The sequence below is a fragment of the Syngnathoides biaculeatus genome, chromosome 9 (assembly GCF_019802595.1).
Source record: "Syngnathoides biaculeatus isolate LvHL_M chromosome 9, ASM1980259v1, whole genome shotgun sequence".
NCBI classification, from domain to species: Eukaryota; Metazoa; Chordata; class Actinopteri; order Syngnathiformes; family Syngnathidae; genus Syngnathoides; species Syngnathoides biaculeatus.
In genome coordinates this window covers 1,540,960-1,613,048 of record NC_084648.1, presented here as the reverse complement: position 1 = coordinate 1,613,048, position 72,089 = coordinate 1,540,960, and the positions used below count along the sequence as shown (strand labels likewise).

Sequence of the window (72,089 nt, the reverse complement as noted above, 5' to 3'; positions counted from 1 at the left end):
TATGAAGTCACCTGCAAGAAATGTTCACCTAAAGCCGTTTTATTGCGTTAGCTACAAACATGCCATCGATGGGCTCTTCAGAGTCTCCAGAGAAGGTAACAAACACCACCACCGTGACTGCAAAATGAAACTTTGTCATTTGTGACCTCTGAGCTGTCCTGCAGAGGGTGTGAGGAAGCTCTTCTCAGGCGCCACCATGGCATCCAGCAGAGGGGCCTTGGTCACTGTGGGACAGGCAAGTTTAGTTACTCACAGTCAAATCTTCAAAAGCAAATGTGTCCCTTTGGCATGGTTGACTCTGAAATTCATCTTACGCGTGTTTGTGTTTTCTTTGATACGTTTAATTGATTCGAACCGCAGACAAAACATGAAGAAACATTTTGTTTGTCACATTGGAAGCTATTCGACTTTCAGAACTCACATGTAACACATTAACTAAATTGAGTTGAAGTGATTTCAGTAGCAGAGTAATACATTGTTAAATCAATATTTGAAATTAATTGTGGAATAGAGGATAATTAAATATTAATTCTCAGTGTGGCTATCCAGTGAGAGCCTCACTTATGCACATTTGTGAGCGTAGAAAATGGATGTTGTGCTGAGACACACAAGCTCCCTGAGCCGTTTTACTTCTCTTTTCAGAGTCTCAGTGAAATTCTGCATTACTGCAATACAGTATTTTGTTTCATGACAAACCATTCAAGCTTTTACTTAAGGAGCAATGTGATTTTCAAAGGCATTCAACATACCCGACAAGAAAATGTTTTTTTTTGTCATTAATTTTATTACACTGTAATGATGACAGTGATAGTTGAATTTGAACCTTAAAGCCAACCAAAAGTCCAATGATACACAAGATCTATATTTCACCTTTCATAGTGAATGACGAGAGTCATACATTCACATAAATGCTAACTGTTGTAGTAGTGAGAAATTGATCAATATTTCTCAGAGAAACTTGATTCATCTCATGAGGGAAAGGAAATAAAGGGAGTGATTTACTTGAGTCCTTGCGGCCCAAGATAATTTTTGGTATGTGGTTGTCAGTCTGCATTGCATGAGGGTTCACCGCATTGACAAAGAAATTATGGCGAGTTATTCTTCACACAGTCACTCACATTTGAAAAATGTTATTCTTCACACACTCACTCACATTCGAAAAATGTACGGGTGTGGTCAGTCATGCTCGCAGATATAGCTACGGGTGTGGTGCACCAGTCATTCTTGCAGATACCATTGCGGGTGTGATTAGGGATGTAATCTGAAGACCTTAAAATAATTTACTGAATTGTTATACCCGAGTATGTAGTTGTTAACTAATACCATAATCATAATTTATTGACATTGCACTGAGATAGACATTTTTAAAGAGGTCAATAGACATTCAATTTCAAAACTAAGTATTCCTATAATCATATCATTTTATTTCATCAGGATGTATTGTTATAATCTAGCGTGATTTACTGTGGTATCTATTGTCAATGCATTGATGAAAGGTAGCAGTAAATGATCTATATCTTCCTAAAGCATGGAGAGGGGGAAAGTTTTCAACTTCAAGATAACGCGGTACCACGGGGGAAAATTGACCGTTCGCATTTAGATATATGGACAGACTAGTCTGTTAGAACTTAGATCAAGTAAATCACAATCTCATATTTATTATGGGTAGATACTGAAACATTACCTGTGTTATATCCCAGAAATGTTTTCAGTGTAACTGAATTTCCTTTGGCATGGCTCATGATATTGATGACTTTCGACGTAAATGCGCTCGCAGTACGTGAAGAAGCTCCGAACATCTGGTTTTGGCATCACTTCCAAACATGCTCAGTACTGTTAACTTGCATTTCCTGTTTCCGGGTGAATACTGATTGTTTAGGAGCACGCTTCTTTTGTTACAAATAAACACGTCAATTAATGTCAAGACCAGCCTTCCCTCTAATTTTTTCAAGTGTCTGAGAAAACACACTAAGCCCGTGAGCGCCCCCTTTGACCACTGTGAGCAACATCAGACATATGCACTGTGGTCAGATCAATGTCATCCATTGAAGCTACATGGCTCATTCAAAGATTCAGATTCACCATTTACATTCCCATCAGAACATTTTCTGAGAACAATTTTGTGTTTTTGCAAACTTACAATGAAAATGTCAACAAACAAAAAAATACATTGCGAACTAAACCAAGCCAACTATTAACTGTAAATTTGAAGGGACGCTTGCAACTTTGTTTAATTTTTTTTTTAAACCCACAATGATATCCCTGTCTGTTTTTCTTGGTGTAAAACTGAATTATTGGATATGCAGAATATCTTTAGCAATCAATGCATGTTGAAAGCTGAATGATGCTCCCAAACAGTTTTAAGGTGAATATTATGCTGCCTCTTATATTTAAAATACAGAATTAGCTTTTTGTGCACTGTATTGTCTGTGCTTTCATCCTCGATCAGGCTGTGCCAAGTTGGAATTTTAACATTATGCACCATCTCTTCCTGTACTTTCTACTTTTGCTTCAGACCAGACCTCTTTTACTCAAAAAAAGAGAAAATCTCGTCCAGTTTCACCACTTTTTCTTCTATTATTCACATACCCCGACATTCATTAAAGCAACAGCACTTTTTTTTTTTTTTTTACTTTTGCCATTATTAAGAGTAAACACAAGCAGCATGTCTAACACTCTTTGCTCTACACAGCCCAGACACTGTGGGTGGACAGTGTTTGTAATTATGAGTGTACCCCTTTATGTGCTGAAAGTGGGCGGAGTCAGGTAAACTAGGAGACGTGTGCTTTGTTCAAAAAAAAAAAAAAAAAAAAGGCTGTGGTTCACTGTACTGGATGGCTTTTCATGTGCACTGAGAATGTCTATGTATTTCTACTCATAAGAAATTGCACACACGTAATTTTTCGTGCTCGACTGTGCAGATTTGCGAGTGCGATGGCACGCTGTCGCGCCATCTCGCCCGCCAAATCACAGTGACTGCTTCACACCTTAATTGCTCTTGCACTCCTTCAGTTGGCATGTTATGACCAGGCCAAGCAGCTTGTTTTGGGAACAGGGATGCTGGGGGACAACATGTTCACACACTTTCTCTCCAGCTTCATTGCGGTAAGTGCCACGTTAATTCAATGTTTCAGTCAACGCTGATGAGAAGTGCATCTGAAACTGTTATTTTCAATTAACCACTGTTTGGATGTGAACCTTGTGCAGGGAGGTTGTGCTACTTTCCTCTGTCAGCCACTTGATGTTTTAAAGACTCGACTCATGAACTCAAAGGGAGAGTACACTGTGAGCGCCGCTTTCCTCCTTATTGTCGTCCCTTATTCTTAAATTGAGCTAACCGATGTCTATTTATTTTCAGGGGGTACGCCATTGCTTACGTGAAACTGCCAAGTTGGGTCCCCTGGCATTTTATAAGGTAGTGAGCCTTTACATAAATAAATAAAATGGAACTCAGATGTATTTGTAGTATTCCCTCTCTTAAGTACTACGTGGTTTACATAAAGTGATCTGCGACATTGTCTTGCAGGGCCTCGTGCCTGCGGGTATCCGTCTGATTCCTCACACCGTGCTCACATTCATCTTCCTGGAGCAGCTGAAAAAGAACTTGGGATTCGCATCATCTCCTGATGGCGGCGTGTGAGTGGCCATTACCCAGCAACTCAGAGAAATGTTAAGGAAGAGGGGAAGCCACAAATATTGGATGGTTCGGCCATCTTGCTTCCTCTGCCTTATCTAATATCGTGACGCGACGTGTTTGCACATCCCGAGGTTTAAATACTGGAACAAAGGTTTATCGAATGATGAAAATTTAAAGTTGTGGTGTCAAGATTATTGGAATAGCCTGCTACCATCAGAAAAAAAAACAAACACACTATGCATGGTTGCAGGCATGCAGTGTTGTCTTTTAATTTGATTATCTCAAGCCTTTTTTGGGACATGTTTATGAAAATGACTGACATAATTGTGGCCTAAATTAATTCCCGGTCCCCTTATTTCAAGATAATTACATTGATCCATTAGTGTGTTGCTGAGGAAAAAATATGTCAATAAAGTACTACTGTTAAAATAATGTCTGCCAGGGGGAAGAAAAAGTGCCATACTAGGCCAACACAGTATTGGCAGGTACATAGCATAGGCATTGTAAGCATATACAGATAAAGTAAACACGTACGTCTAATCAAATATGTGATTTAATACTATTCATTCCCATCAGTACTGACCAAATTGACCACTATTGTTGATGTTGTACTCATTTTAGAACTGGAAATCATCTAGTCTATCTAGCATTGTGGCCTCATTCCATCAATATGCTGTTAATTCAGTTCAATCTTTAAAGGAGTGGACTGACCTGTTTGATTATTAAGATCATCTGATATTCTAATAATGGCACCCCCTTCACCCTATCCCCAATTTTAAAGGTGACTTGAATAGAAACAAAATAATGAATCTTATTAGAACAGTACAGAAGTTGTACATGTAGTGTTTATTGTCAAACTAATAGCATTTCTCTGTAATGACTTTAGATTCTACAATTTTTGAGAACAGCTTTTTATGATAACCTTGGATTCATGGATTAAACTGTTCTACACGTTTAAAAATTTCAAATGTTACTGGTTAAAGGAGGGAAGTTATCGTACGTGCCATCAGTGATCAACTGTCGTGAAGATTTGCCCATTTTTCTGCTTGAATGAGAATCCTCGTCCTGTTGCCTTACTGTGTGTGTGTGTGTGTGTGTGTGTCCTACCGAGGGTAGCGTTACAGTGTGATTGGGTTCACTCCCATCAGGCTGAACTCTTACTTCGATGGGCATCCCAACAGCCTTGCACCTTCATCCCAGGACAGATTTTTAAAGAACCACCAGCTTGACTTGTGCTGCATGTCCTTGATAATGTGACCTACAGATCAGCCTTACTCATGCACCTGTATCGACACACACGTTGCGATGTGTGTTCTTTATGAATTTTTATTGCAATTAAATGACTAACTTTTTAATTAAAACACTAATGGAAAAGACTCGTGTGATGCTGTGTGCTTTGTCTGTGACTTACAAGTTAGGCTCCACATTAGTATTTACGTGTACTGGATTGGTTGTTGAGTCCAGCAAAAATGGATTTAAGCACAGCGCACAATGTGTAACTGCACCCTCAGGGATTTGTCCTCGTTGGTAGAAAGTAATTGTGATGGTACATGCATGTGAATGGATCTTTATTACATTACACAAAGATTTAAAATCATAAAACAGCTTCAGAACGTTCATAATCTTTATCCTATTTTCAAAAATTTACCACCATTAGAGGTACCTCACAGTTTTGAGGACCCCGGTTTGAATCCTGCCCCACCTGAGTGGAGGTTGCATCTTCTCCCCACACCTGAGTGGGGTTTCTCCAGGTACAACGCTTGCCTCAAACATTCTGCAGGTGAATAGACTAATTGGAAACGGGAGTGTCACGAATGGGGATAAAAACAGCATCTCTGAAACATTCAATTGCAAGCAAGGATGAGATACACCACTATGTGAACAAATGTGGGGGCAATTTGTTCAACAGTTTTAGAACGTTTGTCAATGTACGATTGAAAAGAACGATATTGTCAAAAGCATCATAGAATGTGGAGAGATCTCTGCCCGTAAGTGGCAAGTCCAAAAAATCAGCACTGAATACCCTGACCTTTGTTCCCTGAGATAGCGCTACATACAAAAAACAAAACAAAACCCAGAAACATTGTCAAACGACGTTAACGTGGGCTTAGGAACAATTATATTAAAAAAAATAGTTAACACAGTTCATCACTAATTCAACAAATGCTTTGTTTGATCTTGAGTTCAAGATGATGAAGATGAAGCTTTCCCTCAACACGATCCCCTTTATCTGGTTGCACAGAAGCCTCGATTCTCATTGGCCGGTTGACAAGCCAATCAGGAGACACCTGCTGTGGATATTGGTTTCCATGCATCCATCCGTCATTCAAATGTGTACATACAACAATACCAATGGCATTTCAAAAGTATGTACAAAAGAATAATCATTTCGTTAGAAATTGCAATAATACAAATGTGTTTTTGTGTTTTCCTAAACTGAACGTAACCCTGTCACAAGTGATTCCCAACAGAAAACCTTTTCTGTTGTTGGAAAGTGGCAAGAAGAATTTGTAGGATAAATTGAGATACATAACCACTGCGTTAGGGAACAGGCATGCAGACGTTTAAAACTTGGATACTGTTGCCACATGACTGAAACATCCTGTTGGGCAAAAATGTGTGGCTGCAATAGAAGCGTTTGTTCCAATGCAACACTTTGTAAGTCTGCTCATGAACTGAGCGAGGAACTCGTTCCTCCTTTGTCCCTCTGGCTGTTACTGCTGCAAGCAAACATCGTGACACTGCAATGACACTTGCATGACTCTTCTTGAGGGAGAGCCCAATTTTCTGTGTTAATCAATTGTTGGGGCTCCCGTCATCAGAGTCACCTAGTTGTGCGAAACTGCTTCCTCATTGCAGATGGATGCCTTTCCATTTTGCTCCTTGGCTACAGAAATTATTCAAATACAAGGGCCAAAGCCAGTTGGTACCGAATGGGGCAGGATTCAAGCTCAATTTCTCACTTTCCCAACAGTACCTGTACACCTCTTTCCAGTAGCCTTGCACGGAATTGCTTTGAAATTGTGGTTAGCATGCAAACAAATGAGCACTCCAGTTTTTCAAACACATTCTACAACAACGTAACCTCCGTGAATGAAAAAAAAAAAAAAAAAAAAAAAAAAAAAAAGCTGTACAACGTTGGCCTCACAGTTCTGAGGACCAGGGTTCAAATCCTAGCCCCACCTGTGTAGAGTTTGGATGTTCTCCCCATATTTGCTTGGGTTTTCTCTGGGCGCTTTGGTTTCCTCCCACACCCCAAAAACATGCATTAATTGGACACCATTAATTGCCCCAAGGTGTGATTGTGAGTGCGATTGTTGTCTGCCTCCATCTGCTCTGCGATTGGCTGGCAACCAGTTCAGGGTGTTCCTTGCCTCCTACCAGATGATAGCTGGGATTGGCTCCAGCACTCCCTTGTGCGGATAAGAGGCTCAGAAAATGGATGAATATTTCACCACATGTTTGGTACAACCCAAGTACTGTATGCAATACATAAAAAAAAAAGTAGAACAAATTAGCTAAATAAATTAAGGTGAGTGTAATAATGTGAAATGACAGCGAAAAGACATTGAACACGCAATCTGGCATTTTAAAAAAAATAGTTTGGGCAAAAGCCTTTGTTCGCAACTATAATTTCTGTATTGAGAAACCCGTCAGATGCATTGCTCTTGTGTGGTTTTGCCCCACTCCTCCACACAAGCAGTCTTCAAATCTTGGAGGTTGTGTGGGCTTCTTTTATGGATCTTGAGTTTCAGTTCTTTTCAGAGTTTCGACTGGATTGAATCTGGTGATTGGCTGGGCCATTACAGCACATTCATTTTTTTCTTTGAAACCAATTGAGCATCTCCTTGATAGTATGTTTTGAATCTTTATCTTGATTAAATTTACATCTATACAAATTTACATTTTCATCTTCTTACTGAATTTTTACTTGGTACTCCGTTTCCCCCCACATCCACAATACGAGCATGGTATTTTTTTTTAGGAGAAGAGCACAAAGAAAAGAATTGAATTGAATACTTTGCATTTCCCATAGGTATGAATGTGAGTGTAAACAATTTTTTGTTTGTATGTGCCCTGTGATTGGCTGGTGACCAGTTGAGGGTGTACCCAGCCTCTCGCCCAACGTTGGTTGAGATGGGCGACAGCACGCCCACGACCCTATTGATGACAAGGGGTATGGAAAATGAATGACTGGATAAATTACTGCAGTCTAGTTTCACTATGTGGTACATCATGGATTAAAGATTTGTTTTTCATTATTTGTGCGTAGAGATAGTCTAAATGTATCTGCAGAGTACAAGCAAAAACAAGTCCAAATATATTGATGAATGGCAGATTTCACATATCTGTGGCTACGCTCATTTTTGAATGAGGTCTCATATTTAGATATCATCCCCCCTCTACTGAAATAACCGTATGCTGCTAACCAATCTTTCACTGTGACGCCCTCTCACACATGCCTTGCATTATTCTCATGTATTTTTAAAGCAATGTACACAAAAACTGAATTGGTATTTTACCTAAATTATTGTTCTTTGGCAAGCAGCCCACAAAGATTAAATGTCAATATAGTGAATTTAAAAGTGAATATTGTACTGTACAGCTGAACTGGACTTGGGCAGTGGTTCTTCTATCACTAGAGGGAGCCCACGTACTACCCGTGGTTCCTGTGCTCCACTCACCGTGTTATGTAGCGACATAAATTTTGCCTGACTCTGACCCGGCTATTTACAGTTAACATCGATGGCAAATATATGTTTTGCTTGATTGGTAAATTGTGATTTTCAGTCATTTCCCCACTGTCCAGATATCTGTCACAAATTAAGACTTGACTTCACATCTACAAATTGTTTAATGTCCTCACTGAACATGCTCATTTTCCAGTTATCAATATACAATAAAAAAATGAATGATCATTTAAAAGAAATATGGCCTGCTGTCCAGCAGAGCAATATAACAGCAAAGTTTACCACGTCAACAAGCATGATACAGCAATATTTGATCTAATTATCTTAAAAGGCAAATCAATATGAACGGCACAAAGTGATATTTCTATCCTAATTAATGTCTTTAATATGTAATTCTACACGCCAACTGCAAATCTGTTTAAAAGTGACCGACGTAAAGGTGGGGAAACTACAGGAAGTGATACTACTTTGAAGGTAACAGTTAATAATTGTCCTCTGAGGTGAGTTCATTGCCTCAGCACAGAACTTTTCATTATTTTTTTTTTCAATAAGTACCCAGTCTATTATGTCCCGATAGACAAGTCACACAGTTACTATATTTTAGACAGTGACATTTTTTTAAATTTATATGACCATTGTAACCACCCCACAATATGTTTTACGATGATTCATTTTTTTCTGTAATGAGTTATTCACTAATATACAGAAATTATATTTTCACTGCTAAAGTATAATTGATATTATTGCAAGCCATGAATCATCTAATTTACCGTTTTGTACAGATAATGAATCATGGAGCGGATGCAGAACTGGTTAGCGCCAATGATGTGACAACCCCCAAAAAGTAACAAGACTGTGAAGTGTTTTGAGCTATACTTTCTGTTCAAAATTCAGATAACTGCTACAAAGCTAGTAAAACTGCATTCCACAGTGCAGATGTATAATGAGTCTTAACCTAACACAAAAGCAACACTTTTTGTGTCAAAATGGAATGTTAGCCTGATTTCAATTAAGTCGAGGAGGATAGGCGCTAGGAAATGAATGAATGAAAGGCAGCAAAACCCATAAGCAATCAGCAACGTCAGGTTTGCAATTTATCGAGTCATGAAAAAAATATTCTTGAACATTCTTGGAATCAAATTGCACCAAACTACTATGAGCGTTGCAGCAGGACTCTGTCTTGCTTTGGAATTTGTTCTTGTGAGGATTTTTTTATGTGGGGGGTGCAGTAATTTGAATGTTGGTGAATAATATTAACAATAATGACAGTAAAAGAAATCATTTACAAAGCAGGTTTCATTTAAAAGACGTGCTACGGAGATAAAAGCAGTAAAACCAGAAGTCAACAATGAAACAATTGTATTAAACGACCAGAAAATCAATTGGGAAAAACTGAGGCCTTTTGGACTTTTTTTTTTTTGTTGTGGAATCCTTGTGGGGTTTAGAAGAGAATTCTGGGTCTGGAGTGTATCATAAAAGAAAGGCCAGTGACCCATGGTACACAATTTGGATTGGAGAGAGGGAAAAGGTGAGCAGGTCCTTTCAGATACTATCAGATGCAATCGTGGGCGTGAGAGCAATTTTAGAATCTGGCTCTGACGGGCAGGACACAGTAGATGGGCCTGGAGATACCACCATATCCATACACACCACCAGTACAGGGGCACCCCAAGGTTGTGCCCACTGGCCACTGCTTTTCTCTAGATAAATGATTGCACCTCCACGCACCCGACTGTCCAACTCCTGAATTCTGCAACCAACACCAGTCATTGGCCTCCTTGAAGATGGTGAAAACTCTGCATATCGACAGGAAGTGGAGCAGCAAGACCTGCGTTGTGGCCGACACAACTTGGACCAGAACACGCCTGAGGCTGTAGAGATGATGATGAACTTCAGGAGGGATCCTTAACCACATCTGCCCCTCTTGCTGTCCAACTGCCAGGTATCAACTGTCAAGACCATCGTGTCGCACGAACTGAAGTGGGACTCCAACATGAACTCAATCCTCAAAAAAACCCAGCAGGAACATACTGTACTTCCTTCTGAGGAAGCACGGCCTGCCACGGGAGCTGTTGAGGCAGTTCTACACAGCAGTCATCGAATTAGTCCTGTGTTCATCAATCACACTCTGGTTTGGTGCTGCCACAAAAACGGACAAACTCTGACTGAAACAAAACTTCTCAAAAAAAATTGTCGGCATCCCCTTATCTACACTTGAGGACTTGCAGACTGTCAGAATTAAAACAAGAGCATGACAAATCCTCTTGGAGCCCAAATCTTGGTCACTATTTCTTTCAGCTCCTTCCCTCGGGTACTGTAGGTGTTATGCAACAATGCAAACTAGAAATTGATGACATTCCAACAGCTTCTTCCCTCTTAAGTTCTTAAACAGTAAAATTACAATTCCATTGGAACATGGTGCCAATTTTGTCTTGAGATTGTCACATTCTTGTCGGGCCAATTAACTCGCTGTATGAGTCTCCTTACTCAGCACTCCTTGTTGAACTGGCCACTTGTGCTTTAGAAATATCTGCCCAATTGTCACAAGTGACATATTTCCAGATTATTGCACTGCAAATCACTTTAAAATGGATGAATTTCTTGAAGTCTCTGTGCCATTTGCACCAGGCTATTGTTCTATGAGTCATTTCAAACTGTTTTAAATTGCCAGAGGACTCGGCATCATTTGCGCAGTTGTTAAAAAAAACAAACAGAAAATGTATTGGGATTACCACATTAAGATTTAATTGTTTAGTGACTGTGTTTTTATGTTTTTATGACAGAAATGTATTCTGTCAAATGGCTGCCTTGAACGACTTTAACTACTGAAAACTTTTGTGTTTTTGGGTTTGTTGTCTTGTGTGTTGTTGACATAGTTGGAAAATAAAGATGATTCTGATTATGTTGTCAAGATTCAAAATCAGAACCAAAATCAGAACCAATCAAGTCCAGTATTTACCACTTGAAATAGCTGCTGTCCAAGATCAAGCAAATGCTCTGAAGGCAGCATTTTGAAATGGTAGTACTAGTAGTAGTAGTAGTAGTAGTAGTACGCTTCTGTAACCACTCGCCTTAACTACTGGACTCTATATGGGTGTCAGGGTGTCTTCCATTAGTCGTCTGCAGATGGTACACAACGCTAGTGCATCTCTTAACCTGTACCTGTAAATTTGGGCACATTTCCTCCATCTTGGCCCCACTGCGCTGGCTGCTCGTGGATGTCAGGATTCATTTAAAAATCCTTTTATTAGCTTTTAAATAATGAATTGCTCTTGTCTTTCCAAGCTTCTTCACCCACACACGCTCTCTCAGGTCAACTAGGGAGCTGCTTCTGACGGTAACAATTCGTTCTGGTAACGATTGAATTTGTATCACAATTTGTGGTTGCTGACAATATTGGTTCATTTAAAATTATACGACGTGAAATGATTCAGTGACTTAAGTTGATTGGATAACTTTTTATCCAACGATTCAACCAGTGTGACTGTGGATTAGATACTCTTCCTGCATACTGGACAGTACAGTGCATGTACAATTTCCTAGATATTTGTTGTTTCTTCAGAGGGACTCAGGTCAAATTAGGGTGCTTAAATATCAATATTTTCCTGATGTACTTGGATTTCTTTGCAACTAAAAAAAGGGGAAAAGCAGTTTTTTTAATATTACTCAGCTATGATTTTTATAGTTCAGCTAGTTATGAAATTGTGTACTATGCCACATGGAATACAATTTATGTATAAAACAGCAGCATAAAGTAGTGGTTGTCAAAGTGTGGCACGGTGCAGACTTCCTCTAGATGTACCTGCAAGAATCCAAATTTAAGGTTCAACCTGCACAATTTTACAGCATTTTCAAACTTTTTTATTACTATTATTTGTTTTTCAATTTTACTACTTTTAAGTACAATTCATTTCAATTCAAATTTTGAGTATACAATATTTTGTCACGACCCATCGGAACGGAGGTAGGACCCAAATGCAGGACTCGGGAGATGCAAGGTAGTTCCGGGAAAAAACGTTTATTATTAGAAGGTCGGGGATCGGGCAGGCAGTCAGGTGCAGCAGCGGTAGTTGGGACGTCAGGCGTAGAGAGCAGGTCAGCGGGCAGGCAGGAGTCGGTACACGGGTGATCGATCAAAGCAGGCAAGAGCATCAAAGGAGTCAGGCTTACGGGGTCGGTCGGAGAACAGGCGAAGGACGGTACACACGGGTTGTCGATCAGGGATACGAGAGTGCTGGAACAGGACATGAACCTCAAAGATCTGGCAGAGGATCAGTTGTCATCGGGGTCATATATATACAGGGGATAATCTGCCCGCATGAGGCGCAGGTGTGTGCCTCCCAATTAGCTCAACCGCGCGGGCACCCGCACAGCCCGGGCGGGAGCGGCAGGATCATGACAAATTTGTATCTTTCAGATATTTATTAGGCACATTCTTTTGCTTGTGCGATACATTTGATTTCCACTTTTAAGGACAGTGTTAATGTTCCAGTTGTGCATAATTTTAAAAACACTTTCTCAGGAATAAAAACCCATGTCATACCTATATATATTATGAACATGTGATTGGTCCAGCCAAGTGTCATTCACAGTATTGTCAGGTAATGTTGCTTTCGATGACATCATCAAACATTCCGGCTCGCTGTCAGAGAATTACCCAGAAGCCACAGTAACGTTGTTGCTCATTTGCATACACTTTATGCATATCATGGGTTTGCTTTCTTTCATATTCAGTTTTAACTTGCAAGGGGATTCATTAGAAGCTCACTGAAGATCTAATTAGATAGCAAAAGCTTGTTTTGTGTAAGTGTTTAAAAATATGCTTCCATTTTGAAAGCAGAATTCTATCAAACATATTGCAGTATTTATACATAATGCAGTGATAATTATCTTCATAAAACATGCTTTTGATGGTTTTTTTCTTTACATTTGAATGTTCAAGTGGCTCCCCAAGGAACTTTATCCTTCCCACATGTAATTTAATGCAATAATGGAATACTGTACATTATCACGAGTAAACATAAAATTGTTAACTTAAACATAACTGACTCTTAAATAATACAGTTACTAAAATCAGATGGGAACAGATCCTAGTTTTATGCAATTTTATTGGCAGAGCATGAAAACTGATATTTCTGTAGAGAGTTTTATATACATATTCAACCATCTATCCATTTTCTTAGCCGCTTATGGTCACATGGGTCGTGGGGAGTGCTGGAGCCTATCCCAGCTGTCAACGGGCAGGAAGTGGGGTACACCCTGAACTGGTTGCCAGCCAATCGCAGGGCACATAGAGACAAACAGCAGCACTCACAATCACACCAAGGGGCAATTTAGAGTGTCCATTTAATGTTGCATCCTTTTGGGATGTGGGACGAAACCGGAGTGCCCGGAGAAAAACCACCCAGGCACGGGGTTAGGGTTAGGGACTGTGTAAATATGTTTTATATGTTATATATAGTAATCCACAGTAATCATAAATATATTTACAAAGTAATCACCATTTTCAGTCACCTACACAACCTGATCGGATCCATATATATCTTCAATTCATCTGCAGGCAAATGATTACCAAACTGAATACTTTATACATTAATCATTTTCTTTTCAGTGTCTTAAGTGGGTCTGTTCCAATACACCAAAATGTCTTTAATGCTATGCTCCCAAGTTTTTATCAGATCCAAAAGCTCAAGAAATAAAGGCTGAAATGTTGATCTGATGTCTATTAATTTGTTAAAATGTTTCATGTCTGCGCAAATGTGAATTGGCTTACTTGCTATATATATCTTATATTGGATCTGATCAGATTGTGTAGGTGACTGAAAATGATAATTTCTGTGTAAATATGTTTTTCATATATACTAATTATGCTATAGTAGCTTCCCTACATGCCTTGCATATTCTTTCCATTTATCATCAAAGTTTACAAAACATTTCAAGACTTGTGTTTCGGGGAGCAGAGGAAATACATGTGGAGACTCCAATTATTACAAGCCTACAGACATACTTTTGATGAACCTGTACTCTATTCGTACACATAGCCGCTATAGCCTAGAACACAAGACTGCTTGATTTAAAGCAACAAATTACGTATATAGACAATCTAAATCCACAATACTTGAGCGTACATTAGATGTTGGATTGGACCCCCCAAAAATGATTCAACTGTAAATTCAAACATCAGTTGCATTTTGAAGAATGTCAGTAAATTATGTTACCCACACCACCCAGCCTGTAGCTAAATACTAACATTTAACAGGAAGGAATGCTCCCTGATTCTCGAGAAGGCAAAAGACAACAAAGCTCAAGGTTTATTACAAAAACAGATGTTTTCCATATCCTTAGACTCTTGCAGGGATATGAAGTTCCTCCTAAGGAGCAATAAATTAGGTAGTTGCAAATGTCTGTATCGTGTATATCAGGAACTTGGTTCATTGCCGTCTTGCTATGTTGAGACCAAAAAAAAAACGAACAAAAAAACGGCACTTCACGTCCAGTCGGTTTGTATGCTAACACTGTATAATGTATTATAGAATTATTTTCAGCATGCTATTTACATGCTAGAGAAAACTGGAGGTGAGTTTAATGGCGGTGCCTTTAATTCATCTGCAGGCAAATGATTACTAAACTGAATACTGTATTTATTAGACATTTTCTTTTAAATGTCTTAAGTGGGTCTGTTCCAATACACAAAAATGTCTTTTATGCTATGCTTCTAAGTTTTTATCAGATCCAAAAGCTCAAGAAATAAAGGCTGAAATGTTGACCTGATGTCTATTAATTTGTTAAAATAAGCGGCAAATGTGAAGTAATTGGCTTCAACGTTTCACAACAATTTTTTTCAGTCAAATAAAACCATTACCTTTTAAAGATCCTTTGTAGTATTAAAACTGCATAACTCAGATTAGGAAGCAAACCAAAGTGTATATCCATCGATCCATTTTCTTAGCTCTTATCCTCACGAAGGTCACGGGAGCGCCGCAGCCTATCCCAGCTGTCAACAGGGAGGAGGCGGGGTACACCCTGAATGGGTTGCCAGCCAATCGCAGGGCACATTGAGACAAACAGCCGCACTCACAATCACACCAAGGGGCAAGTTAGAGTGTCCAATAAATTTTGCATGTCTTTGGGATGACGGAGGAAACCGGAGTGCCCGGAAAAAACCCACGCAGGCACGGGGAGAACATGCAAACTCCACACAGGCGGGTCGGGGATTCCGGGACCCCAGAACTGTGAGGCCACAGCTTTCCAGCTGCTTCACCATGACACCCCAAAGTGTATACAGTAATATAGTGTCACGACCCATCGAGACAGAGGTAGGACTCAAATGCGGGAGTAGGGAGACGCAGAGGTAATTCGGGAAAAAGGGCGTAGAGAGCAGGTCCGTGGGCAGGCAGGAGTCGGTACAAAGCAGGCAGGAGTATCAAAGGAGTCGGTCGGAGAACAGGCGGAGGTCGGTACACACGGGTCGATGAGCAGAGATACGGGTGTGCTGGAACGGGGCATGAGGTGCAACGATCTGGCGCCGGACCAGTCGTCCCCATGGTCCTATATACACCGGGACCAATCAACCAGCATGAGGCGCAGGTGTGCACCTCCCATCAGCGTGGTGGGAACCGCACAGCCAGGGCTGGACCGGCAGGACCATGACATATAGTTTAATTCACTGCACAAAACCTTACCTATCTGAGTAATTACATTAAATGGATTGTAATTTTAATAATTAATCAATTACTAATGAATAAGTCTTAATTGCAGAATAATAACAAGGGGAAGAGATTGTTGTACGGACTGTAATGAAGTGTAAATATTTGTTGTTCGGAACGACTGCATTTTATTTTGAAAAGCTCTCACCTGAGATACCCTTGAACATGTCTTTGCTGCTGGAACCAAGGTCGTATTTTTTTCTTTTATTTTGAAAGATTTCACCGGGAACCAGCTCACAGGTCTTGCGTGATTTGACACATCAGGTTCGATGTCTTGGAGCGCAAAGCGCCAAGACGCACTTCATGCGGTGCGACGATAGGGAGACTTTATTCTCACAAAAGTCATTTCTAGACACTGAGAAAAAGCGTAGAAGTGTTAATTTATTAACAATACAGGTCAGTCAGTTCAGTCTCCTTTTTTTCATTCTTTCATCCTTCCTTATTTTATTTCCTGATTTCTCGAGTTCTTGAGTTCTTTCTCCCTCTTTCTCTCCCTTTTCCTTTCTTTGTGTCTTTCTTTCTTCTCCCGCTTTCTTTCCTTCTTTTCTCTTTTCCTCTCCTTCCTTCTTTTTCTCTCTTCTTTCCTTTCTTTCTTCCTTTCTCTTCGGGTGCACTCGGCGACGTTCACCGGTTGCGGACTTCGGACTGCGCCTGGATTGGGATGGACCTCCGGAGGTGTGCGCGTCCCCGGGGTGCCAGGAGACATCTGCAAGCTTAGGTAATGAAAAAAAAAAAAAAAAAAAAAAAAAAGAGAAAAAAAAGGAATACATGAGCTATCCCTTTTTTTCTTGTTTTTGTGTCGAGCAGGTTACTTTTGCTATTATTATTATTGTTATTATCAACGATTGTGGTTTGCCTCGTATTACAGAAGTTACACAAATGAAGCCTCCTTTGTCCATTGCCCATGTATCTTGTGATCCTCATACAGTAGATTCCATTATGTAATTTCTTCCGATTATTATACTATTAGTCGTTGTGTCTTTCAGGAAGCGTGGTCGTCTAGGTATTTACGCCGCGGAAACCACATTAAGCATCAAATTGCTAAATTATCATCAGACGAGGAACGAACCCTCTTGCCCAAAGAGGTTTTGTTGTCACCCAAATCAAAATAACCGGCCTTTCTGCCAGTCAGCAGGATTGTGCAGAAAGTGCTGCTTTCCGCTCAAATTTCTCTAGCAGACACGCACAGTGGGAACGTGTTTGAGTTAATTCAGTCTTAACATGGACAGACACAAACAGCATTTTTTTTTGGGCCCATTAATGTCTAAGTTACTTTATTAATTAATTACTAAGTGGATGGGAGCAGAAGTTGTGACATGAAACATGGCACTGATTATCCTGCTGAACTCTGCATTAATACTGTAGTTCTCAAAGTCAGGTATAAGTACCACTAGGGTATGTGGGCACTTTTTGGCAGTACGCGAAAGAAGCAATGGATCAAATGTTCAATTTTTTTTTCAATTGAGTCCATTACACTTGTAGGTACAGTTGAGTTTCATTAATCCTTGACATTAAATACATTCGCATTTGCAGTGGTTTGTTTTAAAAATAGATTCAAATACAATATTCAGTTCACTTTTATTTTCCTCGACTTTAGCAGCGTGAATTTTTCTCACTGCGCACAGTGTCTGACCATAATGTTAAATATGCATTTTATGACCAAAACTTGTGCCTATTTTTGATGAGCACTTGGGTCTGCTCCTCGCCTACGAGCCACCGAATTTTAGGTTAAATATTTTCCAAGATGATGCTTGGGTGTAAAATGTTGGAGAACCACTGCATTAATGTATAGATTAGCCTGACTTAAATGTTTGTCCGGGACCAGCTGTGAGGACACATCTGAGTCTCATTTCTACCAGAGATTTATGACGATGGCGCTTAATGAAACCAGTACATTCGATTTAAAATGCAATTTTTAAGAAAATGAAAGTCTCAAAAAGTACTAGAGGCACAATTTTTAAAGTTAATCTGTTATTTGCAAATAAGTCAAACTCTTTACTGCATAAGATGTCATGGTACGTGGAGAGAAGGTATCTTGCAATCACGCCAGTACCTTTTCGACAATATGGTATACTGCATCTAAATCAGCTTGGAACTTGCCTCTGTGTTATTGACACAAAGCCAATTGTCAAAAAGGATCTGTGACCACATATTATTTCAAGTACCACAATATCGTGTGCTTGGAAAAGGAGCATTCGTCATTTAGCAACGTCGCACACATGAACACAACATCTGTTCTACCTACAAGATAAATTACAGTGACGAATACAACTGTTCTTTTGATAAGTACAAATAAATGATTTAGCTCTCCTTGTCGAGGGCGTTTGTTGAAGATTCAGGACCTCAGCTTCGTTTTTTTACTGCAGCTAAAAATCACAGATTGCAACGGGAACAATGGAACTATCAACACAAATTCAGTTACATACAGTGAAGAATAGAACAAATATACCTTTGATCTGCCATGTCCATTTGGACTTTTGCTTCCTTGCTTTACGCCACAAAGCTCATGCAGTCAAAAGTTTCCTAGAGGACCATCGAGGACCTCTTAACGTGATTCCATGTGACATCATCTCATGAGGAGATTTGTTCCGGAAGCTTTAATGACAGAGAGTGACGTCGCCTTAACTGTGTGACATGAAGTACATGTCACCTTAACCCCACCACAAATTCTCCTATATGTCATTGCTGTACTGTACCTTGATTTACAGTATGTGTGCCCCAAGTTAAAAGCTTTTGTGGTACAAGCTGGGACTTCTTTTTTTTTTTTTTTTTTTTTTTTAGAGAGATTTTATGTTGCTAGCCGAAATTTGAGTTATATGTGAGAGTATGAGCAACATTTGTTGATGCACTTTAAAATGTTTATTGACTGTGAACGTGTACTTATTTTCACTCGATATTTAAAAAAAAAAATACAATGCAGCGATTCATTAAATACGTAGTACAAACACAATTTAGCGTTTTTTTGGGGTCTAGGAGGGATAGAATGGACAAATGGCATTTCAATGCATTTTAATGGGAAATATTAGTTTGACATATGAGCCAAATTTATAAATCGGGTAGCAACCTAATGAGATATCAATGATGATGTTGAAGTGAATGTATAAGTGCCGTAATGTGACACAGTTGATGAATGATTTGTCACGATTGGAGGAGCTGGTGGTGTTGTGCCTCCTTTTTTGTCTGGTTCAACACTATTACGTCCTCACTTGTATATTTTCAGATAATTTTTCTTTGCTATTTATGCTTGACACCACAAGTTCAACATACGTAATGATGGCAGATGACGCACTTGAACACTTGGCAGTCACTCCTGATGGGGTTTTGTACAGTGGCTCGGAAGTGCAAAACAATGAAACAAATTGTGAAACACAAAATGCACAAAAAGGGAAACATTTTTACAGTTCAGAAAACAAATGAACAAAACATAAAAGGCTTTTAAATTTCAGTCAACAGCTAGTCCTTTATTTGTCCTCCGCTTCCGGTGATGGTTGCTAGTACGTAGTTGGTTAGCAATTCTAATTCACTCAATACAGATGCAGCGGTTTTATCAGTAAACTGTTGTTCTAGCTTTTCTGCATAATTTCTCTTTGCGATGTAAATTTTCCTTTGTCAGCTGGTTTGTGGCCTGATTGTAAAGAGCTCTGTCCCCACCGCAATGGCTGCCCTCTTCAGCCTCGCGAAGTTGGCAAAGATTGGCAGAGAACCAGGGCTTGTTGTTAGCAATACATACAATTTGTTGGTACACACACGTTCACAGAAGCTCGAGAAATAATAATAATGATAGTGTACATCCATCCATTTTCTTAGCCGCTTAGCCTCACATGGGTTGCGGGGAGTGCTGGAGCCTATCACAGCTGTCAACGGGCAGCAAGCAGGGTACACCCGGAATTGGTTGCCAGCCAATCGCAGGGCACATCGAGACAAACAGCCACCCTCACACCTCGGTGCAATTTAGAGTGTCCAATTAATGTTGCATGTTTTTAGGATGTGGGAGAAAACCCACACAGGCATGGGGAGAACATGTAAACTCCACACAGGCGGGTCCGGGATTGAAGCCGAGACCTCAGAACTGTGAGGCCAACGCTTTACCAGCTGAGCCAACGCACCGCCCAGTTCATCCAAGGTCCCAATTGAAGTTGCTATGATCTCTGCAGTGTAAACAGTCTTGAAGCGCCACCTTAGCTTCATCGGCCCAATTCTTTACTGTTTTCACCACAGACGAACTCAAAGCTGCGCTGTTGATAATAGCATGTTTGGACTCCTTCAGTTAAGATTCTTATGGTACCACAGTGGTCTGGAATGTTGTTTTCCCTGGCAGGTTACATTGGGCTTCTTTTACTGTTTTTAGGGAATTTGTGGTTGAGTTTTTCTTTGTTAAAGTCTCCAAGATTAATGAGGGGTGAATGTGGATGCTCCCTCCCCAAGTTTGTTTACTTGGTCAGCCAGCGTTTGCAGTGCAGCGTTGGTCTAAGCTTCCTTAATGCTCCATAGACCGCAGCCGCGGCACCGGTGTGTAATTCAGAGAGAAAAAAAAACATGTGGATTTGTGAAAGTTGGTGAAAGAAAATTTGGACTAGAATCTTGAATGCTTAGCAAGTCTTCCCTTGTTTAAATAAGTTGTGTAATGTCGCCAAAGACAAGAGCATACATAGTACTAAAGATAATGTCACCAAGGGGACCACTCGGCCAGGCGCCATCTTGGTCTTCATTTTATAGTCGCATACTCCTCCAATGTGTCATTTTGCCAAACAAATAGCACGTTATGCCGAAAATGCTACACTGTTGTTCTTATTTTTTTGAATGGTGATTTTTTTTTTACCCCCCTTTGAAGTCTTGCTGACATACTTGAAATGTGAAGCTGACTAATTTGAAAATTTGCCCTGAATATTTCATATCGCTTTTCTTTTTATGATCTTGCATTTGATAGTACTACAGGACATGTATGAGGGCATCATTTGTTCTCCCTTCATTCACGTGTTCCGGTTCTGGTTGACTGATCACGCCTGGGGTCGCTTGTCACGCCTCTCTCATCAACAAGTGTAGAATGTTATTGTTTTTTTTCATTTAAAGTTCATTAGTTGTTTCTTTACGCACAGTTATCAAGAACTTGACAATTAATTGTAAATAATGTAATTGCAATTCCTTCCTGTTTGCATTATTTAAGGAAATATGACTTTGAAGTGAATATATAAAGTGACGCTTGAAAGCAAAGTGGTGTGTGTGTGTCTTGCATGCATGCATGGTGAGAGAAGGTCTGCGCTACAAACACAATTGTTTATTTAATCAACACAGACAGAGACCGGTCGCTGACGCACGCTATCCCCCTCGCACTCGTGCATGCGTGCACACACATGAACACTCAAACGTCCATTAATGGTAAAACATTAATATTTTTCTCCTCGTCCACAGTTAATCTCACCAACGTGCCTAAACAACCCAGGGAAGGAAGTCATCTACTGTGAGGCAAAAAAGTATTTGCCCTCTTCTCAAATGTATTTTTTTTGTATAGATTCAACTTTGCCCACTTTAATTAATATTTAAGATCATCGAACAAAGGTAAATATCGGAAAGTGAAATACTATGCAGTTTTTAAATGGTGAATATACATAATCAAAGCTACATAACCCCTGTGTGATAATTAATGCCCCCCTTATTTTTTTAAGTACTGCAACAAATATTAATAAAAACAAGAATTTGAGAGGAGGCCAAAACTTTCTCATGGCACTCTATGTATGCTGCAATGGAGCGAAGAGAAGAACTCCTATTTTTCTCTTGTAGAACGTAATCCGTATTTCACCCGAAGTTGGGTGGGACAGGCTCCAGCATGTCCATGACCCTTGTGAGGATAAGCGGCTTAGAAAATGGATGGATGGATAATTTATAATCATCTTAGCGGGCAGTAACATGTGCGTAATGCAATGAAAGTTGTTACAGGAGTCACGAAACAGCTCCAAATGCAATCTATCTATCTATCTATCTATCTATCTATCTATCTATCTATCTATCTCTATCTATCTATCTATCTATCTATCATCTATCTATCTATCTATCTATCTATCTATCTATCTATCTATCTATCTATCTATCTATCTATCTATCTATCTATCTATCTATCTATATCTATCTATCTATCATCTTATTGCTCAAGGATCAAATGATTACCCGGAGAGCTATGTTTTGCTTTTTGTTTGCTTTTTTCCCAAAACTTATTCTTAGTGGTAGTTTTGCTTCGGTTATTATTATTACTTCAGATGTGGAATTGAGGCGCATTCTCATCTGTATATTAAAAAAAGACAGTTGTTGCACAAACCCCCACATCATTGGCTTTGCCAAATCACACAAGCAGAATCATTAGAAGAGAGGCAGTAGGTGGGTTGTACACCAGAAGGTACAGGAAATATGTATTCAAGTCCCAGCCTTTCCTTTTTCTCAAAGATACTGCAGATAGTTGTTCAAGGTTTATACTGTTTTAACTTCTTTACACAGTGACAATAACTAATTTTAAAACTTGGAGATAGCGAGACACTTGATTTTAGACATTATTTAACTACCTTCTTAGGAAGAGTAGAAGAGACAAGTGTGAAGGACCAGGAAGTGGCAATGATCAGCAAGGAGGAAGATCGCAAGGCATTACAAAGGATGAAAAATGGAAAGGCAGGTGGTCCTGATGACATACCGGTGGAGGTATGGAAGCAATTTGGAGAGGTGGCTGTGGAGTTTTTGACTAACTTATTCAACAATACTAGCGGGTGAGAAGACGCCTGAAGAATGGAGGAAAAGTGTTCTAGTTCCCATTTTTAAGAGTTAAAGGAATATAAGAGTTTGAGCTTAAAGTAGTTCATTAGATGTTGCTACATCCTGTGTATGAAAGTGTGAGACTGTAAAGTGCTGAGTTTGTGACTGGTGGAACGAAACAGGGTACGTGGTGCAAGAATGGAATGTTTTACAACAGACGGTGCTAACTGCAAAGAGGATGCGGAGACGACAGGACTCAGAGGCAGTTGGTGGAAAAACTGCTGTCAGGAAACCACCACCAGGAGGAGCCAGCACGCGAGTCTGCAGGGGAGGAGTCGGGCCAACATCCGGCGGACCAAAGGAGACCAATGATAGAGCGCCAAGGATACCTGCAGGAGACTCAGAACCAATAGTGAATCAGTAGATTGTACTTTAAAATTGTTCTGGGAAACTCGGATGTAGAGGGAACAGAGACGTACAGGGTTGTTATGAGAGGGACCCGAGACCCAGGTGTGTGTTGAAGGAATAAATCCACTCGTGTGTGAAAATGCCGGCTTCCTGATACCTTTCTATTGCAGAACGAGCGCGCGTATTGTTGGATGAGTGGCAGTTGGGTAAGGTCACAAATTGGAGTCAGATTACTAACTTAAGTTTATGATGATTTAGAAATATAAAGTTCCAAGAGAGTAAAGGGGATGTTCAGAGTTGTGGGAATTATAGAGGAATAAAGTTGATGAGCCACACAATGAAGTTATGGGAAAGAGTAGTGGAGGGAAGATTCAGGACAGCAGTAAGCATCTGGAAGCAACAGTATGGTTTCATGCCTAGAAAGAGTAGCACAGGTGCATTATTTGCCTTGAGGATGCTTGTGGAAAAGTACAGAGAAGGTCAGAAGGAGCTACATTGTGTCTTTGTGGATCTAGAGAAAGCCTATGACAGAGTACCAAGAGAGGAACTGTGGTAGTGCATGCGTAAGTCTGGTGTGGCAGAGAAATATGTTAGAATAGCACAGGACATGTATGAGGGCAGGAGAACAATCGTGAGGTGTGCCGTAGGTGTGACAGAAGAATTTAAGGTGGAGGTGAGACTGGATCAGGGATCAGCTCTGAGCCCCTTCCTGTGGTAATGGATAGGCTGACAGATGAGGTTAGACTGAAATCCCCTTGGACCATAATGTTCGCAGATGATATTGTGATATGCAGTGAAAGCAGGAACAAAGTGGAGGAACAATTAGAAAAATAGAGGCATGCATTGCAAAGGAGAGGAGTGAAGATTAACCAAAGTAAAACAGAATATATGTGCGTGAATGAGAGGTGTGGAGAGGGAAGTGTGAGGCTACAGGGGGAAGGGATAGCAAGGGTGGACGACTTCAAATACTTGGGGTCAACAATCCAGAGCAATGGTGAGTGTGGTAAGGAAGTGAAGAAACGGGTCCAAGCGAGTTGGAACAGCTGGCGAAAGGTGTCTGGTGTGTTATGTGACAGAAGAGTCTCTGCTAGGATGAAGGGCAAAGTTCATAAAATAGTGGTGTGGCCGGCCAGGATGTACAAATTAGAGACGGTGGCACTGAAGAAACAACAGGAAGCAGAACTGGAGGTGGCAGAAATGAAAATGTTGAGGTTCTCGCTCGGAGTGAGCAGGTTGGATAGGATTAGAAATGAGCTCATTAGAGGGAAAGCCAAAGTCAATGTTTTGGAGACAAGGGTCGAGAGAGCAGACTTCAATGGTTTGGACATTTCCAAAGGCAAGAGAGTGAGTGCATTGTTACAGTGGTGCTGAAGATGAAGCTGCCAGGCAAAAGAGCGAGAGGAAGACCAAAGAAAAGGTTGATGAATGTTGTGAGAGAGGACATGAGGACAGTGGGTGTTTTAGAGGAAAATGCACGAAATGATGATGTTGAGGTTCTCGCTAGGAGTGAACAGGTGTGATAAGATTAGAAATGAGCTCATTAGAGGGACACCCAAAGTTGGATGGTTTGGAGACAAGATTCGAGAGAGCAGACTTCGATGGTATGGACATGTTCAGAGGCAAGAGAGTGAGTATATTGGTAGAAGGCTGCTGAGGATGGAGCTCCCAGGCAAAAGAGCGAGAGGAAGACCAAAGAAAAGGTTGATGGATGTTGTGAGGGAAGACATGAGGGCAGTGGATGTTAGAGAGGAAGATGCATGAGATAGACTTAGATGGAATAAGATAACACTCTGTGGCGACCCGAACGAGACAAGCCGAAAGGAAAAGAAGAATAAGAAGAAGTTAACTTCTTTTTACACTTGCCTGACCATCAATAACTGCATGTATGACACCCAAACAGATTTGTGTCCATTATTTCTGAAAACAATACTTGTTTCAAATTTGGAGAGCAAGCGACATCTTGGAATGAGTTGTTAAAATCCATTTTGACTGTCTACATCATTTACATGCTGGAAATCTATTTGCAGCAAAATCCCGTCTTGAATTATATCATCCAATTAAAATACATTTTAAATGCTACAAATTACTGTTCATCATTTGTGTTTTAGCTGACGTTGAGGATTTTGTTTCCAGTAGTTACTTTGTACTTTCTTTCAAATCTGAATGACTGAGTAAACTTGTTCACTGTGTTCAGTGTTGCGCAATGACTGTTCCGTTTCCCCTCCGTAATATACAATGTACTGTAATACCGTCCCCTAATGCCTGTATGCACGTAGCACTACCCCCCCAAAAAACCTTCCTTTGTAATGTAGACGAAGCTGTGCATTTGAACGTGTGATGTTTATGCATGTGTAAGCCGTTAGTTTGTCACTAAACCAGACTAATCTATTCTTTATGCTGCTCACAACCATTTTTGACTGCCAATGAAATGGAAAAGATGGAAATGCTCCGTCACCTTCATTAAGCGCCTGCATCATCTCTCACTTCACCTTTTCCTGCATCTGAATCTCTCATCTATCCTGCTCGCTCTATAACGCAGATCATCCTCACTGCCTGATGAGGAATGGCGTCACTCGCATTTGAGAAGAGAACCATTTCTTTATCCTCGACTACATCTCTCAGCTCCTGTCACCTTTCTGACATTTGCTTGTCAAATCTCCTCATTCTTTAGCCCTCAACATGCTTTTATGTTCTTGAAGCAAAATTGATATTGAAGCTGCTTGTACTCTCCAGCCTCTGCTTTATGCGGGTGATTTGCTTTCCACTCTTTCCCCTTGATACCCACTCAAATCATCCCACTGCAGGTTCACAGTACCTTAAAAACTGTTTTGGAGTGAGGAAGGATACATGAGAATTCTCACAGATCATAATGTCCAAGTCTTGGACCGAAATAGATGGGCTAGTGCTGTGAAAACAATGAACAAGTCACAGAAACTAATTGCCCATGTGGAGTAGCTGATGCAAATGAGAGGAAAGAAGTGGCATAAATTGATCAAAAGTTCACTTCAAAAGTGTAGATGTTTGCTTTTGAGGGGCCGTGTAGAATCCCAGAACATAATAACTTCCCATAATGTCGTATTAACCCCTAACCTAATACATTTTACCTTTTTAAAAATCTTACAGGGTTAAGGTCATTGTGACTCATATTGCCAACAGACCAACAGCCTCGACTCCTTTTTAATAAGGATTAAATATGTTTTAAAACATGCTAATTACATTTAAGTTGGCGTTACAACTACATCGCCGCTCTACCAATATCACGAAAAGTGAGAGAAACACATGAAAAAAAAAACTGTCCTCTCATGACTTTGATTAATAAAAAGTGAGTCAGGTGGGAAGATGCTCGTATTTTAATGAACAAAATTGGAAAAGTATCATAGAGGCAGTCATAAATGATCAATGTTCTAACTTTGTTCCTCAAGTCTTGTGCAACTAAAATACGAGACTCGAGCAACCTGAACGAATTACACTTCTGACGTGTGTAAATGTTACATTGTTTGGGATTAATATTGCGATCTATTTTGTGGCGTTTGTAGAACTCTTCGCTATGCCAATTTCTCTTTTGTTAGGTAGCAAGATGAGTTCAGTTCTTTGCCAGCATGCAGCGTGTTCAAAATGTTGTTCGCAAGTCAAAGCCAAAAATTGCCTGAACGACAGCTCTTATCTTGAAAAACTCATAAATTGGATCGCTGGTATCTCAAGGCGCTGCCGAAATTCACAAGGTCGAGATTATATGAACACGGAGCACTTCTGTGCTGTAGTGGATTAAGCAGTATAATTAGTTTTCATAGAAATGGCCATTATGAACTGAAAGATTATGAACACAATTTATATGGAATATTTTGTTTATGTTAACAACCTATCCCAGTAATATGTTGCTTATAACATAGTCAATACTTTTTATTGCATTCCATGCGAGCGTAGCCTTGGAAAGGCAGAGGACGACTGCAACTTCAACCAAAAGCTGAACTTATTTGGATCTCTTTCAGCAACGCCGTGTGAAAGAATCTGACTCAGAACTGTTTGAAAAATGCCTGCAAGAATGAATCACTGATGACGAATTATCTCTCCTTTCAGCCAGCTGCATTTCTCCCCTCTGATCTCGTCGTTGTGAAGACTTTTAAGAGGTCTATTTGATCCCTGACCGCGATTGTATGAACGGCCATAATAGCTATTTCACTTACATACTGGAACCTCACAGTGAGGACCTGCTGTGAATATTAATTACAGGTGTTATAAGAAATACTCCAATAAGAGTTCATACATGTTTTTTTGGTTAAAAAGAACAGCAGAAATCTGGGAATATTTGGATTGCAGTTTTCTGGAAGAGGTTCCCTTGGTTACGTAATGGGAACATGGTAATTAGAAGCTGCCTCCAGGTTCATTCAATACAATTGATGAAGATCTTGGTCAATGGAATATTCTAAATCGTGCACATCTGACAGGGAACATCAAGTGACTAAGAGGGAGGTGTCATATTCAGTCGGTGCGGACCAGTCATGTGGGACATTTGGACAGTATCAACACATTTCTTACCGTCAATCTGGCCAACTCATGATGATCAGAATGGTAAATGGAAAATGCAGGTCATATGTACATGAAAGTGAGCATAGACAAGAGTGACAAGTACACATGGAGAGGATTTGGGTATCACTTACCACTTCATGTCTTTCAATGACTCCTGGTTAATATTTTAGTCATGCTGCCCATTGGTCGTCATGGCTCCTGTTGTTCTGACAACCATTATCTCCGCTGGACAGTGGGCATTTTTGGTAATGCTGCTAATTTCTGGTCAGGTCATTGTGAAAAGAACGAAATAGCCGGCCATTTCTGAGGGAATGTTAAATTCACAAAGAGCCGGGGAGATTCTTACAGAAACCTCAGAGAAATAATACAAAGAAAAAAAATGATTAAAAAGAGGATTGAAATGTCAGTTACATTTCCTTTCAGTTGTGGTGATGATACGGAATACATGATAAAATGCATAAAGTACTTGTAGGTGCTTTTTACAGCGACATTAAGAGTTCATTGATCAGAAAGTCACACGATGCAGTGGTAGGCTTCAGTCAGGGGAGCAGGTCGTGAATGATGACGATGATGATGATGATGATGTACAGTAATAGAGGATCAATAGAATAGCTCATCTCATCATAATAGTATGATTCTGCAATGATGATGTACTAGTAATTAAATGAGAAAATGTCTCTTTTAAAATATACAATGCAACACTGCTCTGAACAAAAAGGGTTTGATATTATACGGTCAAAATACACAAAGCCTAGAAATTATGTGCAAAATGTCCACTAGTATGGAAAGTAAACCCTCTATTGTCATTTAATTGTGTGTGTTGGTTTCCACGTGGTCTCCGGGTGGAGGCTTGGGGGCCGTGGTGCTGTGTCCTGGGTCTGTGCTCTCCTCTTCCCTCTCTCCGGGGTAGGCTCCTTTGGTCATCGCCCTTTTCTCCCTCGGGGTGTGTGGGGTCCCCGCCTGACTTGGGGCTCACGGTGGGTGTCAGCGCCTCGGTCGAGCCAGGTCTCGTGCAAACGAGGCCCGGTTTACCCTGCCCATTTGTACAATCCAGAGTACTGCTTTTGTTACATTGATGACCAGGTGTAGAGCTCAGCGACCGGCGATTTGCTCTCAAAGAACCTGCAGTCTGAGATTGAAGCCCCTGGGAGCCTGAAAAAGAGTTTTCACCCATGGAGGCAGCACATCAATACCAGGCTGCCGAATTACACTTGTCGATTAGTATGCAGATCCTTGCATGTGGTCAATGTTGCAACCCCATTGCCAAATACAAATACCTCTAAAAAGATTTACTTTAATTTCCCCCTAGATGGGCTTGGACTGTAGAAACCAGAACATGAGGTTGAACCCAAAATGCACGACGAGGACACTTGAACAGGCTTGAGCTGTCTAATTTGAAAAGCCGGGTGGACCTGCAGCGACTTCAGGAGTTTTAATTTCATCGTGACTGGATTGATTACCTTTGTAATCGGTCACCGACCGACAAACCTGGGAGCGAGCTACTGTGATTCCACTCTGAGAGGTTGGCCCATAACAGACAGCCAGACTCGGTGACCCACCCTGTAGACTGGCGCCCTCTCACGGTCTTCTGCTGCCTTATAGGAGAGCCCCTTGCGCTGTAGCATCTGTCGGGCTAGCTCCCAGGGTCCCTTGCAGAGTATCACAACGGCCAATGCAGACGGCACCGACGAGTTTACGGGCGGGAAGAGCAAGAGTGGATAATCGTGTGAGAGGTGAAAGGGGAACATGCCAGTGGACGCTGAGGGAAGAGAGAGTTAGGGTCCATGTGCTGGGCAGATCGTTCTGTCATGGCCAGAACACGAGGCTGAACCCAAAATGCACGACTCACAAGACCAGGTACAGTTTGGGAAACATCTTTATTCAGTCCAAGGTTGAAACACAGGCAGGCAGTCCAAAGAAGCAGGAGTAACAAAATCAGTCGGCGTGAAGGCGGAGTCACAAGGGTAGTAAGGACATAGGCAAAGGGTTGTGGGAATGTGACATAGGAGTACAATGATATGGCAAGGACCGGACCGCACGTGTGGAAATATATATATATGGACCGTAATCATCAAAACGGGACGCAGGTGAGCGCATCTGCTCATCGGAGTAGGTGCGTGCTGCATCGGGAACAGACACGCCCTTGACACTGTACAAGCAATTTGAAAGTCACATTTCCAAAGCCTTCAAAATAGTAATCGGCAAAAAGATTAATTGGTGATTGTTCAATTTGACAATCCTGAAAGGTATGAATCTCAGTAAAAGAAGGGCACACAGTAATACTTTCAACATATATATATATATATACAATATTGGTCTACCAATATTATATAACAGTGGTAGTGGAGATTATAGCTTGACAGAAAAGGATGGCGGTGTGTAAGATGACTCTGATGGTGGACGGGAAGGTTAAGAAGACAAAGGCGAAGCAGAGAACCGTGTGGTGGAAGCTGAGACAGGAAAAATGTTGCGTAGCTTTTTTTTTTTTTTTTTTTTTTTAAGATGAGGTGAGACAGGGTGTCAGTGGGCAGGAAGCACTTCCAGAATACTTGACTACTACATCCAAGGTGATCAGAGAGACAGGCAAGAGAGGACTGGGTCTATCTTCTGGCAGGAAAGGAGAGAAATAGATTTGGTGGTGGGAACAAAAGTACAATACAGGAAACTATACAAGGAAAGATGTTGGCTACTGGAAGAAGCAGGACAAAGTGAGAAACAAAAATACATGGAGTTGTGATGTAGGGCAAAGGTAGAGGTGGCAAAGGCCCAACACTGAAACACTGATAACCAGTTCAATGTGTACCCCGGCTCCTGCCTGAAGATCACACAACCCTTGTGAGGATAAGCAGATCAGATAATAGATGCATCTTTCTTAGTGTCCTGTATTGTCTTCTCTTCTCTTAATCAGTTGTCTTTCACTGTCTTTCTCTTTTTTTTCCCATCACTCCATTTCAAACTTTGTTCTGTCCAAGTGATGTTCAATAAATATCCACCAGAATACAAAGAACCACAGTGGGATCTTAAAAAAAGCCCCCTGTGGCACAGCATAACTGTTCCGGCGTAAAGAGATATTGGTTCTACGTTCTGGTTCTTCTAGCAGCTGAACGGGACAAAAAATAAATAAAGAAGATAAACATTGACAATACACGATTATACCTTTCTATGGTACCACTGACTCGCATTATAAATCATATTTTTCAATACACAGTAAACCTTGTGTGTGATAATGTTTTCCCCATGAATACTGCTTTAATCCAGGCTTTGGGTGTGAAAGATCATATATATATGGGTGGACAGGTGTGTTTATGCAGCTAACGACTTCACCCAATGCATCTGATTTAGGATAATACATGGAGTGGAGGTGGAATTTTAAAGGCGGAGTCACGGGTCTTTGAGGGTCAGAATTCTAGCTGATAGGTTAAAAAAAATCATACATTGTGATTTCTGGATTTTTCTTTTTAGATTATCCCTCTCACAGTGGACTTGCATCTACGATGAAAATTTCAGACCCCTCCATGATTTCTAAGTGGGAGAACTTGCAATATAGCAGGGTGTTCAAATACTTATTTTCTTCACTGTATCTCTCTACCCTGTGATCACATATCATCAGCGTGTGTCCTGTCTGTCATGCATTACTGAACGTAGTCACACGTGTGACAACTCCAAACATGGGGGAGACAACAGTGTTTGTTATTATGATGTATATTTATTCTGTGTGTGTGTGGCTTCGTGGGCATGTGTGTATTGTTTCTACATACACAGGTTCACACAAGTTCTTTATTAGACCATTGTGGTACCCATATGAAAACAGATGTTTTCATGTTGGACACAAACCCCAAACTGCGTAGAAGACATCCATCCATCCATTTTCTTAGCTGCTTATCCTCACAAGGGTCGCAGGGAGTGCTGGAGCCTATCCCAGCTGTCAACAGGCAGGAGGTGGGATACATCCTGAACTGGTTGCCAGCCAATTGACCCCTCCGTACAGGCCACTTAACCATGCCTCCTGAAGTGACGTCACGCCACGTGCGCTGATGTCAGACAAACAATTAGGAAAAATATCGGCGCAGCAAGAAAGGAATAGAGCGAAACAGTCCGATTTACCGGCTGATTTCTCACTCGCATTCTTAGCTTACGGTGAAATATTGTTGAAAAGCAGACAGCAGGGCTTCAAGTATTTCAGCGAGCGGTATTTCAATGGTATTTACATGCATATCGACGGCGAAACCATTGATATTAGCGCGAGATCTTTCCGGAGTCAGAGGAAGACCGAGAAGCCACATAATATAAAATATTATAACCCAAAGACGAATTCGTCATTGACAGTTTCCTATTTTCGTGTTACATGTCACACTTGTGTGCAGAATCTGTATATGTATCTGTATAGCCGTTTGTGAACCGCCGTATGAAGGAAAAGAAGAAGGCGAGGTTTGATTTACGAGTTGTTTCTCTCGTTTTTTTGTGCAACGTCACGCGCTCCCCTCAATAATTATACTTGAATTAGTGCCGAACCTTCGCAAGTCCCGACCGAGTACGACAATCACTACTTTAGTGTCCTCAAACATCCTTCCTTCAGTCTTGGTGTCTCGGTGCACGTCGAAGGCTTTTAGGACTGCTTGTCCGGTTTAGCTTAGCTCACCGCCAACAAAGAGACACGTTTGTGCAGTCAGATCATCGCAAAATATCGCTCAACACAGATCAAGTGTGACAATCATTCACAAGTAGCTATATTATGCAAGCGAAGAACTGCTAATTGATTTATATGAGACATGTATTGAAAATCAAATATAGGACTTACCTTTGTGCAAACATATCTGTTCCGGTTGATTTTAGATGGATTCAGTTGATCATGCGGTCTTCCTCAAAGTTTTAGCCATCAGAGACATTTTTCGTACTCGGTCTTCTGTTCCGGTTGATTTTAGATGGATTCAGTTGATGATGCGGTCGGCCACAAAGTTTTATCCATCGAAGGCATTTTTCGTACTGGGTCTTCGGTTTTGGAAAGGGTACGAATCCAACTCCACCAACTAGCCTTTCAGGATACCTGTCGTCATTATTATAAAGTCCGTGACTACACCTCTTAACCATATCTATTGTTAAAGAACCAAAATACGTGATAAAACGTCAATAGAAGCTATACTGGACCATCCAGCGTTGTCTGAGATTTGAGTCTGAGATTATGCAGATCTCTGGCCTCTGATTGGTCAGTGACGCGGATTGCGCAGCATCCACGGAGGGGTCAAATGCAGGGCACATTGAGACAAACAACCATATTCATAATCACACCTAAGGGGCAATTTAGAGTGTCCAATTAACGTTGCATGTTTTTGGGATGTGGGAGGAAACGCAGGGAGGGCCAGATTGAACCCGGGTCCTGAGAACTGTGAGGCCAGCTGTCAACAGGTAGGAGGCGGGGTACATCCTGAACTGGTTGCCAGCCAATTTCAGGGCACAATGAGACAAACAGCCACACTCGCAATCACACCTAAGGGGCAATTTAGAGTGTTCAATTAATGTTGCATGTTTTTGGGATGTGGGAGAAAATTCGAGTGCTTGGAGAAAACCCAGGCAGGCATGGGGAGAACATGCAAACTCCATAGAGGCGGGTCCGGGATTCAACCCGTGATCTCAGAACTGTGAGGCCAGCTGGGAAAAGCTGTCTTTGACTCAATTTTTTCAAAATTTTCAGTGCAGGTTTGGATGTAAAGTAAGAAAGATTTGACATTGAGACAGTGGCACGGTGGAATAACTGGTTGGAGTGTTGGCCTCACAGTTCTGGGGGCCACGGTTCTAATCCTGGCTCTGCTTGTGTGGAGTTTCCATGTTCTCTCCATCCCTCCGTGGATTTTCTCTGGGCACTCCAGTTTCCCCCCCCACATCCCAAAAACATGCAACATTAAAGGGCCACTAACACATAAAACATAATTTTTAGTATGTTCTTAATTAAAAAAATCAGCCAGAATGGACCCATTTGTTTGGTCACAGTATGTCAGAATGTTCCCATATATGGATTTTTGCATCTCCCGCCATGAAAATCTTCTCGAGGCATTTGTGTTGGAGAAGAACCAGTAAGTGATGTTTTTTTGTCGATGCCCACACTTGTTGGTTCGTGTGTTTATACCTGTTTTACCGGCGAGAAATTAACTGGGTTTTTTTCCGTGTTAACTAAAATGCTGGCATGTTGTATTGTTGTATTTTGCTCGAACAATCGGGAGGATGGATTCACTCTTCGTATGTTTCCAAAAGACCCCGTTCGTTATGAAAAATGGATTGCACAGGTGCAAAGGGCGAGAGCTTTGTGTGTTCCAAATGACAGGCATGTGTGTATGTTAAAAAAAAAATAATAATAGTTGGGCGGGACAAATTTGTCTCATAGTTTATATGTTACATGTGAATTTAGAATAAATAAATCCCCTTGATCAAACCAGAAAAATATAACGTAACACTTGTATTGTATTTAGGACAATTTAATCACACACAATACAAGAAAACGCAACACAAAACAATAACAGAATCAGAATCAGCTTGAATGACCAAGAGTATGAAAACACACGAGGAGTTTTTCTGCGGCAGTCGCTGCTGCCCTGGTATAACATTCATTCACAACAAAGAACAAGGAACAACATAGCAACAAGAACAAGGACATGAAATTTCAGTTTATAGGAACTATTCCTTATAAGATGTGCAAGATGTAAAATTTAGAAGAGGTAAGAGATAAGTGTGTTAACGTCCCACAGTGTGTTAAGGTTGTACAGAGTGCTTTAACCTGTTCATGGTTCCCGTTATAGACCAGTGCAATGTCAATTGTGCAAAGGGAGCAGTTTAAAGTGATGAATCCTCTACAAAAAAGATTCTATATATATGTATCCATCCATCCATCCAGTTTCTTCACCGCTTATCATGAGGGTTTTGGGGAGTGCTGGAGCCTATCCCAGCTGTCAACGGGCAGGAGGCGGGGCATACCCTGAACTGGTTGCCAGCCAATTGCAGGGCACATTGACACAAACAGTCACACTAACAATCACACTCAGGGGTGTCATGAACGGGACTTGAGGGCGGACCCAAAGGCACAACTCGGGTGACAGGCAAGCGGTAAGAAGAAAGTCTTTATTTGTTCCAGAGTCGGTAACCGGGGAGTTAGTCAGGACAAACAGCAGGAACAGGAGCGACAGGCATTGGTCGGTACACGGGAGGTTGGCGTCAGGAAGGCGGAAGTGCGGGAACGAGGCATGCGAGGCGACGATCTGGCGATGACCAGTCATCCACTGAGTCCTATAAGTATCAGGGTTAATCAGCGGAGATAAGCACAATAATAAGCAGCGTAGGCCGGTTTCCAGGTCTTGGTCAATCTTCTGTTGGACTCCGGGTGATGAGCTGACGTCAGGCTCGCAGTAGCCCCGATGAGGGTGCAGAACTCCTTCCAAAAACGGGAAACGAACTGTGGACCCCTGTCTGAGACAATGTTCACCGGCAGCCCGTGGTAGCGGAAGACCTCGTTCAGCAGCAGGTGGGCTGTTTGCTTGGCGGACGGGATCTTCGGGGCCGGCACAAAATGGACCATTTTGGAGAAACGGTCGACGACGGAGAGCACCACCATGTTCCCCTGGGAAGAAGGTAGCCCAGTGACGAAATCCACAGAGATATGTGACCAGGGATGCGAGGGAATCGGCAGCGGCTGCAACTCCCCCATTGGTCGCAGCCGGGAAGTCTTGTTGGCCATACATACCGGGCAGGCGTTGACGTAATCCCTCATGTCCCTACCCAGGTTTGGCCACCAGAACCCCTGCTCGACGACAGAGCATGTCTTGGTCATGCCAGGGTGGCAGGCCGTCTTGATGGTGTGCGCCCAGTCGATGACGTCCCCCCATAGAGACGGGACAACGAACAAGTGGCTGAGAGGATATCCGGCTGGGCCTGGAGCGTCCTTCAAGGCCTCCTTCACTCGTGTCTCAATTGCCCAGGTGAACCCGGACACGAAGCAGGCGTCCGGAAGGATTGAGACGCTCGCGCACTCTGGGCGATCCCCTTTGTGGATCTGCGAGAGTGCATCCGGCTTGCCGTTCTTCGAGCCTGAGCGGAAGGACAAAGTGAAGTGGAAACATGTAAAAAAGAGTGCTCACCTGGCCTGGCAGCCATTAGCTGCTTCGCGGTCACCCACGTCGTAGTTACGCTAAGCCGGGGTCAGTCTTTTTGAAAGGAAGGTGCACAGGTGATTCCTACAGTCCTTTGCTCACCTCTGGGATAGAACCGCTCCTATCCCAGAGTCCGATGCGTCCACCTTGACCACAAACTGCCGGTCCGGGTCCGGCATTATGAAGATCGGCGCGGTGGTAAAGCTTGCCTTAAGCCTTTCGAAGGCCTCCTGACAGGTCCTGGTCCACTCGAAGGTGTTGCGGGGAGATGTGAGAGCGTGCAGAGGGGCGGCAATGGAACGGATGAACTTACGATAGAAGTTCTCGAACCCGATGAACCTCTGCACGTCTTTCCGACAAGAGGGAGTGGGCCATTGAAGGACCACGTCGATCTTCCCGGGATCCATTCGAATCTCCCCTTCTGCCAGGATGAACCCCAGGAAAGACACGGAGGCTCGATGGAACTCGCACAGCTGATGCTGCAGCAGCTGCTGAAGCACCTCCCTGACATGTCTGATGAGGGAGGTCAGGTCTGAGGAAAAAATCAGGATGTCGTCGAGGTACACAAAAACATTTCGATTCAGCTTTTCCCGGAGCACATCGTTAATAAAGCAGGTTTGGCCACCAGAACCCCTGCCGCCTTCCATTCATCCCCCTCCCGGAGCCGTACCAGACGATATGCACTCCGTAGGTCCAACTTGGTGAAGATCCAGGCCCCTTGAGGCAGTTCGAACGCAGTCGCTATCAGGGGAAGAGGGTACCTGTTCTTTACGGTGATGTCGTTGAGTCCTCTGTAGTCGATGCAGGGCCGTAGCGAAGTGTCCTTCTTTTTCACGAAGAAGAACCCTGCACCAGATGGTGAGGAAGACGCACAAATGAGCCCTGCCGCCAGCAACTCCTCGACGTATTTCTTCATGGCCTGGTGCTCCGGCCCTGTCAAAGAAAACAATCACCCACGAGGGGGTGATGTGCCGGGCAGTAGCTCAATGGCGCAGTCCTAAGGGCGGTGCAGCGGCAGGGATCTAGCTTTTGTTTCCGAAAACACCTCCTTGAAGTCCAGATAACAGGGGGGCACCGCGGCTAACTCCGGTGCAGTACTTGGTACCTGGCTCTTTAAATTCCATGGGCGCGACTTGAATCCACCCCTCCTCATGAGCAACGAAACACCGCTTGCGGCAATTTTCGCCCCACGCCCTGATTTAACCTGTGGTCCAGTCAATATGCGGGTTGTGCTCCTTGAGCCACGGAGTCCCCACCCCAGGATGATATCGCTGCTCCACGAGTCGAAGACGCAGAAGCTAATTTGTTCCGTGTAGGCGTCTGGAAATACCATCTCTAAGGTTTGCGTGCGGAGTGTCACTCGACGGAGAAATTTCACATTCACAGCATAAGCGTTGCAGAACCACTGCATCGGGAAGGTAGTCGCGCCCAACGCCTCGACCACGTGGGGGTTGATCAAATTTGCGTCCGAGCCGGAGTCGATGAACGCTGTCACAGTACACGAACGACCCTCCGTGCCGAGGGTGACTTGGAGAAGCGCCCGACTTGACTCTGCCGTGGTATATCGCACACTCACTCGGGTAGTGATCCTGAGACCGGGACGCTTCAGTCTGACCGGGCAATGGGTAATTAAGTGGCCCAAGCGGCCGCAATAAAAGCAGCGTCCCTCCCGTCGATGTCGCAGGCGCTCCTCTGCCGGACCGTCGAGAACCTCCACCCGCATGGGCTCCGTCGCGGGAGTGAGCGTAGATGGCAGGGAACGGACGCCCCCGTCTCTCCTCCAGATAGCGCGTCGATTTGTCCCTGGATGGCAAGTCTTTGGTCAACTTTGAGTGCCAGCGCGATGAGCGCATCCAACGAGGTAGGAAGGTCCGCGGCGATGAGGAGACTGCAGATCTGCGGGGAGAGCCCCTGGAAGAAGGCATCGAGGAGGGCGTCCTCGTTCTATCGGCTCTCAGCTGCCCGGATACAGAACTCGATGGCGTAACGCGGCGCTATCCCTGGTGTAAAGTCATCAGCGACGCCGCTGCCTCGCGCTCCGGCGTGGCATACTGGATAACCTACGTTATGGCGCAGACGAAGGCCAGCCAAGAGCGACACGTCTCCGAGTTGCGACTCCACTCCACCGTGGCCCAAGCCTCTGCTCTTCCCGTCATGTAGGAGATGACGAAGGCGATCCGGGATCATTCCGTCGGGAAGGCGGGTGACTGTAGCTCGAAGTGTAGGTCACACTGAGCGAGGAAGGGTCTAACGTTCCCTGAGTCTCCAGAAAAACGTTCTGGTCTGGAGAGAAGTGTTATGTCGGTACGCTGAATCTCCACAGCGGGCGGGGCAGATGTACTGAGCTGGACCAGGGTAGCCGAAATGGCCGCCGTCTGCGTAGTAGCAGTGCTAGCCTGAGAGGCTAGCCACGGCTCCAGCCAAGCACAGATCTCAAGGAGCCTCTGGTTCATCACCTGGAGGGCAGCCTCCTGCTCAACCAGGCGTCTGCCCTGGAACTGTAACGAGCAGTGGATGGCTTCGGAGTCGGCTGGGTCCATGTTGTGGCCAGATTATTCTGTCATGAACGGGACCCAAGGACGGACCCAAATGCACGACTCGGGTGACAGGCAAGCGGTAAGGAGAAAGTCCAGAGTCGGTAACCCGGGAGTCAGTCAACAGAAACAGCAGGGACAGGGGCGACAGGCTTACAGGGTAGGTCAGGAGGCAGGCGTTGGTCGGTACACGGGAAGTTGGCGTCAGGAATGCGGAAGTGCGGGAACGAGGCATGCGATGCGACGATCTGGCGATGACCAGTCGTCCGCTGAGTCCTATAATTACCAGGGTTAATCAGCAGAGATGAAGGGCAGGTGTGCGCCTCCTAATCATTGTCGGTCTGCTGGAACACGCCAAGCCAGGGCTGGAATGGCAGGGCCATGACAAGGGGCAATTTAGAGTGTCCAATTAATGTTGCATGTTTTTGGGATGTGGGATGAAACCGGAGTCGCCGGAGAAAACTTACGCAGACACGGGGAGAACATGCAAACTCCACACTGGCGGGTCCGGGATTGAGAGCAGGACCTCAGAACTTTGAGGCCAGCGCTTTACCAGCACACCCACCGTGCCGCCTACATACATATATATATATATATATATATATATATATATATATATATATATATGTATACATCCATAATTGTAATTGTTGATCAAGAATTTAATGACTCCATTGCCAGAGGGATAAAGATGTTCGAATGCCTGCTAGTTTTGACTTTCATTGATCTGTAGCGCTTTCACGACGGAAGGAGCTGGTGGCCAAGATGTGGAGGATCCGAAAGGATCATGTCTGCTCTGGACCTAGTTTGTGTTATGTGCAAGTCCTCAAAAGTGGGTAGTGTGGTGCCGACAATCCGATCAGCGGTTTTAATTGTCTGTTGCACTCTGAGACATAGGGTTTATCGGTCTTTTTTGAGGATGGAGTTGATCTTCATCTCCCACTTAATCTCCTCTGAGACTGTAATTCCCAAGAACCTGAAGGTCTCAACGGTTGACAAAACAGTTGGACAGCATCAGGGGCAGCTGTGGTGAAGGATGCCTGCTGAAGTCCACAATCATCTCCACACTCTTTAGAGTGGTCAACACCAGGTTGTGGTGACCACACCAAAGCTCTAGTCTCACCACTTCCTGTCAATACGCAGATGTGTCACCGTCTTTGATGAGTTTGATAACCCTGGTGTCATCTGTGAACTTCAGAAGTTTAACAGTCGGATTCCACGAGGTGCAGTCGTTCGTGTCGAGCAACAACTAACGCGGAGGTGGGTCGGCGGGGAGGTCGGCGACCGCATGCAGGGAGGAGAAAGGAGCTCTCGCCCCCACCGGCCACTGGTGTCTGGGCACTGCTGATGTACCTACTTACATAGGTCCTCCTGCATACACTACATACACAAGTCATTTGGAATATTTTATCGGGTTCCCCGTCCTCATCATCTGTCTGTCGGGGATTGTTTTCAGTTAGAAGCGATCCGCATATCATCTAATATGGCTCAAAACTATAAGGTAATATGGCCCTGGTCACTTCACTTGCTTTTGAGATCTTCTCTTCTTCAAAAAGAGCTTCAGTCTCAGAAGGGGTGTCGGAAAAATCCCAAAATTTCTCTTGTTCATCTGCCATAGCAGGTGGCACAGCGTCTTCTCAATGGTGATTGTCCCAGTGTGACGTCTGCAAATGACGTTGCAGGCAATGTGGCTGCCACTGGGATGTCGAGTGAGACTTCCACAACTTTGCGCATGAATGACACGCTCTCCGCACATTTTTTTTGTACAGACATTGAAGTGAAGAATGTTAGATGTAGTTTTCATAACAATATCTATTTTAAAATATATATTTGGTTGTCAGTGGCACTTTAATTGGCCATTATAAATAGCCTCGAGATGTGATTGTTAGTGCGACTGTCGTCTGTCTCCATGTGCCCTGCAATTGGCTGGCAAACAGCTCAGGATATACTCTGCCTCCTACCCGAAGATAGCAGGGATAGGCTCCAGAACTGCAACCCTTGTGAGGATAAGCAACTCAAAAAGTGGATGGATGGATGGATGGATGCATTGAGACAAAAAAAAAACATTAAAACAATCTCATCACAACAAATATTCTGTCTGAATCAGAAACCCTGCTTTTTTGGCACAGTTTGGATTTAATTGCGTGATTGCAACTGGGGTGATTATTCACTTTTTCAGTGCTGCTTGTTTGCTCAGTTGAATGACAGCCAAATTTCAGAAACATAACATTATACAAGGCTTGTCTGAAAGGAAGCAGGACTGGTGTCACAAAATCTAATGTTGGACATCGTTAGAATTAGAAACCTCTGCTCACGATTTGACTTCCTCATTTCAATTCTGTTTTCTTAAATGAACATTTGATGCTGGGTTCTTTATAACCAGTATCACTTTGAAAACTATGAACTAAAAGGCAATGTGTGGAATTTACCTAACTGACTTGTTCAGCTCAACGTTAAGTGTGGCATTGTTAAAATAGTTTTATGGGATTGTTTTCCATCTATCCATGTTCTTTGCTGCTTACACCCTAGACTGGTTGCCAGCCAATTGCAGGGCACATAGAGACAAACAGCCACAATCACAATCACATCTATGGGAAATTTAGAGTGTCCAATGGATGTTGCATGTTTTTAGGATGTGAGAGGAAACCGGAGTGCCTGGAGAAATCCCACGCACAGGGAGAACATGCAAACTCCACAAAGGCTGGGCCGGGATCGAACCCGGGTCCTCAGAACTGTGAGGCCACCGCTTTACCAGCAGATCCACCGTTCCACCTGGGATTGTTTTATCATATAAAATTATTTATGTGTGTGGCTTAAGCTTGTAGCATCTATTTTTGAAGGGTGTGCGCCGGAACGTAGCATTTTCATGAAAAGTAACTTCACAAGACAGGTGAATTTTGAAAATGAAAGTAAGCCTTGATGGCAAGAAAAACAGTCCTGAATGGAAAATGGTGATTCCTTTCAACACCCATCAATGAGGCACAAGTTTAGTGTTTGTGATACTGTGAGATGTTTTTGTGAATTTCGTCTGAATTTTGTTCCAATTCCTTGTGATTTAAAGTTGTGCTGCTAGACTTTTTTTTTCTGGGATCGGCCCTGGTGTTAGTTTGAAGAAATAAATATGAAACAAATGCTACAAACATCAGTGCAAAAGTTCAAGCAGCCATTTAACTTGCTAGCAGTCTCACTATTAGCATAGACTTATTTTATTGTTTCACTCACCCAACTGACCCGAGTAAAGTTTTATGCTGTGTAGGCTCAGGCTGAAAGTAGGAAGAAGCATGTCAGTCCTCTGCATATCATGAAAGCCTTCTTTGCACAATATGATCTTATTCCAACTGAGGTACTAAGGTGACTGGTCATTTATAAGACACACATTTGTTCTCTTTTGGACACAAGCATTTCATTGGGTGCATTAGCTTTCAACGTTATTTACTTCAGGGTCCACCGACTGTCAGCATGAAAACTGAGAATCGAAAACTTTGAATTTGAATGATTCCTGGAGATCCATAACATTAGTCCCTGTTCCATTTGGTTCTTGATTCCCAATGCCCAACACTGTACCTATTTAAACCTGTTAAGAACAAGCAGTGCGGAGGCGGACCCAAATGGAGGACTCCCAGGCAAAGGCATGATGTTCATTGGGTTTTATTATAAACTAAGTTATGTATGACAACACAGTCCGAGAAGGCAGGATCCATAAAACAAGAAACAAGGTCCGATAAGTATGAGACAACTAAAGAGCCTAGCAAAAGCATGACTGGGCTATAATGGCGCAGTGGTGGAGTAACCCAGGATGCAGTAAAGCATCGACCTGACAAATGCCAGTAACAAAACTCCGACTTAAATACATGCTTTAATCACAGTGCCTCATGTGAAACAGCTCTGACTGGTGACAGGTGTCGTAGATGAAACCGCTCAGAGCGGTGACCAGGCCACGCCCTTCTTGCCCATGGAGGAAAGGCATGACATTGTCAAAATCAAGAGAAGTATATGATTAAAGTTAAGCCCATTCCTGAATGAAAAAGGTATCCTAAGGGTGAGAGGACATCGAGGCCAAGCCGCACTACACCCGAACATAAACGATCCAATAATACTTCCACAGAGAAGCCACATATTGTCACTAATCATCAAGCACCACTATGAAAAAATCCAGCACCAAGGATGTGGTACAACTAATGCGCTCAGAGCTAATGGATGGTGGATCCTGGGATGCAGTAGCGGTGTCTCATCACACATCTACAAATGTGTAAAGGTATAGACGACACGCTGAACAGCCTGGAAGAATCCTTCTCGAACTGCGTAATGGTGTGGGTGTGAAGGTTGGGAAAGTGTGTTAGACTCCATGGGGGGTAATTACTCCAAAACAGGAAAGCTTGTACTTTGTACTTTTGATATGAAATACAACTTTTGTGACACCAGCCCTCAAACCTTTGACAAACCTCGTCTATTGAATATATTTGACATGTCATTAATTGGGAACATTGGAAAAAAGAATGGATTCACTGATGACAGATCACAAGATGAGTGTGATAGACTTAATAGTGGTAGGAGTTTATTATTCATTCTTTACAAACCACAATTTCAATGACGTTGCAACGTTGTGTAAAACGTAAATAAAAACAAAATATAATGATTTGTATTCAGTATCCAGTATTCAATTGAATACGCTCTAAAAACAAAATATTTGGTAATTGATAGCGTGCTGTTTGTTTGTTTTTGTTTTTTTACAAATATTTGCTCATTTTCAATTTATGACCTGCAACACGTTCCATAAAAGTGGCTTGTTTGCCACTGTGTTACGTGACCTTTTCCTTTTCAACAACACTCAATTAATGTTTGGTAACTGAGGGCTCAAACTATTGAAGCTTTGTAGGTGGAATAATTTCAGATTCCAGTTTGATGTACAAAGTTAATTGCTCAACAGTCTCTGTTGCCATATTTTGCTATTCATAATGCGCCACACATATTTCATGTAAGCCAAGTCTGGGCTGTTGGCGGACCAGTCTTGCAATTGCGCTCTTTTACTACGAAGCCATGTTGTTGTAACAAGTGCAGAATGTGGCTTGGCATCATCTTGCTGAAATAAGCATGGGTGACCATAAAAAAAGTAAAGTAAGTAAAAAGTACAAGTAAAGTTGCTTGGATGGCAGCACATGTTCCTCCAAAACCCATATGTACCTTTCAACATTAATGGTGTGTGGAGGTGGAGATGTGGAGGTTGCACATATCATGGGCACTAACATATCTCCATACGCTCACAAGTGCTAGATTTTGAACTTTGTACTGATAACAATTCGGATGGTACTTTTACTTTTTTGGCTCAAAAGACCCACCGCCCATAATTTCCAAAAATAACTTTAAATATGGACTCGTCAGACCACAGCACAGTTTGCAGCAAAGTGGAAGACCACCTGAGATGAACTAAGGCCGGAGGAACTGGCAGCGTTTTTGTGTTGTTGATACATGGCTTTTGCTTTGCATGATAGATTTTCAACTCACATTTGTTGATGTAGCAACAAACTGCCAAACTGACAATGGTTTTCAGAAGTGTTCCTGAGCCTACGTGGCAATATCCTTTGCACAATAATGATGGTCTTTAATGCAGTGGTGAAGTGATTGAAGGTGATGGCCATTCAATGTTGGTTTTCGCCCACTTACAGACCCTTTCCAAAAAAAAATGAAGCCGATGGGTCTTCTCACTTTTACATAATTTATGCTTCAGTTTTATAAAATCCAAGAAACCAGGAATTCAAAAAAAATGGAATACTGTGATAAAATCCCACCTCATTCCACTCTCAATCACTCCCATGATTATCTCTTTTATAGATGCATCTTCTCCTGGCTCATTTATTTCCTTTCACTAGGGTTTCCATTGATATTCTTGTACACTGCACTCTGTGAACAGCCAGTCTCCTTAGCTATGAGCCTTTGTGGTTTACCTATCATATGGGAGTATCAATGATGGTTTACTGGCAAATTGTCAAGATTGCAGTCTTCCTCATCCATCCATCCATCCATCCATCCATCCATCCATCCATCCATCCATCCATCCATTCATTTTCCAAACCTAACTAAGGTTGGAGAGGAGCCTCTTCCAGCTGAGTTCAGGTGAGAAGCAGGTTACACCCTGAACTTGTTGCCTGCCAATTGCAGTGCACAATATAGATACCGACATAAATAAGTAAATAAATAAATAAATACCATTTACACTTGAGGACAAGGAAACTGCAGACTGAAAAAAAAATCCCACAGGCACAGGGGTGGCATGCAAACTCCACACAGGGATGATGCAAGACTAACCATTTTGAATGTCATCACAGTTGTACCATACGTTGTTTCACCCATACCCCCATTGTCTCTAGAATGTGCATCATCATATTTCTATTTATATAACACTGAAAAAAAGAAATAGCAGAACTCCACATTATAGTTCACGTGCCAACTTGGATCAAGGGACCCCAATTCTAAACAGTTTAAACGGGCCTTCCACTGTTGATTCGAATGTTGGCCTCAGGGAGGGCGGTGGCAGTGATGCAGGTGAGTGCACCTCCCAATGTCAAAATTCAAACATGGTTTGGAGTACCCCGCAGCTGTACTGTATTTTCATAATAAGGAGCACTACTCTACCCGCCAGCTGCAGGAGCGGAGCAAGTCTACTCAACTCCATCACCCATTACTTCTCGTTCAGTGAGCACACTCTCTGAAGCAATAAACTATATAAAATGTGACAGAAATGCAAATATTTTTGTCAAGGTGAATTACTCATGAGAACAAAAGCATTGAAATACAATTGTATTGTCAGAGAATGTGTTACCATGGCAGCAGGCAGGAAAAGTCCCCATGCTCAATATACAATTTTGAATGGACTGTTTTATGACCATTTGTAATACTCTAACCCTACCAAGGGTTCATTGAAGTCATTTTCTGGCCTCATTTGTTTTTATTCCATACTGTGTCATTTTATGGTTTCATTACATTTTCACAGTTTTATTCAGTTCTTAATGACTTGTCATTTTAGTTCTTTTCTGTATATTCTCATAAAGGTCATTTACTTTTGCTTTTCTTGAATAGCTCACATTAACGTCTTTATTAGCTTGCAGGATTACTTTCATTTGCAATCTTGAATTTTGAATTGTAAGATTTTTAATCCATGTGTGTTAGTCATAGCATCAGAATATTTCTTCCTAGTATACCATCTTTTGAAGAATAGATAGATAGATAGATAGATAGATAGATAGATAGATAGATAGATAGATAGATAGATAGATAGATAGATAGATAGATAGATAGATAGATAGATAGATAGATAGATAGATAGATAGATAGATAGATAGATAGATAGATAGATAGATAGATAGATAGATAGATCAAAATTACATCAATATCAATATATCAAAATTTGCTCAGTGAAGTCTCACACGTATTATAACGATGGAGAAAGGTGGGAAAAGTTTTTCTCTTTATGTTTACATGGCTGTTTGTTATCCTTATGTTTTCATTATATTCTACATTGAAGATTCTCAGCAAATTGCTGTGCAGAGCTCTACTAATTAGGGAAGGCATATTTATTTGTAGAGCACAATACAACAACAAGGTGATTCAAAGACATCAAAACATAAATACAAAAAGCTATGACAATTTATGTTGTTGTTCTTTATAATCTGTGCCAGTGTAAATGCAAATCTTAAATAGAAGAGGTACAGAATGGAACCTTGAGGATCTCCACACATCATTCTTGTTTACTCAGATGTGAAGTTACCTATTGTCACAAAGTACTTCCTATTCTCAATGTCTGTTTTGAACCAGTTAAGTGGTAAGGTATAAGTATATTTTGGTCAACTGTATCAAATGCGGCACAGAGATCTCGTAAAACTGACATTTTCCCATCGTCTGTATTCAGACATATTATATTGAACACGTTGGTCAGAGCTGTCACAGTGCTGTGGTACTGCCTAAAATCTGACTGGAAGGCATTGTAGCAGTCATTTTGTGTTAAAAAAATAATCTGTTAAAGAAAAACACTTTTTCAATTATCTTACTTTAAAATGGGAGATTTGAGATTGGCCCGCAGTTTTTCGTTTGCGTCTTGTCAAGTTTGTCCTTTTTCAGCAGAGGTTTAATTAGAGCTGTTTTTGGTGGCTCTGGAAACACACCTGATATTGAGAACATGTTCACGGTCAGTCACAAATCTGACTCTAAAATCTTTGAGACCTTTTTGAAAAAAAACTGTCAGGAAGATGTCTAAACAGCAAGAGGAGGACTTCAACTCCCGTAAAGTCTCCTCCAGGTCTTTGCAGTTCATGGACTGAAACTGTGTCATGCCGTCTAAACCCTTTTTTAGCAGACACAGTACATATGTTGAACCTGCTGCTGGTGTAGCAACTGCTTGTCGAATTTTGGGGATTTTATCTGTGAGGAATTTGCCAAAGTTGCTGCAGGCCTTGTTGGAATGAAGTTCAATTGCCACTGACACACGAGGGTTTGTTAACTAATTAATTGGGGCAAATTAAGCTTGGAGATATGTTTTCCTCCATCTGCGTTCAGCCATTATTATCATATTAGGTATAATACCACCAGTGTTGGAGAATAATAAATGACTGTACACGTAACAAGAAGTCAGCACAGACAGGCGCCAGCACACCCGTGACCCTCGTGACAATGAGTGGTTCAGAAAATGGATGGATGGATAGATGTAATCCATTACATTAGTGGGAGAAAATGTGTAATTAAATTACTGATGCTTAGGTAAATTTCCATCCATCCATTTTCTGTACAGCATATCCTCGCTAGGCTCGTGGCGTGCTGGAGCCTATCTCAGCTATCTTTGGGGCAATAGGTGGGGTACACCCTGAACTGGTTACCAGCCAATTGCTCGGAACATAAAAATGAACAACTCCGGCCAGTTTAGTGCCTTCAGTCAAATTGCCATGGATGTTTTAGGGATGTTGGAGGAAAACGGAATACCCAGAGAAAACCCAAACAGGCATGGAGAGAACATGCAAACTCCTCGCAGAATTTTAACCCTGGTCTTCAGAACTGTGAGGCAGATGTGACACCCAGTCAATGTAATAGCTGAAGATAGATTTCTTCTTCTTCTTTTCCTTTCGGCTTGTCCCATTAGGGGTCGCCACAGTGTGTCATCTTTTTCCATCTAAGATCATTTTGTGCAGGTTCCTCTCGAACACCCACTGTTGTCATGTCCTCCCTCAAAACATTCATCAACCTTTTCTTTGGTTTTCCTCTCCCTCTTTTGCCTGGCAGGTCCATCCTCAGCACCCTTCTACCAATGCACTCACTCTCTCGCCTCTGAACATGCCCAAATCATCTTTCTCGAATCTTGTCTCGAAAACATCCAACTTTGGCTGTCCCTCTAATGAGCTATTTTCTAATCCTATCCAACCTGGTCAGTCCGAGCGAGACCTCAGCATCTTCATTTCTTCTGCCTCCAGTTCTGCTTCCTGTTGTTTCTTTAGTTCTTTCTTCAGTGAGTTAAGTGTGAAGACAGACACAAAAAAAAAAATTAAAATTACTTTACCATACTGGAAAGAACGCAGTCCCATTACAATCTTAATATTGAGTTCAAACTTCACCAAAGATCGCAACTTTACATCACAATAAATTGGATAAAAATTCACAAAACTTTGTCTCACTCTATGAGAAACTAACCTTCTGTCTTATCAGTTTTATTGTAAAGAAATCAACTTTTTACATTTTGTTTCATTACTTTCATTTTCAAAATTCCCCTGTGTCGTGTAGTTACTTTTTGTGCCAAAATGCTGAGATTCCAGTGGGTACCCTTCTAAATAAAAAGGCTACATTGTTAAAACAGGAAGCCAAGTTAACACTTGATCATATAAACCATTTGACGTTATAAAACAGTCGCAAATAACTATTTCAACAATGCTCTATTTATTTTAACTGATACAATAATGAAAGAAGATTAAGTCTATGGGTTTAATTCCATAATTCAATTCATTTTAGTTCATGCAACAGGGTGCTAAGAAAATTGATTGAACACCCTTCATTTAAACCATGCAAACTTTTTTGAACGAGCCCACTAAAAGAATCTGAATCAAGAACCTTTTGGAACGGGAATCGAAATGAAGTACTGGAACTGCTCAAATACAAATGATGCCCATCCTAGTCCCGTCTTAATCCTAGCATTAGTGATTCTTTAATGATTCTTTAATTATTCAACTATACTGTATATTTGTATATGGCGGAATTGTAATTTTATTTGTCGTTAGTATCATTAGAGTGAGTATATAGGTAGAAGGATGTTGAGGATGGAGCTGGCAGGCAAAAGAAGAAGAAGACCAAAGAGAAGGTTGATGGATGTTGTGAGGGAAGACGTGAGGGCAGTTGGGGTTAGAGAGGAAGATGCAGGAGATAGACTTACACGGAAAAAGATAACACACTGTGGGGAACCCCTAACAGGACAAGCCAAAAGGAAAAGAAGAAGAAGAATCGTCACCACAATTAGATGCCTGCAAAAACATGACAAATACAGTATATGGCCAAGTTCATTGAAGTATCTGCAATCCAAACCAGGTGCTAATGCACTTTAAATTGTTTTTCAACTGCCATCACGCAAAACCCAAGAAGAAGAAAAGTTGGGGTCACGGCAAGTTCAGACGAGACAGCAGCGAGAAGACCCATCGGCTTCATTCAAATCAGTTGTCAGGGAACATTTCCTGTGGAGTATAGACCATACTATCTATCTATCTATCTATCTATCTATCTATCTATCTATCTATCTATCTATCTATCTATATCTATCTATCTATCTATCTATCTATCTATCTATCTATCTATCTATATCTATCTATCTATCTATCTATCTATCTATCTATCTATCTATCTATCTATCTATCTATATCTATCTATCTATCTATCTATCTATCTATCTATCTATCTATCTATCTACAGCATTTACACTAATTCACTCCTCCATGTCACTACCTCGACTCTGTTATGAATTTATGAATGACATATCATTCTTAATCCATAAAGTTTGATTTGACATTGGTCTTGCCTCTGGAGTTATAACTGCTTAAATTCTTCTTAGATGCTTTTCCACAAGGTGTAGGAGTGTGTTTATGGGAATGTGTGACTATTTTTCCAGACGTGGATTTGTGAGGTGACATACTGATGCTGGAAGAGAAAGTCTGTCTCTAAGTCTCCACTGTAATTCTTCCAAAAGTGTTCTATAGGGTTGAGATCAGGGTTGGCCCGGCCAGTCAAGTCCATCCACATCAAATTTTCTCATCCGTCTTTATGCACCTTGATTTGTGCACTGATCTACAGTCAAGTCGCGTTGAAACAGGAAGGGGCCATCTCCAAACTGTTCCTATAAAAGGTGAAAATGTCAAAAACATTACTTCCTGAGCTGCACTGAAAGAGCCAAGAGATTTTGGACAGTCAACAAGTTTGGGGAATACCCTTCCTTGTTCCAACAGTGTACAAATCATAGGCTATAAAGACATACTGTAGATGTAATAATCAACATCAGATAAGTCAGATAAGTGTAACATCTCATGACAATATATGACTGGAAATGAGCTCTGTGATCACAATGTCACATATTATACCAGAAAGGTTCAGAGTCAAACCTTCTAAACAATACATTCACCAAAGTCAGATCCTTTAAGAGCTGCTGCTTCACAAAGTGGTCTGGAGTGCTCAGGTTGGATTGTGTTCACAGAGTCTGGGATCTGTTCAACCAGGTAATTCCTCAGAAATGGAGTTCCATAACTTCCATATAAGCAACTCAAGATAATGCAGAGATCAGGGTCATTTTTAACCCAAAGATTTTAAATGAAACAAAAGTCAGAGAGAAGTCTTAGAACCAGGCAGTTGCTGACAATTTAACAGAAATGTAAAAATTAAGCACAGTTATTAAGTTAAGTTATTAAGTTATTATTTAATTAATTTTTAAGATAGCTAAAAATAAGATTACATGAATCTAATAGTGGAAAATAAAAATGATTCCAAGAATCTGGGGAGAAGTCTAAGAGACATGGGCTCTAGAGCTCAGGCAAATAATGACCTCGACCAATGGCCTCAAAATAAATGGCAAAACCAAATTGATAAACCACAGGCATTTGATGAGTTTAATAACTTTCTTTTTTTTTTTTTTTGTTTCCGTACCCTGTAACTATTTGGATGTACTACTCCCCAACACAGGAGCATATGGAGATGAGTTCATCCAAGAACTCTCTTCCAGTTCAGGTCTACATGCAATTTTCTAATATGAGAGTTGAGAGGGGAGTAGAGATGTCAGGAGAATTTAACAAGACAAAATCCACTGGTCATTTTTGTCTCCCGAGTTTTTAAGAGATTGGGCACAGGTTATTACTTCTTGCAGTGCACATTTGATAAAACTCACTGGAACAAGGAATCATACCATACTACCATACTAGACATGCAAGATTATCACACTGCTTGAAAAGGGAGCAGAACCCATGATGGCCAGTTTTCATTTTGAGTGTCACAATCTAAGCTCGAGGGACTGCTGGGTGAATGGAAGTCAGAATAAGTTCTAATTCCTTCTATATGAATTTCTGTTAGGGTTCATGAAGTCCGATTCTTCAGACAGATCTCACTTTACATAAATTATTTGATTAGAAAGGATATGGATTTCTGGAAACTGTGCGGAATGGTTTGACAAAGTACTTGATCTTTAAAAAGACTTTCACACAGGTAACCATAGTTGGGTGTTAAGAAGAAAAGGTCTTTGGAATAAATGACTGCTATACGGGGGGTGATTTCACACCTGACAGACAGATGAGAGAGTACATCCAAAATAGGCTTAGGTTAGCCACCAAACCCATAGTATACGGGTCTCCACAAAGAGGCGTTTTCGGACCACTGGTTCTTTAACTTCATGTTGATGACATTAAAGATGCTTGCTCCTTTATCCGCAGATGATGCAGCTCTTCTCATCAATTTCATTCATTTGCTTGTATCCGTCTTTTTTTTTCAATGTCTGCAACCTATAAAGCTTTGCGCTTACAAATGATCATCAGCAATCAAAAACTTTACCAACAGACACACTGTAGCACAAAAAATATCAAATGAAAAAATGTAGTAAAAATAAAAGATACAATATATCTTTCCATCCATTTTTTTTACATCACTTTTCATGTTTGGGATAGTCGAATAAAACAATATCATTGATATCCATTCCAGCACAAAAAAAGGTTGCTCCGGGGCATATTTATGGTTCATTCCATGTGTGTTTATGAGGTTTTAAAATGATCTTTCCCTAAAAAAAATACACACAAACAGACACAAAAACGTTGGCAAACCCGCTGCACACATGAAAAGCTTTCCCTTATTAACCTGAGCAAGATAAAACATTTGGAGAAGAAATCAGCGGATGCGCTACTTCAAGTTTTTTACTTTCCTTAAGTGCATTGCTGTTATTTTGATATTGCCAAAGCAGAGGTTGATTTTGAACAAGATTTGAGCCATTATGCAATTTGTGCTGTTTTTGAGAAGATGCCGCACGCCCCCAGTTAAAAAAGTAGCAAAACCCTGAATGGCTATGATGACTTTCTTAAATCCCTTTCTAGGAAAAAGAGAAATCGAATGCAACCATTATTGTTTTCAGTTTGGAAAGATGATATTTTGGTGCTGTTTTCAATTTTTCATGGTCTTAAAGTTACGAGAGAAAAGGCAGGCTCATTTGTTACCGTAGGAACGTGATGTTTTTCCATAACTGCCATATTCTTCGTTTATCTTCAAATTTATCTGTTTTGGTTCTTTTCAGTCAGCTAAACAAATGATGTACTGTTTGCTGGAAAACCTAAACTTTCTGATAACTTTATTTGTCTCAATCAGAGCTTATTGTTGTTTTGGACAAGAGGAATTTTACAGGAGATGATGACACATCATTCTCTGTGAAGATGTTTCAAATGATGACATCTATGACATCAATGTTGGGACGAGATTGGGATATTGATGTGTGTCTGAAAGTCAGGATCAGGCAAACGAAGCTGAAGACAGACTGGAACAGAATGGAATTTGAAACGTTTTAGCCAAAAATGTTTCCACACACGGTGTTTTTTGCAGAAACGTTTCAGATTCCGTTTTGTTCTCCACCTTCATATGTGAAGATCCTCAACCGTTGCTTCACGTGCCAAATTTTATAGACGTAGCTGTCACAAAGCATTTTAATGGCACAGAGTGGCGTCATCAATGACTTTAGCTCAGGGATGCTCAATGTTACGAGGCAGTTTTGGTCGATGGTGTGACGGCGTGCTAAAAAAAAAACGTCAGGCTAGTGTCTTTTTCTTTTTTTTTTTTTGGAACATTTCAGCAGGACACGGAACTTTCTCAAACATTGACCTGCTGCTCGGCCACACACTCACCTGCCTAGTTTACCTTACACCGCCACCCTCCGCTCTTAATTACAAATGTTACAGTACTTACACAGCCCATCAATGGATTTTATAATGACAGCACTGACCACCGCTGCTTTAGTTAGCAACGCAGTCTGGGCAACGTAGAGCAAAGATGAGCTAGTCGTGCTGCTTAGGTTTACTCTAGATAATCATGGCAAAAGTAAAAAAAAGAAATGCTATTGCTTTAACATTCCATGAATGTTGGAGTATGTGAATAAAAGAAGAAGAAAAAGTGGTGAAACTGGACCAGCTTTTTTCTTTTTTGAGTGAGAAAGGTCTGGCCTGAAGCCAAAGTTGAAAGTGCAGGATGTGATGGTGTGATCCAGGATGAAAGCACAGATAATACAGTGCACAAAAGCTAACTCTGTATTTTAAATATAGGAGGCAACATAATATGAACCTTAAAACAGTTTGGGAGCATCATTCAGCTTTCAACATGCATTGCTAAAAATATTCTGCTAGCAATAATTCAGTTTTACACCAAGAAAAACAGACGGGGATATAATTTTGGGTTAAAAAAAAATAAACAAACTTGGAAGTGACCATTCAAATTTATAATTCATAGTTGGTTTGGTTTTGTGAGCAATGTATTTTTTTGTTTGTTGACATTTTCATTGCAAATTTGCAAAAACACAAATAAATTGTTCTTAAAAATGTTCTGGTGGTGTAGGTATTGGCGAGTTTGGACCCTACGTGTGTGCACAAATCGAGGAAGATATGACCATTGATTAGAAAAAGTTAACAGCAAATGGATTTATTATAAAGGAATGTGCAGTACAGACGTCCGGGTCTTATCTAGGTATCTGCCGCACACGAGACGTGTGTCTTCTGGCAGGATAGCCAAAGAAGAATACAAAAGCTGCCCAGTAACACGAGGTTTTTCTATGTGTGGGTCCATGGTAGAAGTGGCTGCCCCCCCACCGCAGTCAGATCCTGGACCGGGATGGTAACTTTCCGCTCCTTATGGCCCCGTCACACCATGACGTTCTGGTCAGCGTTCTATAGCGTTTGAGGAAACATTGGTAGTCGCCCATGGTCGCCGGGATACCTCCAGAAGAACGTTGTTTGAACGCTAGTGACCGTCAATGATTGCTGGGAATCGGCGGGGAACGCCGGTCCGGAAAAAAAAGTTTTGAACATGCACAAAAGTTCTCACCGAGACCTGCATTCATCAATGTTTAATTTTAAACGTTGCTGAACGTTCAAGAACGTCCGTGGAACGTTTTACTAAGGTTCGCCGAGCGTTGCACGCTTTTGGCTATCGTTAGTCGTAACTCTAGCTTTACTTGGTTGTTACTTCATCATTTGCTTTGCAGTGAATGACTCACTGGCAACCTGTCAACAACCACTGAACAATCCCCTAGCGCACACAGCGTGTAACTAAAGTGAAACGAACTTCGTTTGGCGTCCATTGAGCGTCATCCGAGCTTTTCCCGAACTTCCATGCATATGGGTATATAAACCGATGCTTTGTAAGCAAGGTCCATTTAATATTAAGCTACAGTAGAGACCACCTACTACGGAAGATCCAGAAAGCAGCAGTTCGTTTTCACGGAAAAACTCCACCAGACTATCCTCAATAGCCCGGTCCAGGATCCTGCAATCCTTTCTCTGGTTCTTTTGTCTCTTTGTCTGACCGTCCTCACTGGGGTTTGCAAGGTGTTTAGGGTCCCCAGGGGGTGTCACATGGTGCGTGACTTCGCGGACGTGCTCTTCCTCCTGCTGTTGTTTTTCCTCCAAACATTGCTCATGATGAAAGAGTCTTAGCTTTCTTACTAGCAGCGCTAGTTGCTGAAGTCCGTGCCCCAACTTTTTTTCTTCTCGGCGGCATGGTGTTCACTGTTCTAACTCACGACAACAACTTAAGTGACTATGAACTTTCCAACGTTTTAGTGCCGGTTCCACTGTAAAAATTACACGCCAGCAAAACGCTTTTCTGTCGTTATTCACCCATTGGTCACACGCTCAACACGCTCGTCTTACGTTGACAAATCGCTCGTCGCGACCCAATGACGCGTTTGCACACGCTAATGGTTTTTAGGGGTATCTTATTTGGTCGCTGTTACACGTTTTTCGTGCGTTAGACACGTTAAATCATGCGTTAGGCACACGTTAATCACACGCCAGATGTGTCATCCGCGTTTGAGAACGCTGAAAAATAGAACGATTGAAATGTTCAGAGGACGTTGACCAGAACGTCATGGTGTGACGGAGCCTTTATCCGGTGTCGTTCGTCTCCACGGCAACGCCTGGGATAGGAGGATGGCGCTAGCCGGTTTTCTGCGTACAAAGATCAAGGACAACCACCGGCTTCACAACACATCCTTGACTCATTAGCAAATTGGACAACACTTTATCTGTTGATTAAATGTATAAGGTTTGCATTTAAGCGAATAATGAAAGTGCAATAAAAGTAAAATAGTCTTCAGTGGGAATGGAAATGATGTAATCTGAATCTTGTAAAAAGCCAGGTAACTTCAATGGATGACACTGATCTGGCCACAGTGGATACGTCTGATGTTCCTCACAGTGGTCAAAGGGGGCGCTCACAGCCTGCGTGTGTTTGCTGAGATGTAATAAATTTGAGGGAAGGTTGACGTCATCCATCTTGTCACTTGATTCAGGTGTGGCAGATACCTTGATTGCCATTTTTCTACAGCACTTGTCCTCATTTGGGCCAATGGTGAGCTACACATCCAATCCCAGTTGACTTTAACTTTAAGACTTTCCACCCTGGACGGGTCGCCCACCAATCATTGAAACTTGCTTTTGCACCTATGGACAATTTTAACGTTTTCAGCTCCAGTACTTCTCAAATAGTGGAGGTGAACACCCTTGGGGGGGTGGGGGGGTCACGTTGCGATGCCAGGGGGGGCATGTGAGACCCTGAAGAACATAATTAACAACAAGAAATGTATTCTTCTTTGTAAATTGATCCATATGTTTTTCTTTTGTATTTTGTTCAATGTTTATAAGGATTAGATTGGATTATCATTAATATACAATGTTTTATAGCATTATACTTGTGGGGGCTGGATAAGGGCAAGTGTCGCAAATGTTTGTCTTCCTCCCTGGGGGGGTACCGTAACAGAAAACAATTGAGAAGCACTGAGTTAAATTAGTTAAGAATAACACGGTGTGTACCTAGCAAATCAAGGAGCAATTTTTTTCTCTTCAAAATAAAGTTGTAATGCTAATACCGTCACCAGCAATCATTTTCCTACTTTTTCTGTAATTTTAAGGCCATTACTTCATCAAAACAGATACTTCTTCAGCCACATGAAGGGCTGTTTGTTGTTCAAATTAATATTACAATTGAATGCAGTTAAGTCAGGTGATTATCCCTGGCAAGTGGCGCAAGGGTGACGAAATAGAGACTCAACTGTTGTTGTGTTACGTTAAATGGCAAATTGGCAAAATGACTGATATGTGGATTCATCAGGTTTCGTGCCTTTCCTTTATAATCTATTCTTTTATTGTTCCATAACTCTGGTGTAACTTCTCTAAGATGTCTAGCCTCGCTAATAGCAGCAAGCCATTGTTTGTCTTATCCAAGGATATTCCCGAGTGGCTACAATAGCAGTTTGAGTAGCTGGTGGCAATGTCCTGATTATGGAAATTCAATGAATCTGACCATGATATCATGTAATCAAGATCATATAATTTGGTTTTGGGAGTTTCAGCTTCAGAGAGAGAATGTGGCCAGCAAGAAGACAGCTGGCCATCTCCCCCTCGCTCTCTTCGACTTCTTCTTTCTGCTTCTATTGTTTCTTACGCTGACGGTTTTTGTTTATGTCATGGAAATAGTTTTTCCTGTATTAAAGAAACCATCAAGAAATTATTGCTTCTTAACTTATTCCGCCAGAAAACAATTCTCCAAAACGCGCTTCAGCCAGCAGGCATGAATACCAGCCACTGTGTCCAATTCGCTTTCTCCAGTACAGACAGTGGATTTCACAACAATACAACGGATAGTGAGATCACAAAGTGGAGCAAAGAAGAGATGGGAGCATAACGGAATTGCTATCATAAAAGACATATTGAGCAGGCTCCACAAACAACCCACATCAGGCATATGTGTACTGTTCACCCATTCCCTTAGCAAGAGTAATAAAGACAAGTCCACTTGCACACTTGGGGTTAATGAACATGCTAATAATATTGTATCTTGTAATAGCACTTTATATTATAGGCACCAGCACATTACAGTAAGCACTTCTGTCTTTTGCACACTCTCTTTGATGGTTGTCTACGTCTGACTTGTATTGTGTAGGTCTTGATTTTTCTTGCCCCATTCTTTTTTATTATACTGTATTTTATACTTGGAACGTGACATCAAACAGTCAAGGGACTACAGATAAAAAATCAAAAGATAGAAATAACCTATGCTTATAATGCCACCTATTTACATGCAAATGTGAATATGCAAGTCTTCTCATATCTATGAATAAATCTGTTCTGCAACTGTCTCTGCTTCTCCAATAGGTAAACAGTACTGAATGCTACTTGATTGTCCTTTCTGTTTGTATTTGACGATTTTTTTTTGTTTGTTTATATTTTAAATTTGTAATTTATCCTAAAGATAATTCGATAATACGTTAATTGAAGCAAGAACAATATTGAGAAGCCACTTTGTCTCTTTTTTTTTGGACCCAAGACTGATAAATGGCTCTCAACAGGGTGCCGAAATTCATTTTTTACTATTGCTGATTTGATGACAGAGAATTCTGTTTTCCGTGTTACAAGGAAAATCGAAACTAGAACTGACTTGCATTAGCAGTTTCTATGTGTGTGTTATTTTTCACATCAGTGCTCTGCAGTTTGAATCTGAATGATTTGGTTTCACGTGGTTCAATGCTGTCGGACCATTCCGTGTTTTACTTGAATTTACAGTCGTGTCCTTCTTCAATCTTCAGTTGACTTGTGAAAAGAAATAGTCCTGTTTTTAACCAGTGTCATCAGATTTGTGTACTACCAGGGGATGCTACAGAATGGAACCGAGAATAATCATGAAATGAAGTGGTCAAGATAATAAGTGAAATAATACATGTAGAGTATATGTTTCCTCTGCCTTTTTCGTTGAAACAGTGCTGAATCGTCTTTGCCCCTGGGGTGGAAGCGCAAAGTGAAATGCAAACTGTACCACCAAGTGAAACTCTGCCTATGTGTATGTTAGAACACCACCTATATTTTTGTTTCTATTTAAATTTTTTTTTTTTACGTTGATGACGCAAAGGAATACATTTCTGCTCAAACCACATTATTATGTTGTACAATGAATGTTGCCACATCCAGTGTACTCAACAATGTGCAAACCCACTGAAGCAGTATTAAGATTCATGGTTTTGCATAAAAATTATACACAGCCTTGTCAGAAAGCAGGAAGTAGCAGACTTCGCTGTATAAGTGATGCTTAGGGTAGTTCCTCAGTGCACATGTACAGTGCATGCAAAAACACACACTTGAATACACATATCCAAACACGCACACATGCACACACACACACTTGAAAGTACTCACACTCCGTACTTACAATAAGTTGCAGTACAGATATTTGTGGAAACAAAAGTCTGGTAAAAGTAGAAGCGCTGATTCAAGTCCTTCACTTACTTATAAAAATAAAACGGTACGGACTCTAAAATGTACTTAAGTACAAAAGTAAAAATTGTTTTTTTGGTGTCAATATATTCCAAAGCCATTTTTACTGGTCAACACAATGGAGAAAAACTGCACACAAACTAGTTTCCGTCTTGTATTAACTTGCATTGTCCTCATACTGATCAAAATGTGCTCTCATTACTTTGCTAAGTTGTGACTTGCTCAACAAAAAATGTTAAATTATCTCACAATAGCAACTGAAATAACCTGAATGCTTTTTTGTTGTTGTTTTTATTTCATATTATAGATTTTTTGTAAGACCCATAGATGGCGGCTTTTAATTCTGGATAAGACAACGCATTCGCCATGAAACTCTCTTGGAGGCGAGAACATTAAACAATTCTACAAATACGGACGTGGATGGGGATTCATTTGCTTCTCGAAATCAGTTGTGTAATCCTCTTAAACGTTCACTGACTTACCCTCCTCGATCACTGCTCTCCATCTTGTTTTTCACCAAGACCCCAATCATTCAATAAAGGGCCCCCTTGTGGTTGACGTCACCTTTATCTCGTTCCATCTTATTCACATTGTGTGGTCCACCGATGTTGGGAAAAAAGTAACAAGCCTATTTTCACAAAATAAGGAGAAGAAAGTATTTTTTTCAAATACAGGCACCAGAAGTATAAAGTCAACAGAAAAATAAATGATAAACGGTACAAATGCAGATCCAATCATGAATTGTGCGTACTTCATAACTTTCCCTTACTGATCCTTTTGCCATTATATGTGCAGGCCCCACGGTCACTGCGGTCCAAGAGCGCCTCATGTGTGGGGCTTCCTCCTCTGTGTGCTCTTCCCCACCTCCCCTCATCCTCCCAGCTTCAGTGGGATGTCCCAGGTGTGTCTCCTCTTGGCCTTGCTCATGCTCTGCAGCTGCACAAAGGTACGCTCGCTGTCCTCACTCTGATCTTTACACTCACAGTGACGTGATGAGCAGGACTTGCGTTCCTTCCGCAGGTGTCTTCTACAACATCCCTGGAGCGTTTGAAGGTCCAGTGGAGCAGCTACAAGAACCAGTGTTTAGACTTCTTGAACGCTGCAGCTCCCACAACAGGTGAGCCCTCGTTTTCCATTGTGTGAAGTCCTGTGCCGAGTAATAACAATGTCCGCTCTTGCAAATCCCACATTCTGCTGTTACCAATGCAGGGACGGTTTGTAACAGGACCTTTGACGAGTATGCCTGCTGGCCCGACGGAATCCCTGGAACCACAGTCAATGTCTCTTGCCCTTGGTTCTTGCCATGGCATGATAAAGGTCAACTTTTATGATTATGTTCCTGCATGGCATCGAAAGATGTGTGTGTTTGTGTGCTTTCGTTGTGTTCAAAGGTGAAGCTAGTCGACGATGACAAGAGCAAGAGAATCAACATATCTGCTGTTGGTACACCCTGAACTGGTGGCCAGTCAATCACGGGACACATAGAGACAGACAACACTCACAATCACACCTTGGAGCAATTTAGAGAGTCCAATTAATGTTGCGTGTTTTTGGGATAAGTCGCCAATTGTAGTTCTTTTGTGATTGTCCGTTCCCCTCTAGTTCAGCTGCGCCACTGAATATGCAACTAACTTCACTATGCAGTGTGTCACTGGTGTCAACAGATGAATAAATATACATTATTTGGTGGAAATGTTTTTTTTTACTACCCATCCAAGCATTTTCCAAGCCACTTATCCTCACAACGGTCAAATTAACTTCAATGAGATAACGTTCTGCGGCACATCTGATGATTACTCCTGTCAGGCAAACTAATGTGCTCCGGCACTGTGGTTAGGAATCACTGGGCTATGCTAATTGGCTATACTGCTTTCCATGGACTTTGTGTGTAGGCCTGTGAAAGTAAGAAGGATTACTTGATTTATCTTTATTGATGCTCTCTTTTCTCTTCAAATTTGAAGATGTTTGACAATTAATAGCTGCTCGGCTTGTTACCCTCTTTCTCAATTTACTTATTGCGGGCGTCAGCATCACTTTTGAGGAGAACACCAACCCCAGAAAAGGAAAAAAAATGTTGAATAGTTAACATTACATTGTCAAAGACAGTGATTAGATTGGTAAATAATTTGTAAAGATATCAGGTATACACTACATGAGGACTGACCAATGCCAGCAATATGAGTTCATGAGTAGGATTTGTTTTCTCTCCTGTGAAGAGTCGAATTTGAGGAAGACCTCAGCGTCAACAGTACACTAACTTTACACAGTGTACAAATTCCGCCACCTCCGAAGCATCACATGGATACGGAGTAGCTGACATATATATCTGTATCGGTATTGTACTTACGTTTAAAACGAGGTAGATACTTGTCAATACTAAACAATTGAACACGCATGTACTCACTTGCTACCGAAACCAAGTGAACGCTGCACCGGGTTTTCACAGCAGTCCTCTGTGAAATGTTTGGAACATAATATTGTCCACTTTGATTTGTCTTCACAAACTTGGTCCATAAACTGCCCATCTGTTCATCTTTAAGCCATTCATGTAAGATGACTCCGTCGGCGTTTGACGGAGAACAGCCGTACTCAATACACTTCCTCATTATCGTTGGTAGCTTTTTCACTTTCTGGCTAAATGTTGTCGTGAGGTGACGTTCACGTTCACATTCCGGAGAGAACTGGAACTTGCCGAATCTAAGTGACATTTCAAACAAAATCTTGAGACTGACTTTGAAGCTAATTTATTTCATTTCTGTTGTATTGACAATTTTTTTATTTTTTTTTAATGAATTTGTAGCTACATTTGTATGATAGACAAATCATATACATTTCCTCTGGATTTGACCTTTAACATCCTTTGCCTCTATTTGTGTCCTGAGATTTACTGTCGATCAGTCCAGCTAGTCCAGCTGTCACTAGTCCATCTTTTACCAGAAAGTCAGCTCCCTGCAAACTGAACATGAAAAGTTGCAGAGAAAATGGATAGATGAACAGATGGAAAATTCATCAACAAAAAAGCTCCTCACTTGTCCTTCTCCTCTTTCAGTGTGTACAAAAGCAGCTATTGAATAAGTTTTTTTCCCCCCTGCAAAACATCTGAATATTTAAAAGCGAAGAATAAAGACTTTGTAGATACATGAAAAGTCAGTAACCTTGCTAGATTTGCTTTTGATCTAAAGTTGAGGATTTTGATTTCATGTGCAGTGTAGATACAAATGGTACACATTTCCCTCATATACTATTCTGCATGCACCCGGTGTGTATGTGTGTGTGCATGTCTATGTGTACGGTATATATTAGATATTTTCATCGTGTAATTTTTTTCTTAATGCGTGTTTTCTCTTGTTTCTTCAACAATAAAACGATGTGTGCATGTGTGTGTTCATGTGTGTGTATAAGTCAATTTGGCCAGCATAGTGTATTGACATTGTTTATTTTTCTTGCAACCACCCCAAAAAATACTGACAAAATTTATGCTTTTTTTTTTTTTTTTTTTACTTTTTCCCAGTTCACTGTTCCATGTAATCAGACCAAAAAAAGTACATTAAGAAGAACGTAATGGTAAAATTTAAAGTTGCACTAATAGCATGTGCTCTGGTCAACTGCTCTGCCATAGCAAGATTGGTCTGAGTTGAGCTAAATGGTTTCTTTTGTGTGTCACCCCAACGTGCCTATTTGAACAGTCCAGCAGGGTTTGGTCTACAGATTCTGCAGTGGGGATGGAAGATGGGCCCAGAAGAATACCAGTGAATGTGAGGATGACCCTGGCCAGGTGAGATGTGTGTACACTGCATACTGTATGTGTGTGTATGTGCATAAGTGCATACATGTGTGTCTGCGTGCGTGTGTGTGTGTACAGTGCATACTGTATGTGTGTGTATGTGCATAAGTGCACACATGCGTGTGTGCGTGTGTGGTGTTTATGTTACAGATGAAGCATACTAGCTACTTTTCGTGTTTAAGGCTGCTTTATGCAGCAGATGGATATCGAATATGATGACTGGCTCGAGACATTCCCATAATATAAAGTTATTTATAGTGTGAAATGTCTCCTATATGTTCGTACAGCTTTTTTTTTTTCATCTCTCAATGACTGTGTATGCTGTTTAAAAGATTTGCATGAACGTGAAACGCTGCCTCTGCTATGTATGTTTCCAGCAGCAATATGGCCGCATTCTCAGTAAGTTTCGGATCATGTATACAGTGGGATACTCACTGTCTCTGGGAGCTCTGCTGCTGGCTCTGGGAATCCTTATCAGCTTCAGGTAAATCATGACCTGGAATAAAAAAATAACAAGTGTAGGAGGAGGAAATAGTAAAGGAATGAACAGACCGGACTCATATGAATAATAAAGGCAACAAAGTGAGATTGAATGAAGCGAGGAAATATTAACAATATACTAGGGAATGAAAAACAAGGCTTGCGGTATAGAAATGTGACTAAAAAAAAACATGTATAGAAAGAAATAGCCAATGTTGCTCCATACTCCCCCCCCCAGCTGCTTGATCATGCAGAATGGAGGCTGTTTTCTTTTCTTTCTGTTTTTTTTTCTTCAGCCTGGAGCAATTTTCTATCGAACAGAGGAATTTGATATACTGCATCTGTGGTTATTTCAGTTGTGAGGGGATTTGGGATATTGTTGGGAAACTAAAGTTTAAAGCACTGAACAAGGTTTGAGAGGGGGCACACAGAGAGAAAAGACATAACGGACAAAAATGGGACATATAGTATAATATCGTTTAGTATAGTGTAGTATAGTTTCGTATTGTATAGCCAGAATAATAATAATAATGTATGTAACTGCATATAACTACAAAATTCGTACATGGGAGTTGGGTCCTATGTATTCTAAGGACTGGGAAAGTAGTGCTGGTTTCACCCTGTGAGGAAGCAATGAGAAGAACATTTGACAGGACATGATGGTCCTGTGGTGGGAGTTGCTGGAAGTAAGACCTTGTAACACAGACTCCCTTCTGCACCAGGAAGCTGCACTGCATGAGGAACAGCATCCACATGAACTTGTTTGCTTCCTTCATCATGAGAGCTGCGTCCATTCTGGTCAAAGATGCCCTGCTGACCCTCACGCTGGACCCCAGGAGCAGAGTTGAAGCTCGGGCTCAAAAATGGATCAATATACCGGTTAGAGAACGCACACTACAACATGATCTCTACAAAAAATAAATAAATAAAAAAAGAATAAACAAGAAAAAGCCTGAGTGGTAAATGAAAATCAAGGAACACACCGAAAAGAACAAGCATTAATCCATCCATCCATTTTCTTGGCCACTTATCCTCACAAGGGTTGCGGGGGTGGTGGAGGGTATGGCAGCTGTCAACGGGCAGGGGGCGGGGTACACCCTGAACTGGTTACCAGCCAATCGCCGGGTACAGGGAGACAGACAACAGACGCACACACAATCACACCTAGGGGCAATTTAGAGTGTCCAATTAATGTTGAATGTTTTTGGGATATGGGAGGAAACCGGAGTGCCCAGAGGAAACCCCAGCAGGCACGCAAAGAACATACAAACTCCACCCAAGCAGGATTGAACCGGGGTCTTCAGAACTGTGTGGCAAACGCATTACAGCTGCCGCCATAATAATAATAATAACAACAATAATAATAATTTAAGCTCTTGTGTGTAAACTGGTGCCTGATCGACCATCATCTTTCATTTAATTAGAATCAGAGTCAGCTTTAATGGCCAAGTGTGTAAAAACACACAAAGAATTTTTCTCCCGCAGTCAGTGCTGCCCTAGTACGACATTCAGAACAAAGAACAAGGAACAACATAGCAACAAGAACAAAGAACAAGAGACATTTCTGTTTATAGGAACTATTCATTATAAGACGTGCAAGATGTAAAATCTAAATAATATAAGTGTGTTAATATCCCCCATTGTGTTACGCTTGTACAGAGTGCCTTTACCCATTTGCGGTTCCCGTTAATAGACCAGTCCAATGTCAATTGTGTAAAGGGAGCAGTTTAAAGTGAAAAAAAAGAAAAAAAAAATATATATATATATATATTAATAATGATTGGACCAGCACGATGTCACAAGGCAGAAAAATGGTAGATTCATTGATCAAGAATTTAATTGCCAGAGGGAAAAAAAACTGTTTGAATGGCTGCTACTTTTGACTTTCATTGATCTGTAGCGCTTTCACAACGGAAGGAGGTGGAAGAGCTGGTGGTCAAGATGTGGAGGGTCCGAAAGAATCCTGCCTGCTCTGGACCTAGTTCTCGTTGCGTGCAAGTCCTCAATAGTGGATAGCATAGTGCTGACAATCCGTTCAGCGGTTTTGATTGATTAGGCTGTATTGGAAAAGAAAAAAAAGACCCTTAATTGAAAAAACTACTGACCAGTGGTTCAAACTATTTTGTCAAGTGTGAGTTGTGTTAGTACACATCCTTTCATGTTGCATACATTACTAGTGGCAACAGCAGTCCACTTAAGTAGGTAAACAATGGTTGCCATAGCAATGAGGCACAGGCATGCAAACCATCCATCCTTCCAATTTCTGAGCCGCTTATCCTCACAAGGGTTGTGAGAGTGCTGGAGGCTATCCCAGCTATCAACGGGGAGGAGGCAGGGTACACCCTGTACTGGTTGTCAGCCAATCGCAGTTGTTTATTTTATGTGCTGCTGAAATATCAGTCCATACATGTGGTATCCTGTGCAACTGTGAAATTGGTGCAGTTCTTTTCTTACTTGTCCTCCACTTCTGTGCAGGTTGTGATTTGGTGCCGGGGCGCCATGGTGATGATGCAGTACACCGTGATTGCCAACAACTATTGGCTGTTGGTGGAAGGCATCTACCTGCACAGCCTGCTCATCATCAATGTGTTCAGTGAGAAGAAGTACTTTTACATTTACATGGCCATCGGGTGGGGTAAATATGAGTTTCTCACATTATAAAATTATAACTTACATTAAGGTACTCTCATGATTAACTTTTAGCATAATGATTTATCATGTAAATTGGAGTCAATTCATGTCCATTGTAATTGCAAATTTCAGTTGCTCGGATCAGGTTATTTATGTTGTCACTTGGGGCAAAATGATGATGTCTCCCTCCTGATGTCTACCTTTTAAATGATTGTCATCAAAGTGTGTCCCCCTAAGCGCTCACATTCATCTTTCATTTTCAGGTGCACCACTTGTATTTGTTACCCCCTGGATCACAGTGAAGTACCTCTACGAAAATGAGGAGTGAGTGATTGTTTTTGGTGCAAGCATACTCATATCTATGACTTTGAAGGAGAAATCATATCTTCAGATATACGCATTTGTTTGAAAACAATGGATACAGTGGGCATGTGTGTGTGTGTGTGTGTGTGTGTGTGTGTGTGCATCGTTTGTGTAGGTGCTGGGAGAGGAATGTAAACATGGGATACTGGTGGATAATCCGTTCCCCAATCTTGGCTGCTTACCTGGTAAGTCGATTCTATTGCTCTCTCTCTGTTTCTTTGGAGATTGTTCTCTATGTGGATTAAGTGGATATTGCAGGTGAAAAAAAAAGTGAGGCTTTATCTACACTGTTAATTAAGCATCTGAGTGTAAATACTAACTTGAATATATAGAGGTGCGGCTACAAACTTGGTAAAATAGGATATGTTAATAGTTTTACAAATGAAGGCATCCGTTATGAAATATAACATGCAAACACATAATCATCTCTTAAATAGAATAAATTTACGACCACGATTAGTAATGACGGCGTCAACAATCAAAATCGTGACTTAAGCCCAAATGCTGAAGAATCCTTTCATGGCAGCGCAACAATGATATACAGTCATCTAAAAAGGGAATACGTTGGACTTAATTATCTCGCTATTCTCTCTCTCTCTCTCTCTCTCTCTCTATCCCAGCTCCACCTGTGTGGAGTTTGAATGTCCTCCTCGTGCCCTTGAGGGTTTTCTCCAGGCACTCCGGTTTCCTCCTACATCCCAAAAACATGCAACATTAATTGGACACTCTAAATTGTCCCTAGGTGTGATTGTGAGTGTGGCTGTTTGTCTCTACGTGCCCTGTGATTGGCTGGCAACCAGTTGAGGGTGGACCCTGCCTCCTGCCCGTTGACAGCTGGGATAGGCTCCAGCACATCTGCGACCCTTGTCAGGATAAGCGGCTAAGAAAATGGATGGGATGGACAACTTAATGTCATGCATGTACGCGTTTGCTTGAGGTCACATAGATTGACCGAATGAGCATTTGAGTCAATACTTTTGTGTTTACCCCTGTCTTAATTTGTCCCCAATGGAAACTCTTTGTGTGTGTGTGCACCTGTGCATGTGCACGTGTGTATTTACTTGTTTTCTTGTATGTTTGCGTGGCTGCACCAAGTCTGGCAGGAAGTACCGTACATGTGTTATAACATCGAAGCAAGCCAATTATTCGCATTGTCCCCTCTCATTACAGATAAATTTTTTCATTTTCATACGTATCATCAAAATTTTGATGTCTAAACTCAGAGCCCATCAGATGAGATACACAGACTACAAATTCAGGTTAGATCTTTTCATTTGAAGTTCATTTATTTCATCCATGCAAGGATTTAGTGGAGGCCTCATTGCTTATTGGATACAATTGTCAAATTTCTCTGAAGGGATGAAAAGAAATTACATTTTTCTGTTCGTATTACTCCATCCACCAATGTCCATATTTGTACGTATTTTGGTCCAGATTAGCAAAATCAACGTTGACTCTAATTCCTCTGCTGGGGATTCACGCGATTCTTTTCACCTTTGTCATCGACGAGTCTGTGCCAAAAGGTTCCATGCTGCGCCTGATACGACTCTTCTGTGACCTCCTGTTCAATTCATTCCAGGTCAGGAGTCATCACACATGATACTTAGCTTGTTTCTTGTGCCGCAAACTGAACAGCCCACCACCTTATACAGGACTGGATTTGTGAAATGAAATTTCATGGTTTTGCCAAAAAAGATGGAAAAAAGAAGGTCTTCATAGAAGCGTAGCTTTAAGTAAAGAAATTCACAAAATTATTGTATTCACCATTTCCCTTGCTTAATAAGTTTTCAGAAGCACGGGAAGCTATCACACGCTTCGACCCTTCTTTTCTCTGCAGGGGCTGCTTGTTGCCATCTTGTACTGCTTTGTCAACAAAGAGGTGAGGGGGGGGGGTGATGTCATATTGAGGGCCTGACATGAAGATAAATGAAAATGGTGTCATTGTCAGTGTCCTTGTTTTTTTTTGTTGTTTTTGGTCCCGTCCCCCCGCCCCCCGATCTCTGAAAGCTTTGTTCTGCTTCCGCAAGCATATTGGCATGCTACTGAACGCTAAACTTTGAAATGTATCCTTTGGCTAAAGACATCCATCCACTTGAGTGTCTGATTTAATCTCTGTCATCATCTTTATATGGCTCTCTGCTGGCAGCTGTCTGCAATCCTATTATCCCCCAGGTGCAGTCAGAGATGCTGAAAAAGTGGAAGCGGTGGAAGTTGGGTCAGGACATTGACGAGGAGTACCGCCACACCCACAGCCAGACGCCACACATCAAAAGCGGCAGCATCGCCACAGGAAACCTGCCTGATCTCCAGGAAAACAACCCCAGTGACCCCAGTCGGGGATCACGGGGGGATACGCCAGAACACAGAAAAGCTGGAACAGGCTCATCCAGCTCCCCCGCGCCTCATGAAACCCACCATTTGTTTGTGTCCCACAGCAACGGAATCGGGAATGTCAACAAACACACCTTTCACCTCTCCTTCTTGTCACAGCGAGCCTCCACCAGTCACGAAAACACCGCCTCAGAGGATGCGTGTCTGGAAGAGATGGTGCACTCTGACCCAATGGAAGGAGAAGAAACTGATATCTGAGTCCTCCATCAATGTGTCAATGCTTTTAACCTGTTTAAAGGAACATTTCATGACTTGACGGGGGCTTGAGCACAACAACCACAAAAAAGACCAGACATCTGAATGAAATAATGACAGTACAATTTAACAAAAGTCACGTGCTGTGATTGTGTTTGTGACTGTGTACTTTTAACGTTGTTGCGAAGTATGTTTCTGCTGTTTTAATGGGTGCACATTTGTGGTACTGTCCAAGATGACTCATTGAGTTTCAATGCCTTTAAAAAATAAAAACATGTACAGTATATCTTATAGAACTGAATGTGAACTGCATCATGCATCACCTGAAAGCATCTTCATTTTAAAGACCTTAAAAACAATGTAACAAATTGTTATCTTGTGTTATGATAGATTGATGCTGCTTTGGCTCACCGTCATCACCCTATTCTGCCATCCCTCACATTTTGACCTCTATATTTTCGAAAAAGGATGCATGCACCTACGCACATAATCATACAGTATGTGTATTTTGTGTACACAAAGGTTCTTGCACAATGACATCTGTAAAGGGAAGGTGATACATTTTGTTACTGCTGCATTTGCAGTTCTTTTGAAAGAGTAGCACAGTCCCCGACTTGATCTTTTTTAACAGGTTATTAGATTTTCTCCTTCCACTGAAGGAGAATGTGCCACACATCATGTAGCCAATTTCTTCCTTTGTTGCTTTATTAAAGTGCGTAACAATGTTATTTATCTTACGTTTTTGTTTGATGAATTTGTTGCACTGGAGTGTGACAAAATAGAATTTATACTGCAAATGTACTGTTGGTAAAATAGAATATGAAGAAATGCAGGTCAATTGAATTAAAATCCCCAAAATATTTATTATCAAAAGGACAGGTGAGGGTCGAGACTAATGGCAAAACAGGAGCAAGTAGTACAAGAAAGTCAATTCTTGTGTTGTGATATGTCTGTTTGAATGCAATTAAAGAAATTCTGGTCAATCCAACAAGTGCATTTTTTTCCTAAATAACAAGAAATTGTTATGGAATGATTATACGGTAGTTATTTTCACAACATCTTAAGCCTTGCTATTATTTATTTATTTATTTTATATTTGTTTGTTTGTTATTATTGTTATTATTAGTTTTTTTTTCATGGATCTCAGCAGTCCCTGCACATTTGATCACATTTAAATGGCGATGGCAAAGTTAGTCCATATGCTGGACACCATAACAAATTAGATCATTTATGAGCTGACACGTGTTTTCTTTGAAGAACACTGCAGCATGAAAGATGAATAATGCATTAATTACAGGTGGAAAACAATGTTTTCACGTTGGCATTAACATATTACACAACAAAACACTAAAGCCATTTCTCTGTGTGATGAATTGATAGAAAGTTTGTCTAAAATTACCTTCTAGATTGATATCTTTAGTTTAACTGCACTGGCAGGGATTGATAGGCACGGCAAATATGGACACTCACTATGCAAGACCCTATTGGTGAAAAAAAACATGTCAAAGGTCTTGTAAGGTTTGCTGAATAACATTTGTACAAGCCCATTAAATACTGAGAGAATGTACTGAGCTCTGATCTGATGAGAGCAAAATTAAACTCTTTGGGTGCCATAATGCAGCGCAGGTTTGTACGTGAAATGGCACTGCCTTAAAAACACAAAAAAAGTGAAGTTTGGAGGTGGAAACATGATGGTATGGGCTGCTTTTCAGCAAATGCTCCTGGTAAACATCACATGATTGATGGAACGATAAATGGCCAAATGTACAAAGGGATACGTGACAAAAATCTGGTACCATGTACAAGGATGATGAAAACAAAACAAGGGTGGACATTTCAATAAAATAATGAGCCAAGGAAACTCTCATTTGACTTCAAAGAAAAATAAAGCTTCTCGAATGTCCCATCATGAATGCAATTAAAAATCTTTGGAAAAAATTAAAACTCACTGTCCATAAAGGAAGCCCACAGAACCTTCAAGATTCGAAAACTGCTTGTGTGGATTGCAGACTGCTAATATTGTTTTCTGCTTTGCTACTGTTGTACACATTTCACCGTTGTTACTTACACTATGGTGGTTCCCATTTTTAAGTACAAAGGGGATGTTCAGAGCTGTGGGAACTATAGAGGAATAAAGTTGCTGAGCCACACAATGAAGTTATGGGAAAGAGTAGTGGAGGCTAGACTCAGGACAGAAGTAAGTATCTACGAGCAACAGTATGGTTTCATGCCTAGAAAGAGTACCACTGATGCATTATTTGTCTTGAGGATGCTAGTGGAAAAGTCCAGAGAAGGTCAGAAGGAGCTACATTGTGTCTTTGTGGATCTAGAGAAAGCCTATGACAGAGTACCAAGAAAGGAACTGTGGTACTGCATGCGTAAGTCTGGCATGGCAGAGAAGTATGTTAAAATAGTACAGGACATGTATGATGGCAGCAGAACAATGGTGAGGTGTGCCTTAGGTGTGACAGAGGAATTTAAGGTGGAGGGGGGACTGCATCAGGGATCAGCTCTGACCCCCTTCCTGTTTGCAGTGGTAATGGATAGGCTGACAGATGAGGTTAGACTGGAATCCCCTTGGACCATGATGTTCCCAGATGATATTGTGATATGCAGTGAAAGCAGGGAGCATGCAGAGGAACAATTAGAAAGATGGAGAGATGCACTGGAAAGGAGAGGAATGAAGATTAGCCGAAGTAAAACAGAATAAATGTGCGTGAATGAGAAAGGTGGAGGGGGAAGAGTGAGGGTACTGGGAGAAGAGATAGCGAGGGTGGACGACTTCAAATATTTAGGGTCACAATCCAGAGCAATGGTGAGTGTGGTAAGGAAGTGAAGAAAAAGGTCCAAACAGGTTGGAACAGCTGGCGAAAGGTGTCTGATGTTTTACAAAACAGTGGTGAGGCCGGCCATGATGTACGGATTAGAGACGGTGGCACTGAAGGAACAACAGGAAGCAGAACTGGAGGTGGCAGAAATGAAGATGTTGAGGTTCTCGCTCGGAGTGAGCAGGTTGGATAGGATTAGAAATGAGCTCATTAGAGGGACAGCCAAAGTTGGATGTTTTGGAGACAAGATTCGAGAGAGCAGACTTCAATGGTTTGGACATGTTCAGAGACGAGAGAGTGAGTATATCGGTAGAAGGATGCTGAGGATGGAGCTCCCAGGCAAAAGAGCAAGAGGAAGACCAAAGAGAAGGTTTATGGATGTGGTGAGGGAAGACATGAGGGCAGTTGGGGTTAGAGAGGAAGATGCAGGAGATGGGCTAAGACGGCAAAAGATGACATGCTGTGGCGACCCCTAAAGGGAAACAAGCCGAAAGGAAAAGAAGAAGAAGACTTACAGTATGGTGGTCAGCAATTGGATCATGCTGGGACCAATACCAGCTGACTTTGGTTGAAAGACAGACTTCACCCTAAAATGGTCTCCAGTTAGTCCATCCATTTTCTGAGCCACTTATCCTCTCAAGGGTCAGCGGAGTGCTGAAGCCTCTACCAGCTGTCATCGGACAGGAAGGGGTGTACACCCTGAACTAGTTGCCATCCATTCGCAGGGCACATAGAGACAGACAACAATCGCCATTACAATCACAAAGAAGGCCAATTAAGAGCCAAAGGCTCAGATAAACCCTCACACCATCAGTGGGAACTGAATAAACGCTGCCTGCACTGGATCCCAGTGAATGTTCTTGTACACCATCAGCGTGTAGATGTTCAGTTCCATTTGGATTTTGCTGCCCTTTCATTTGGAAGCATTAAATAACAGCCAGATCCTATTACAAATGGCAACTTGAACGCATGTGTTCGCAACAGGTGTGAACGTGAGTATACAATGCATGGATTCCAATACACTTACCAGGAGAGAAA

At 41.5% G+C, this 72,089-nt stretch overlaps 2 protein-coding genes across 4 annotated transcripts in view; both read left to right on the top strand.

The window, feature by feature from the left end:
• The window catches only part of slc25a10b (solute carrier family 25 member 10b), a 10,486-nt gene extending 5,473 nt beyond the window's left edge, over positions 1-5,013 (top strand). Inside the window, exons 6-12 of one of the 2 annotated variants that reach the window (XM_061829864.1) lie at positions 52-95; positions 165-235; positions 3,013-3,105; positions 3,208-3,285; positions 3,359-3,415; positions 3,527-3,636; positions 4,754-5,013. In XM_061829864.1, the coding sequence (XP_061685848.1) occupies positions 52-95; positions 165-235; positions 3,013-3,105; positions 3,208-3,285; positions 3,359-3,415; positions 3,527-3,636; positions 4,754-4,766 (466 nt within the window). In that variant the 3' untranslated portion in view covers positions 4,767-5,013. Of the gene's footprint in view, positions 1-51; positions 96-164; positions 236-3,012; positions 3,106-3,207; positions 3,286-3,358; positions 3,416-3,526 lie in introns of both variants that reach the window. The other variant, XM_061829865.1, reaches the window with a different exon arrangement.
• Positions 5,014-16,627: 11,614 nt separating this feature from the next.
• Positions 16,628-69,195, top strand: gcgrb (glucagon receptor b). Of its 2 annotated transcripts, none has more exons than XM_061830990.1 (14): positions 16,628-16,752; positions 59,175-59,325; positions 59,400-59,496; positions 59,589-59,696; positions 62,066-62,154; positions 62,541-62,647; positions 63,366-63,522; positions 65,119-65,236; positions 65,538-65,598; positions 65,753-65,822; positions 66,808-66,896; positions 67,072-67,216; positions 67,475-67,516; positions 67,810-69,195. In XM_061830990.1, exons 2-14 carry the CDS (start codon positions 59,272-59,274, stop codon positions 68,224-68,226), a joined length of 1,554 nt encoding a protein of 517 aa, XP_061686974.1. In that variant the 5' UTR covers positions 16,628-16,752; positions 59,175-59,271; the 3' UTR covers positions 68,227-69,195. The 2 variants fall into 2 exon arrangements, with proteins under 2 accessions (XP_061686974.1, XP_061686973.1); XM_061830989.1 differs by having other exon boundaries at positions 65,119-65,278.
• The last annotated feature ends 2,894 nt before the right edge of the window (positions 69,196-72,089 follow it).

Coding starts and splice junctions, on each gene's coding strand:
- gcgrb (XM_061830989.1), top strand. CDS start 59,272: ATGTCCCAGGTGTGTCTCCTCTTGGCCTTGCTCATGCTCTGCAGCTGC. Junction 63,523..65,118: donor AAAAATGGATCAATATACCG/GTTAGAGAACGC, acceptor ACTTCTGTGCAG/GTTGTGATTTGGTGCCGGGG. Junction 65,279..65,537: donor TTACATGGCCATCGGGTGGG/GTAAATATGAGT, acceptor TTTCATTTTCAG/GTGCACCACTTGTATTTGTT.